At 44.9% G+C, this 72,089-nt stretch overlaps 2 protein-coding genes across 5 annotated transcripts; both read left to right on the forward strand.

Annotated features, from left to right (window-relative positions):
* The first annotated feature begins 26,485 nt into the window (after positions 1 to 26,485).
* On the forward strand, positions 26,486 to 35,089 carry LOC127775452 (amine oxidase [copper-containing] alpha 3, peroxisomal-like). 2 transcript variants are annotated; one of them, XM_052301698.1, is made up of 5 exons: positions 26,486 to 27,368; positions 33,202 to 33,589; positions 33,678 to 33,791; positions 34,041 to 34,600; positions 34,691 to 35,089. In XM_052301698.1, exons 1-5 carry the CDS (start codon positions 26,545 to 26,547, stop codon positions 34,893 to 34,895), a joined length of 2,091 nt encoding a protein of 696 aa, XP_052157658.1. In that variant the 5' UTR covers positions 26,486 to 26,544; the 3' UTR covers positions 34,896 to 35,089. The 2 variants fall into 2 exon arrangements, with proteins under 2 accessions (XP_052157658.1, XP_052157657.1); XM_052301697.1 differs by having other exon boundaries at positions 26,487 to 27,368; positions 34,685 to 35,089.
* Positions 35,090 to 48,684: 13,595 nt separating this feature from the next.
* LOC127775812 (amine oxidase [copper-containing] alpha 2, peroxisomal-like) lies at positions 48,685 to 54,692 on the forward strand. Of its 3 annotated transcripts, none has more exons than XM_052302116.1 (6): positions 48,685 to 49,559; positions 50,129 to 50,513; positions 50,632 to 50,745; positions 50,835 to 51,394; positions 51,488 to 51,699; positions 54,630 to 54,692. In XM_052302116.1, the coding sequence occupies exons 1-5, from the start codon at positions 48,700 to 48,702 to the stop codon at positions 51,696 to 51,698; spliced, it is 2,130 nt and encodes a 709-aa protein (XP_052158076.1). In that variant the 5' UTR covers positions 48,685 to 48,699; the 3' UTR covers position 51,699; positions 54,630 to 54,692. The 3 variants fall into 3 exon arrangements, with proteins under 3 accessions (XP_052158076.1, XP_052158075.1, XP_052158074.1); XM_052302115.1 differs by lacking the exon at positions 54,630 to 54,692 and adding an exon at positions 51,814 to 52,238; XM_052302114.1 differs by lacking the exon at positions 54,630 to 54,692 and having other exon boundaries at positions 51,488 to 52,235.
* The last annotated feature ends 17,397 nt before the right edge of the window (positions 54,693 to 72,089 follow it).

Genomic DNA, 72,089 nt, shown 5'->3' on the forward strand with positions numbered 1-72,089 from the left:
CGCAGCAGGAGGAGACAGCAAAGCCATGGCAAACTACTTGCCCGTGGCCCTAGCGGATTCTGCCCGGTCCTGGTTTCATGGGTTACCCCATGGCACGATCGTATCATGGGCGGAACTTCGCGACCATTTCATCGCTAACTTCCAGGGCACCTTTGAACGCCCTGGCACACAGTTTGATCTCTACAATGTCATTCAGAAGTCTGGAGAATCCCTTCGATATTATATCCGGCGCTTTTCTGAACAACGCAACAAGATCTCCGACTTTACCGATGACGTCATCATTGCCGCTTTCACCAAGGGGATTCGTCACGAAGATCTAGTCGGTAAGTTTGGGCGCAAGCCTCCCAGGACGGTCAAGCAGATGTTCGAAAAAGCCAACGAGTATGCCAAAGCCGAAGATGCCATTATCGCGTCCAAGTAGTCGGGCACCACTTGGAAGCTAAAGAAAGATACGCCGACTACGGGAGGGAGTGGAAGTACCAATCACAAGGACCGTAAGCATAAGCCCGAGGAACTTGTTGCAACTACTACACATTCCTCCCGACAACGTTCGCGCGTCAATACTTTTGACAAGATCATGAACTCCCAATGTCCGCATCATCCCAATTCCAATCACACAGCAAAAGATTGCTTCGTCTACAAACAGTTTGCAGAACAATACGCCAAGAATGCACGGAAGACCTCCGACGGAGATCAAAGCACGTCAAAAAAGAAGGACGATGACGATGATGCCCCGACAGGTTTTCAAGACCATCGCAAGGAGCTCAACCACATCTTTGGTGGACCTCTGGCTTATGAATCTAAAAGAAAACAAAAGCTGACCGAGGGAGATTAACGCTGTTCAGCCTGATACGCCTCAATATCTTCGGTCGTCGGAGACAACAATCAAGTTTGACCGCTCGGATCATCTAGACCGAGTGGTCCACCCGGGGCAGTACCCCCTGGTACTAGACCCAGTGGTTCACAACGTCAAGCTTCGCAGATCCCTCATCGATGGCGGCAGCACACTCAACATCCTCTTCGACAAGACCTTGAACGACATGCAGATCCCTCGCACAGAATTGAAACCGAGTAATGCGCCCTTTCACGGAGTCATTCCAGGGTTATCCGCTACGCCACTCGGCCAGATCACTCTTCCGGTCACCTTCGGTACTCGGGAGAACTTCCGCACAGAAAACGTCTGCTTCGAAGTTGCTGATTTCGAGACAGCGTATCATGCCATACTCGGGCGGCCGGCGTTAGCCAAATTTATGGCTGTCCCGCACTATACATACATGATGATGAAGATGCCTGGTCCTCGAGGAGTCATATCCCTGCGGAGCGACATCAAACAAGCCGTCACATGCGACAAGGAAAGCTGCGAGATGGCCCAAACTCGCGAGATCGCGATCGCCCGAGAAGACATCTGACTTGCTGCAACCATGGCAAGCGAAGGAGAAGTGCCTGCAACCAAGATCTCAAAGAGTGGTGAAAGCGAAGCCAAAACCAAGAAAATTCCTTTAGATCCTTCTGATCCTACTAAGACTGTTGTAATAGGCGCTGAGTTAGATTATAAATAGGAAAGCGCGCTCATCACCTTTCTTCAAAATAATAAAGATATCTTTGCGTGGAAACCATCCGATATGCCTAGTATTCCTAGAGAGGTGATTGAGCACTCTTTACACGTTAAGGAAGACGCTAAGCCAATCAAGCAACGACTCCGCCGCTTTGCACAGGATAGGAAAGATGTGATCAAGGAAGAACTAACTAAGCTGTTAGCAGCAGGCTTCATCAAGGAAGTCCTACATCCCGACTGGCTGGCCAACCCAGTCCTGGTTCGGAAGAAAACGGGACAATGGCACATGTGTGTTGACTACACCGACCTCAACAAGTCCTGTCCTAAAGATCCTTTTGGGTTGCCTCGCATTGACCAGGTAGTTGACTCAACGGCCGACTGCGAGCTACTCAGCTTTTTGGATTGCTACTCAAGTTATCACCAGATCCGACTAAAGGAATCCGACTGCTTAAAGACTTCATTCATCACGCCCTTCGGGGCATACTGCTACATCACCATGCCTTTCGGATTAAAGAACGTAGGAGCAACTTATCAACGCATGATCCAGAGATGTTTTTCAACCCAGATCGGTCGCAACGTTGAAGCTTATGTGGATGATGTAGTCGTCAAGACCAAGCAGAAAGATGATTTGATCACGGATCTAGAAGAAACCTTTGCGAGCATCCGCGCTTTCAGGATGAAATTAAACCCTGAAATGTGCATCTTCGGAGTACCGTCAGTGAAGCTGCTTGGATTTATGGTGTCTCATAGAGGCATACAAGCCAACCCAGAGAAAATCAATGCCATCCTCAACATGAAACCGCCAAGTTCTCAGAAAGATGTTCAAAAGCTGACTGGTTGCATGGTGGCGCTCAGCCGGTTCGTTTCGCGACTTGGCGAGCGGGGGATGCCCTTTTTCAAGCTGTTGAAGAAAACAGACAACTTCCAGTGGGGACCCGAAGCCCAAAAAGCCTTCGAAGACTTGAAAAAACTCCTCACTACTCCACCAGTCTTAGCTTCGCCACATCCGCAAGAGCCGTTGTTGTTATATGTATCGGCAACTTCCCAGGTTGTAAGCACAGTCCTGGTCGTCGAGCGTGAGGAAGAAGGCCATGTCCAAAATATCCAACGACCAATCTACTTCGTTAGCGAGGTTTTGGCCGACTCCAAGACAAGATATCCTCATGTTCAAAAGCTATTATATGGCGTCTTAATTACCGTCAGGAAGCTATCTCACTACTTCCAAGGTCACTCAGTTACGGTGGTCACATCGTTCCCACTCGGCGATATACTTCATAATCGCGAAGCAAATGGGCGGATCGCAAAATGGGCCTAAGAACTAATGTCCATGGATATATCGTTCAAGCCGCGAACTTCGATCAAGTCCCAAGCTTTAGCTGACTTTGTCGCCGAGTGGACCGAGTGCCAGGAAGATATGCCCGAGGAGAAGATGGAGTATTGGACCATGCACTTTGACGGGTCGAAGAGACTTTCGGGCACTAGGGCTGAGGTTGTTTTAATTTCCCCGACTGGAGAAAGACTGAGCTACGTACTGTGGATACATTTTTCTGCATCTCACAACGTGGCGGAATACGAGGCGCTTCTTCACGGACTATGGATTGCAATCTCTTTGGGAATAAGGCGCTTGATAGTTAGTGGAGATTCACAGTTGGTTGTTAATCAAGTTATGAAAGAGTGGTCCTGCCTTGATGATAACATGACCGCTTATCGACAAGAAGTACGCAAGTTGGAGGATAAGTTCAATGGACTCGAACTCACCCATGTTCTTCGGCACAATAACGAAGCAGCCGACAGACTAGCTAATTTTGGTTCAAAACGTGAAGCAGCTCCTTCCGACGTGTTTGTCGAACATCTTTACGAACCAACCGTACCAAGGAAAGAAACAGTTGAGGCCACGGACGCTCAAGACATAGCTATGATTGAAGCCGACTGGAGAGAACCCCTTATAAGATTTCTGACCAAACAAGAACTCCCCCAAGATAAAGATGAAGCCGAGCGGATCTCCAGGCGTAGCAGGCTCTATATTATTCATGAGACCGAGCGGTACAAGATAAGTCCATTAGGAATCTTGCAACGCTGTGTGTCTTTGGAGGAGGGGAGACAATTGTTAAAGGATATACATTCCGGAATCTGCGGCAATCATGCTGCCGCACGGACCATTGTTGGCAAGGCTTACCGGCAAGGTTTTTTCTGGCCCACAGCTGTGTCCGATGCTGACAAGATTGTGCGGACTGTGAAGGTTGTCAATTTTTCGCTAGACAAACTCATCTACTAGCTCAAGAGTTGCAGACTATCCCGTTGTCTTGGCCGTTTGCGGTTTGGGGGCTTGACATGGTCGGCCCATTTAAAAAGGCAGTTGGCGGTTATACTCATCTCTTTGTGGCTGTTGACAAATTCTCCAAGTGGATTGAAGCTAAACCGGTTATCACAATCACGGCAGATAAGGCTAGAGATTTTTTCATCAACATTGTGCACCGGTTTGGGGTGCCCAATCGGATCATCACTGATAATGGCACTCAATTCACTGGCGGAGTATTTAAGGACTTTTGTGAAGACTTCGGCATTAAAATCTGTTATGCCTCCGTAGCGCACCCTATGAGCAATGGACAAGTCAAACGAGCCAATGGCATGGTACTCCAAGGAATAAAGGTACGAGTTTTCGACCGACTGAATCCCTATGCCGGCAAATGGGTAGAACAACTGCCGCCTGTACTTTGGTCCTTACGCACCACTCCTAGTCGAGCCACGGGCCAGTCGCCGTTCTTCGTAGTTTATTGAGCAGAAGCAATGTTGCCTAGTGAGGTGGAATTCGAATCTTTACGTTTTCGCAACTTTCGCGAGGAGCGCTACGGAGAAGACCGAGTAGATGATCTAAACCGACTGGAAGAGGCCCGCGAAGCAGCCTTAATTCAATCGGCCCGATACCTACAAGGGTTGCGCCGTTATCATAATCGTAATGTTCGATCACGAGCCTTCTTAGTCGGCGACCTGGTTCTGAGAAAAATTCAAACTACACGAGATAGGCACAAGTTATCCCCCTTATGGGAAGGGCCATTCATAATCTCCGAAGTCACTTGTCCAGGCTCCTACCGACCGACTCAAGCGTGAAGACGGTACTCCTATCGACAACTCTTGGAATATTGAACATCTTCGTCGTTTTTATGCTTAAGCATTACTTTTGTATTTCCCTATTTTGATTGCTAACATCAAGTTTTCCCTTGAGTTATCAGTCGGGGGGCTACTTTAATAATAATGGAGTGTGACTTTTATCAATTCAATTTGCTTACTTGATTTATCATTGCATTGCTTGATTTTTTGGCTTAGTCAATGAGGACTGAAAGTTTTTTAATAGCTTTTGCGGGTTTTAGGCTCAATAAGGTTTGACAAAAGCTTTTAAGAAATCAGAAGCTAAGTTCGAAATATTGAGCACAGCATAAATTCATCAGTATTGTACAAATTGTGCCTCCATCATCATCATCATTATCATCAGAATCATTGTTATGATATAACATCAATCGGTATCAGTTTTTTCATCAGCAAAGTTATCAGATCCAGTCGGCCGGAGGTCGTTGTCCTGGAATCTCTCAACTACATCAACTGCTATCTTATCGGCGGCTTTCTACGCATCGTTGATGAGGTCGAGAGCGGCTTCTTCGCTTGTCCCATCTGCAAAGCCATCAATGGCGTCAATATCGATCTTCGGGTATAAAGACTTGGTCATTGCCAACGCCAGGCTCGCTCCCATACTTCCAGCCTCCTTGATATTTTTAAAATATGTATCCGGAGCAACTCTCAGCTTGTCGAAGATTTCGGAAGCATCGAATGTATTCGGACCATTGTTATTGAAGAACATGGCTTGGACGAGTGGGGTAGCAGTGTTGGCCACTTCATCCCTGGCCCCTTCAAGCCTCTTGATTTTGTTGACTAAGACATCAAATTGAGCTTGAGACTTGATTTTGCGGTCTGCATGAACAGATTCATATCAATGAGTGGGCATAAAAAAGAAAATAGTTTTTCAAGTATTAATTGCTAGTACCTTCAACATCTTTCAAAGCCGAGTCCCTCTGTCTTGCCAATTCGGCCTTATCATTTTCCAGAGTTTGGATCTACTTCTCCAGTTTAGATATCTTAGCAGCTTGCACTATATTACTTCTGGTTAATTGAGATTACAAGGATGGCAGCATAAGAAAGTTGGACAGAGTTTGTGTGTACCTTTTGATGAGCCACTCAGTTCGAAGTTGGAGTCTTGAAGCTCGGCGATCCGATCTCTCAGATCATGTTCGGTTTTCCTGGCGAGCTCCCTAGCTTCGTGCAGCTGGTTTCTGGTGGCCTCAAGGGTTCCAAGGTGGGGAACTAACCTCTCAAGAGTCGCGGTTTTCGCTTCATTCCTGAGATGGATTCTCTGCAAAACAATTTTACCGGCATTTGAGCTAAGTGGCAAAAAGGATGGTTGAGGCCGTGCATGAAGAAACTTACGTTCACAATGCGAGTAGCCTGGCTGAGTGCCTTTTTCAGCAGGCATACTTCCTCATCTTCTTTTTGCTTGTTTATTACGATTCCCTGAGGTTGCATATCGTCGTCCCAACACTTGACCAGAATGGGAGGGTGAGAATCTTCAGCTGCTCGTATCCGGAGGACCTCTTCTTCATCACCAATCATTGGCCCTTCTGTATCCATGAATAAAGGTGAAACAATCGAATAAAGTCTGTTAGATCAAAATGATTTCGGATAATGTGTTTACCTGTGATGATTTCCGGTCGGGGACGAGTAGACTCTTGTGCTTTTACAGGAGAGCTGGATCCTGGATCATTACTGGCGTCATTTCTAAGAGGGCTGTTCGCTTGAGTTTCAACTTCAGGGATCTCTTGGTTTGGTTCTGTGCACGACTGGTTTCCAGTCGGGGGCTCCTGATTAACTCCGGTTCCAGCTTCGACCGACTGACTTCCAGTCGGGGGCTCGTTGCTGGGTTTTACATTGTCGGTTGCCGGCTGATTGTCACTTGGGTGATCTTCTGTGGTCGGCTCGGTCTCTTTTGAAGGACCCGTCTCCATGTCAGTTGGTTCAGCATCTTTCCCAGAAGGATCTATATCAGATGGCTTCCTACGAGTTCGAGTTGTACCATTGTTGTTATTTCAATAGTGGGTGAGCAGCACTACGGGGGAGATAGTCAAACGATTCGTACTGGAAGATTTCCTGATCTTCGGCATTGGATGACCGGATGTTTTCTTCTTAGGGTTGGTTTGCTTTTGCAGTTTCCCGGTCGCCTCTTTATTGCCGGGTTTTCCAGCATCATCGCATTCGTCATCACTCAGGACCAATTTCCTCTTGCGCAAGTCCGATTGATGGTTGATCTTGAGATGTTTGGTTGAGTTTTAGACCTGATTTTTGGTCCTCCGCTTGCCTGACTAGTCTGCCGGCGAGGTGATCGGTGTCGGGTAATTGGAGGGTCTGATTTCATCAGGGCGAATTCCTGGGTATGATGATTTAAGCTTTTTATCAACCTTGCATGTGATAAGAGAATACTTAGAAACGAGCTGGGATTTTAGATACATACCGGTGGAGGGGGATTGAAGGCATTGTATGGCACCACAGGCAGCAAGTGTGAATAGCTGACTACAGTTGCATTTGAGAAGATTTTATACATTCTCTCCTTCATGACCTTGAATTCAAGGGATTCGGAATCTTCACGGTTAGGGTCATGTTTGTCGTTGAATTCAAAGGCTGTGCGAGACCTTTCTTTGATCGGGGCTAGCCGGCTCTTGATGAAATGCCGGGTGATTTGTTCTCCCTGCATACCTTGCTCCTTTAGCTTCAGCATGCGATCCATCAGAGTGACCGCTTGGGAGGCTTCCTCTCCCATTGATAGTGAATTCCAGGTGTCCTGATAAACTGGAGGGAGACCGGAGTACTCGGGGAGTGCAGGCTCGGGATTTTGTACATAAAACCAATTTGCGTGCCAGCCTTTGTTTGAAGTTTTGAACGGCATGGAGAAATACTTCTGGCTTAGAGTTCCCCTCAGTTGGAATCCAGCTCCCCCAACTACGTATGGTTTGCTTTTGTTCGGTTGGGGCTTGAGGAAGAAGATGCGACGGAATAGGGCAAAATGTGGCCTAATGCCCAAAAAAGCTTCACAGGTGTGTATGAAGTTGGCGATATGGACTATGGAGTTTGGGTTTAGGTGATGTAAACTGATCCCATAGAAATCCAGAATTCCCCGTAAGAACCTTGAGGTTGGAAGAGAAAATCCGCCATAAAAGAAATGAGAAAATACCACGACTTCATGAGTGTCGGGGGTCGGGAATGCCTCGCCAAATGCCAGACGCCATCCAATGATCTCCTTCGCTAGAAGAACACCGTGCGCCACCATCTCCTTCAGGTTTTCTTCCGTTACATCGGAAGGCGCCCATTGGCTCTCGAAACTTTCTCTCTCTTCCGCCATGGATGCGAATTGGGTGATGCAATTTGCTTCGGAAATGGCTGAGAATGGATGGGGGATTGATGCGGTGGGTGCGTGGATGATTTCTGTGGAGTTTCGGAAGGTGGATTTGAGCGAACTGGGGAACCCTAGTTCCGCGGGAATGGCTTTGTATTGTAGCGTGAAATGGGGAAAGTGGCGAGAGTCTCGGCGGGGAAGACGAAGCGACGCTTTGACTCCGGCGTTTATTTCGCTAGGGTATCGGGAGTGCTAATGGGCCTAGGCCTGTACAGTACTTCAGCCTAATTCTATTATCAGCGTGGCCCGTTGTGATCCCTAGGGACTTAGGCATTTTTGCTTTGGCAATTTGTGCTCACAATGGTGTGGCTTGATGCTGTTAAAATCCTTTTTAATGCAGTTAGATGATTCTTTGGAATTACTACGATGCGAATAAAAAGGTACCCAATAGAAAAGTGTTATGCTGATTTTGTAAGTTTTTTTAGGCTGCAAAAGCTGTTTGGGTTTGTTGAGATAACTGGTTTTTGATTAGTTATTTACTCGGCATGCTTATTCTTTTGGTGTGAGTCATAGCCTAGGCTATTTAGACTTATCACTAATTATATTATTACATTTATATCGCATTTGATGGATCTTTTTGAGAATTTTTATTCGAATTCTTGTCAAATGTGTGAATTATGGACCTTAGGAGTGTTTATCATTCGGGCCTTTTCATATTTCCATTCTTGGTATATTAAGGCAAAAAGCAGTCGGCTGGATGTTTTATTGAACGCCGCATATGCTTTGCTACATGATGTTTGATTGTAACACCACTAGGTTCTTGACTATATGTTTAGTTTTTTAACTAACCACATAGTCGGAGGCTACACCTAATTAGGTGCATCTAGTCGATGCACCCGGTTTTTTCTATTTTAGACCTTCACAGTCTTTGGTTTTGGTACTCAGAGATCTATACAGAAGGTATTGAAGCACTCGGATTATTGCTTTATATTTCAAGAGAAGGCTATTTCGTCGACTGTAAAGGTCTCGGGGGCTACTGTGGAGATTATGGCTATCCCATATCTACACGGCATGTATAGTCCGACTGGGTACAGGGTACCATGTATAGATAGAATATCTTTAAGAGGACTTGGGTTAGGTTTAAACTTGTATATCAAGGAAATATCCGAGATCCTAGTCGGTTAAGATTGTATTTTATCTGTAATTACATATTCCGTTAGGGATATGGACTGTATTTTGTAATACGGACCCCTTCCCCTATATAAGGAGGGGTCCGGGTCCCTCTAGGGGCATGTTTTTTCTCCCAGATCATACGATCAATAATACACTCGGCGGATCAATCCCCGGACAGGAGTAGGGTATTACTTCTTGATTAAGAAGGTCTGAACCTGTATAAAATTCCTTATCTCTAAACCCATCTACTTTTCCAGCTTATAGCCACCCCCTATTTAATTTATACTCAACGCGGTCACTTAAAGCCATATATGTGCTCATTGTGACCCATGTGTCCCTCAAATTTGAGTTTGTTATGGCCTCGCACAATACTTAAACAGATGTATTTTTTTTTTCAATTCATTAAAACACTTTGGATGATTTTTTTAATTGGATAGCTTAGCTATAATGCGAGTCCACATATATTAAGCCATAGGAATAAATATGAACCAAATTAAGGATGAATTAATTCAGGTGGGATAGTTTTTTTATAAGAACTTATAAATACTAAGAAGGTTTTGAAGGGTATTTAATGGAGCTACAAAGATAGATTATCAAAGTATTCATATACATGTACAAATACTATAAAAAACATGTCTGAAGCATATCGATTCCAATTCATTTTAATTTACAGTTAATATATCTACTAACATTTTTTTTCCCTACATGTACTCTTAGATATCATTGTTAAAATTGGATTGTTTCATCTAACTGAAACAACAATTTGGAATTCAGGATGCAACGATCCAGTTGAGTCCCGTTAAATATGGATGTAATCATTGTTTGGATTGGATTGTTTCGTCTAACTGAAGCCCTGACTTTTTTCATTCTTACTTAGATATACAAATTTAGCCAAAGGAATAATTTATGTTGATGCAACCTATGTTGTGGAATTATTTGATAACTTTTATCGCACTCTGAATAACATGCAAACGGTAGAGTTCTGTACCCAAATGGTACAGTTCTTACTAAGTAGAACATGGGCACTATGAATTGTATATTGTTTATCTAACTATAAACTACGGTCAAGCTCGGCAACGATAACCCTCAAGTGTGTGGTTTGGTGTGGGTGGAGGAGCATTGTTGTTTTCTCCCGTGGCACAGTGATGTTTGCGTTGTGGTGGAGTTGGAGCTGCTGTCAGGGTGACAAGTTGGGTAACGATAACCTATAACACCTTCATCCTGTTTCTGTAATGGTGATCGATAGTTGAGAGAGACCAGGCAAAAGCCTTGTCTTAGTCTATCCTGGTGTTGGCGATATCGATGCCTATGGGCGCCATGTTCCCCCTTGCGAGCATCGTTATAGTGGCCCCTCTTTTCTTCAGGTGAAAACCTTGTTCGGTGTTTCGGACGGACGTTGCAACATTCTTATATGTTGTTTCCATCTTAGGAGGCTTCGCCCAGAAGTTTTTGCTACTTGGTAGGGTTGTTAGCTGGTTGTTAGATGCGATTCGTCTCAAGGAGTCATAGCTGCTCGTCTGTGATGAGCTTGGCATAATTTCTTGTGTCCTGTCTCGATAGTCTTGGTGCCGCATGCTTTTTTTCTCTCCCTGTGGGTTTGTCTGTTAACCTGTATGGTTTAGGCCTGATTTCTCTTATTAACTAGGCCAGCTCTTCTTAATATATCAGGCAAAACTCATGCCGCCAGGTTTAAAAAAAACTACACTTCTGAGATATATCTATACTAATATAAAATCTATGAGTTGGTTCTTTCCTATTGGTGACTTAGAGAAATGTACCCAAAAGTTTCGTAATGGTTGTATTCTTATCCAACTTCCCATGTCGCATGTTGGTTCCGGAACATAAATTTATAATCTATAGATAGGGGGTGAAAACAATCACAATTAATCCATGTGAAAATGTAAGTAAATCTTCCGATTATACGAAAACCGTTTCCTCTAAACTAATATAATAATAATATCTTAACCAACTGTTACCAAATCTAAAATTACTATAGATTTTGTAATTTCTGTCGGCACTGCATTGAATTTGACCCAAAATAGTTTTTTTTTAATTACACAGTTACCACAGGCGCCTCACTGTCGACGGGTAAGTCGTCTACCATTGAAAGTAACAACACCGTTAAATCCTAGAAAATTCGCTCCCCGCTCTCATGGGAGTCGAACCTAAATCACCCTTAAATCCTGAAAAATCCGTCCTCTGCTCTCATGGGGAGTCGAACCCAAATCCTGTAAAATTCGCTTTCATGGGGAGTCGAACCCTGGACCTCAGGTGCTACTGAGGCTCTTGTAACTACTAGGTTACGGGCCCTTTCGCGACCCTGAATAGTTGAATTGACAAATATAAAAATTTCCCGACCGTCTCTGCAAAAATAATAAAAAATAATATACAATTTTCATCCTAATTGGATTAGCGCTGGATTAAAGGATGAATTAGCGCTTCCTAATCGCTCTCAATCGCACGAGGCCTCCCCGGTGCGACCATCGATCAGAATAGTCAGCAGCAGGTGGAGGGGAGAAAACCTCAACGATGGCCACAATGAAGATCTAGTTGTTACCAATGTGGAGAATATGGATATCGGGTACCCATATAGCCTCCATATTCGATTAGAGATAGGACGTGGGCCAAATCCATATATTATGTAGTAGAGTAGGATTCGGTTGCCATGTTGCTTTGTTTCTTATTAAGACAGGGTATAGAGCCCCGGCTGTGTAGTACCATATAATAGATTAGAAACTGATGCTGTGTCCGACTAGGTTCCCCTTTGTAACCATGCTCCCAACCTATATAAGGCGAGCAAGGAGCCCCCTCAAGGGCAACACACACATAACCACTATCAGATCGTCACATCAATACAACACTCAGCATATACAATCCCGGCCTAAACAGGAGTAGAGTATTACCTCTTATTGAGAGATGGCCTAAACTTGTCTAAACCCTTATCTCCGTAACCATCCACTTTAAGTCTCGTGCACTACCCCGTTTATTATTGTCCGATTTCAGTTTCTACACCAAATTATCTAGCATTTGTTCAGGTGAGATAAGGATAGGGATAGTAAACAGAGTAGAGAGGACACGGCCAGTGGAAAGTAAAAAGCAACGACCTGTTAGTATGGGGTTATGAAGGAGCTGATTTATCTCATCTAGCTGGATGCCGGCATCAAAGAGCATGGAGTAAGAGGGAGGGAGATGAGAAGGCGTCTGGTGCCGGTTACTTGCGGAAATCGGAAATGAAGAGACAATGTTCCGAATGTTGGGAAACGGAGGCATAAGAAGGCTAGACCCACTAAATTTGTTCGTCACTAAATATGAAAATCATCCATGGCTTTGACTATAAATAGAGAGTTCGAGGAGAGGACTTATACTCTTGGGAATGAATGAGAACAAAGCCACAACATTATATTTTATGTCTCTACATTTTTTTAGACATTATGCAACCTCTCTGGACTACGCTTGTAGCACAAGGCTTGTATGATATGTTATCAACACAATGTTCTACCGGAGATCAAGAAAGAAGAAAGGTAAAAACTCGAAGATTTGCATTGCATGTCACCGATCTAATTGCAAAATAGAATTCATCCTCCGTTCTTGTTCTATTTTTGCGCCTTCCAATGAACACCACCACCGTCGACTTGGATTCACCAGCACAAGCCGACGAGGGTATTCTCTCTGCACTGGACATGGCCACAATCGCTACATTGGCGCACTACAGCACTAGCAGCGTGCCGGATGGAATAGGCGACGGAGCAGGCCACCACGAACTAGCAATCGGCCGCCGCACGAGCTCTTCACCATAGCCGTGACCGTATGCACCACCTGCGTCGCGTCGCAAAGTAGTAAATTAATAAAAAGATATATTTAGGAAACTAGGGATGAAAACGGTACGAAAACGGACGGAAACCACCTTTATCATTTTCGTTTTCTTTTTTTTGGAAACGGAACCTCGGATACGAAAATGGAATTAAATATTGTCAAAACCGAAAACAGAGCGAAAACGGACCAGCGCTGATACGGTAACGAAAATTTATTTGAATACAAAAACACCTCAAACTAAGCTTTAAACTATGTCAAATCTAATTCTCAAGTCTCAAATTTCAACATTACATCACAAAACACAATCATGTTAAGTCTAATTCTCAATTTTGAATTGGGTGTATTGGGTTGGGCTGATTTGAGTGGCTTAGGAATTAGGATGCTAAATTGGGTTGGGCTGAGGAGGAATTATAGACTATGATATGGGCCATTATAATTCCGGAAATTTCGAGAAATTTTCCATAAAGTTTCCGACCGTTCCGAGTTCCGACAGAAACTGCCCTTATCATATTCGATTCCGTTTCTGAGAAAATATTTCTAAATTCGTTTCCGTTTCCGAAATATTCCGACCGACATATTTCATTTTTGAAAATAGGTCCGGAATGCAGAAAGTTTTCGTACCGTTTTCATCCCTATAGAAAATTAGGAAGGGCGTTCTAGTCGAAAGCGTCCTTAGGGTAGACACTGTTGGGGGGCCTAACGAGTACTACTACTGGTGCTGCTACTACTGCTTCTGCTGGCGCGCGCTACTACTACTAACTACTAGTACTACAGAAGTAGTACTAGTGCGTGTATATATACGTATGTATATACTTTTGTATACACATTCAAAGTTTATAAATGTGTATACAGAGTATATACATACGTATATATAGTTTTTAGGAAAAAATATGAATTACCACCTGAATTATAGCGGTCGGCTGAAATTTTCCCCTGAATCCAAAACCAGACATTACTCACTCTGAACTTTCTATATCAGACGAATTACCCTCCTCAACCCAATCCAGAGCAGTTTTGTCCTACGTGTGGCAACCCAGTCAGCATTTCTTTTTCTTAAACATGGTGGGCCCACATGTCATTCTCTCCCATCTCCTTTTCCTCTTCCCCTCTTCCTCTCTCTCGATGTCAAGCGCGGCGCGGCCGGCACGCGAAGGCGGCAGTGGTCGGCAGCGCATCGTCAGGCGCGGCCGGCGGCGCAGGACGTCGGCAGGGAAGCGAGGCGTAGGCGAAGGCGAAGAGGGGGCTATGGCTGGAGCTTGTTGGCGAGCGGTAGTAGGCGCGACGAGGAGGGGGAACCGGCTCCAGACAGCGATGGGCGGCGTGGAGAGAGCGTGGCTGGGAGGGCGAGGCGAGTGCAGCTGGGTGCATGAGGCAAGCACACCGGGCGGCTGGGAGGGTGCTGCGGCGGGCGCGGCTAGGTGCACCAGGTGAGCGCGGCGGCGATTCCGGCGAGCCCTCTCCTGCCGCCTCCGGCCAGTACGCTCCCACTGCGGCGGCCACGGGGAATGTCAAGAGCTCCCGCAGCGGCGGCGGCCTCCGCGGCAGGGTGATGGCTGCCGGTCGCTTCGTTGGTATCCCTCAGCGTGCGGCGCAGTCGTCGTCGTGGTCCTAGGCGCCCCGGGACGAGCCTCCTCTTCCGGCGTTGACACTCGAGCAGGTCGGTCTTTGCAAGAAGGCGGTCGAGTACTTCGAGGGGATGTGCGACCGGCCGGATGCCATGTCCGACGAGTTCAGGAGACTCCAGGTATATATGTACGGTGTTCTTCTGATTTCCTCGTCGTCGTGATGTGGATGTTTTCTTGATAATATGTTGCTGTTTCCTCCTTAGTTTGGCTAACTACTAGATTGCTCATACTAATTCCGTAATTGAATACCTATTTTAGCGATCCTGCATTTCTTTTTGCATCTTACAATTTGGTCTGCTTGTTCATAATTTCTGCATCTTGCAAGCTCCGGTCACCACTCCTCTCCATCTCCGCCTCCGCCTCGCTAGCTTCTCTGCCGACGTCCTGCGCCGCCGCCCACCGCCCGCCCTCACGCGCCGGCGTGCGTGCCGCCCGCCCGCGCGGCCGCCCATCGCTGCACTCGCGTGCCAGCCGCGCCGCGCCTGACGTCACAAGAGAGAGGAAGAGGGGAAGAGGAAAATGAGGAGATGGGAAAGAATGACAGGTGGGCCCACCATGTTGAAAATAAAGAAAATGCTGACTGGGTTGCCACGCGTACGCCACGTAGGACAAAACTGCTCTAGTCGGGTCGAAAGGGGTAATTCGTCCGGTATTGAAAGTACAAGGTGAGTGAGTGATATATGGTTATTGGGTTGGGGGGAAATTCAGTCGGGAGGGGGTGTAATTCATACTTTTTCCTAATTTTTATGTGTACCAAAAAATTGATGCGTACAAAAATATACATGTATACAAGCTTTGTATACGCGTATATAAACTTTACATACGCGTATACAAACTTTGTATACACATATACAAAGTTTATGTAACGTATATGCATACGTATATAGTTTATATACGTATATAATAAAAACCAGAAAAAACAAAGAAAGAAAAAAAAACTGTAGAAAACCAAAACCCAAAAAACTGGCAAAAAAACCCATGTGGGTCCCACTGTACGTGGCCACCGCGCTTAGGAATGCAAGCGGGGCGGACAAGCGGGTTTTTTAGCCCGCTTATCTCACTTATAGTTTATTTTTTCTTCTAAATTTTGTACTATCATATGAGAAATAAACTAGCAAGCACGATTTTAAGCGGGTAGTGAGACTATCCACTTACATACATAGCCGTGCCTCCTCCCCTTGCACGCGCACCACACATTCATCCGCGCGGGGAAGGGACGCACGACCAGTCGCTAAATAGCGATTTTCGTCGTTGTCATTCTCGGCATCCCAAACAGGACGCACTCGCCCAACTAACCCCAGCCCAAGATAGGCCCAGAAAAGGGACGAGAGTAACCTGTAGGTCCCTTTCCTTTTTACTTCGTCCTGAGCACATCTGCCGCCGCCGTCATACTCTTCGCGGCGAGGCCAGCAGCAGCCTCACTCCTTTGCTTCCCCATCCTGCGAATTATTTGGGCATCACGATCTTCCTCGGAAGCAGCCAACTAGTAGGGCGGTGCTGCATAAACGTCTCCCCATCGGCACTTCCTCCATCTTACGAAGATTCAGAGGCCCGCGGCATTCGTCGGTGACGGTTAGCGAGTAGGGCGGCACCATCGGAACCACCCCTCCCGGTCGACTCGTCTGTTAGAAGCAGCACCAGGTTGGCCGCTGCCCCTTGTTGTCGGATTGCTTGCTACACCTTTTTCTCCGTTTGCTCCCAGATCGATACTATTTTGCACGCATGTCTGCAACCATATGGATATCGGAATATGAGTCATAGAATTAGGATGTATGTGAGAATGTTGATTTGCTCACAAGTAATCATTTTGTTCTACCTACTAATGCAGGAGCACTCCGTATAATTGATTTTTTTTTTCTGTGAATTTAGTTGTGGGATAGGAAGTTGTAGTCTTGAACAGCTATTTTCATTCAGCCTACTAAAATTTTCTGACCAATGTAGCCTATTAACTGAATTGCTTATTTTATATATTTCTGCTGTCATCAAAAAGTGCTAATTAATTCTGGACATACTTTGCAGCTAATTGAGATGGCTGCGAATGATGGCCTCAGTGATTTGTTATGGATGCCTTATAGTCAACATAAAGTTTTTAAAATTTCTGATTGTGTGAGTTCTTGAATATTTAATATACAAACATTTATGTATGTTCTGAACTTAATATTAATTAGTTCTTTTGTTTCAGCCTAGCTACTACATGAATATAAGGCATTATCGTGTTGGCATTTCAATGACTCATTGTGCCGATCCGGTTTAGAGAATCTTGGATTCTTCCTGATTGCTAAGAATTTTTTTTTTAACGACTCGCACAAGACACTGAAAAGTTCATTTTGATATAGCAGAAAAAAAAAACAAGATTACAACTCTGGAAGGCCGTAACCAGGAAAAGAAAAATGTATACCACCACCCACACACCGACAGCGCCAAATACAAACCCAGGAGAAGGCTAGCACCGGATCGTCCGCCGCTAAGCGTGACCGATCGCCGCTAGGCCAACAAAGGAACTACAATTGGGATCGCCCAAAACCCAACCCTTACAACCGACACAAAACCCCGATGTATCCACATCTTAGGGATTTAGGGAGAGAGGGTGAGAGAGAAGAATGGAATCGCTCTCTCCCCAATGCCCACCGACGTGGCCAAGTTGTATAAACTAAGGCGCCGACACAAGAGGATGTGACTCTAGAGCGAGCTTGCAGCAGTTGTTTGGGTGGTTTTGGCAATAGTACTGCCTAGACGCAGCGTCCGAGGGAGAGAAGCGACTAAAACCCCGCCACCACCGTCCATCGAAGACTCAAGAACCTTGACTGGGCTTTCACCCAACAGCCCCACTAGAGGGGGTGAGACAGCACGACAACACCCTCAAGACGGGGAGTAACGCTCGAGAGTCATCGTTGCCGGCCCGGCCGAGGCCGGGCTGGGTTTTCACCTGCCATCCACTGCTTGCCTATCCACCGTTGATGCACCGATGCTCCACCGCCATCTAAACATCCGCCGGCGCATGGGCAACACTGCACTGGCACCCCCTAACAGCCAATCTCCGCATGCCACTACCGGCCACGCCATTTTGCCTCTCGCTGCGCCTGCCACTGCCTCTATCGACCGCGCCACAACGACACTCCCGCGGCACCACCATTGCTGCCACTGGCCAAGCTTCCTCGCGCTGCGGCCAACCCCGCCACCGCTGTCCAAGCCTCGCCGGCCTACGCAGCCACCGCCCGTGTCGCGCCTCCTTGCACCGCAGTCACCTCGCCGGTCGCCACCGCTGTTGGCCGCACCTCCAGCTGTTGCCGTCAGACAACCAGCGAGCTGCAGCCTCCAGCCACCCGCTATCGCCGTCGGCCACCCCTTGTCGCTGCCGTTGCCACGAGCTCCACGCCACCGTTGCCACGAGATCTGCACCCTATTGCTGCGAGCTCCGCGCCACCACTGCCGCCACTGGCCTAGCCCTCACCCGATCTAGCCGCCAGGAGGGGGGCATATCCTCTTCTGGGCGCCGGATCCGCCTCTGGCGCGGCCAGATCCGTCTCGCCGTCGCCATCTCCCTCTCGCCCCAACCATCGCCATCCCTGCCGCCAGCCGCCACTCCGCCACATCCGGGCGGAGCGGCGTGGATCTGGCGGTCACCGCCGCCGCCCCCCAGGTGGCTCCTCTGGTAGCCCGAGAAGCGAGGAGCCCTGTCGCCGCCTTCCTTGTGGCCACGCAGCTTTGCTGGCGGCCGCTCAGGCCGCGGCGAGGCGGAGGAGGAAGGTGGGGGAGAGGGGGCGGCCGTGTCGTCGCCTCCTGAGCCGCCCCTTGGGGAGGGTGACGCGAGAGTATGTTTCAGTACCGATTTTTTTTCCTGATTACCAAGATGAAGGAAATCAATATTGAAAAATACTTAATATCGGCATTGGTGGAGCATTGGCAGCCTGAAACCAATAGTTTTCGCTTACCAGTAGGTGAGATGACAGTAACGTTGCAAGACGTTAGCTTCTTATGGGGTTTGCCTATTCATTATTGGCCAAACTAATGATGGCCTATGGGTTGATTCGATTCAGCAGTTGCTTGGGATTCCTATAGAAGAACTACACATGAAGCAGAAAACGAGGAAAATGGAGGATCATACAAGTACTACGAGTTATTCACAGTACTGTCAGTTTAAGCAAATTGCGCGACCATTTCGTGCAATGCCAACCCAACACAACTGGAAATAAATTGGCAAACTCGTGCACTTGTTCTTGATATTTTTGGCTCCATAGTTTTCACTGATACATCTGGAGATGGACTGCCAACAATGTACCTCCAATTTATGGTAGATTTAACTGCACCAACAGAGTACAACTGGGGGAGCAGCTGCACTTTCCACGTTGTACAGGCAAATAGAGTATTGGTTCTGAGAAGGAGAGATCTGAAATATGTGGGCCTTAGTACAGTTGTGGTGTTGGTCGCGTTTGTCACTCGGGCGTCCTGTAAATGTAATGCAAAATACACAAGAAACCGAGGGAGTGCAAGAGACTCGCAGATTGACTGTTGGCCTGTATTTGGAGCTAAGTGGGGTGCTGCACATGAATTTCGTACCCCACGTAATGCTGGTATTGTTATATACTCTCTCCGTCCTATGATATAAGTGATTTTGAGTTTTTGCTTGTAATGTTTGATCACTCATCTTATTCAAAATTTTTTGAAATTATTATTTATTTTATTTGTGACTTACTTTATTATCTACAATATTTTAAGCACAACATTTCGTTTTTTATAGTTGCAAAAATAATTTGAATAAGACGAGTGGTCAAACGTTGCAAACAAAAACTCAAAATCCCTTATATTGTGGGATGGAGGGAGTATTATGTTTTCTATATCATGACTTGCTATGAAATTGACATATATCCGTATGATGTACTGTGTACTCAGCTACAAGTTTAGACTAACTACTAGTGCTCTATTTAATTTCGGCATTTTTTTCTATGTGAAATTCACCTATATGCAATCTGCAATTGTTGTTTCGAATCGGAAGTCTTACCTTCTGTTAGTCTACTGTCACACATTGCTTCTTAGGTCCAGAGAAATTCTCGTCTGCAGTTGTTTCCCTTAATACAGATATATCATTGAAGACTTTGATGGGATTTTGTCCAGATCCACGCATGAACGGAAATGCGTTGACAGAAAGAACAATACGTCACTACTACAAAAACCGTTTTTGCAAACGGACGGATCGCATTTTCGCATGCGGTTGGCCGGACTGCATGTGCCAGAAGGTCTGCAAAGATCACGATCATCGCATGCGGCCGGCGCAACCGCATGCGGAAATCAGACTTTCGCATGCGGCCGCTTAAGCCGGTCGCATGCAAAAACAAAAAATCGTGAAAAAAAATAAAAATCACAAAAAAAAACCCTAGCCCCAGGCACCCGAGCTCACCGCCGCCGCCGCTCGCCACCACCCGCCGCCATCGTCGTCGCCGCGGGGAGGTCGTCGTCACCACACCCGAGGTCACCGCCGCCCGCCGCCGCCGTCGTCGCCGAGGTCGTCCTCGCTGCACCCAAGCGAGATCCACCGCGCCCGAGCTCACCGCCGCCACCCACCGCCGTCGTCGTCGCCGAGGTCGTCGTCGCTGCACCCGAGCCAGATCCGCCGCGCCCGAGCTCGCCACCGCCACCCGCCGCCGTTGTCGTCACCGAGCTCGTCCTCGCCGCTCCTGAGCCGGATCCGCCGCGCCCGAGCTCACCGCCGCCACCCGCCGCTGTCGTTGTCGCCGCACCTGAGCCGGATCCGCCGCCCCCGAGCTCGTCGCCGCCGTGGGGGTGGGCGCCGGCGCCGGATCCGCGTGGGAGGAGGGCGGCCGACCTTGGATCCGCTCGGGGGAGGGCCGCCACCGCCGCCCCCCGCGTGCCGCCTCTCGAGCCTGCCGCCACCGCCGCCTCTCGAGCCCCGCGCCACTGGCCTCCGTGCGTGGAGAGGAGAGGATTTGAGAGAGAGAGAGATGAAGAGATGAGAACTGAGAGAGAGAGAGAAGTAGTAGATAAGGCCGGTTGAAAATTTGTGTGAGTTGAAAATTTTTTGAACGGTTGAGAGGGAAATAGTAGGCCCGCATGTAAAAATGGAGCATTTATTTTTACATGCGGACCACTTAAGCGTCCGCATGCAAAAATCATGTGTTTTTTAAACTTTAAATTGATTTTTATGACATTAAATAAACTCATGTCAAAAAGTTGTCAAAAACAAAGTTGTAGAACTCATTGAGATCTACCAATTTTATTTTGGTCATTTCTCCATCCGAGTTTGATTGGACTATACAAAATTTGAATTTTAAAATATAAGAAATTCAAATAATTTTTCGGGTAGTAAATGATTTTAAATGGAAAAGTCATCAATAACAAAGTTGTATAACTCATCAAGATCTACAACTTTTGTTTTTGTCATTTTTATATTTGACTTTGTTTGAACAGTTTGAATTTGAATTTTAAAATATGACAACTTCAAACAATATTTTCAAATACTAAACGATTTCAACTGAAAAAGTCATCAATAACAAAGTTGTATAAGATCTATAACTTTTATTTTGGTCATTTCTTCATTCGACAAAGTGATTTGTAAGATTGTTCACAAAATGTGCATATCTCTTATATAGTTTATAAAACTATAAGAGAGATGTACATTTTATGAACAATCTTATAAAAAACTTTATCGGATGAAGAAATGACTAAAATAGAAGTTATATATCTTGATGAGTTATACAACTTTGTTGTTGATGACTTTTTCAGCTGAAATCAATTACTACTTCAAAATATTATTTGAAGTTTTCAAATTCAAAATTTTAATTGATAAAACAAAGTCACAAGAAAAATGGCCAAATAATAGCCGTAAGAACACAATAACATGATAGAGCATGATTTTAGAAACATTTAGAAAAAAAGAATCATCTAATTTGGAGTTCATATGAGTGAGATACATTGGTTTTAAATTTTTCAAATTTTATTTTTGCATACGCCTCCTTAAGTGGCCCGTATGAAAAAATCGATTTTTCCATGCAGACGCTTAAGTGAGCCGCATGCAAAAATGAGCTTATTTTTGCATGCGGCCCTCTTAAGAGACCTGTATGGGAAAATCAATTTTTTCATACGGGCCACTTAAGGGGCCACATGTAAAAATGACCATCGATTTTTGCAGACGCCACTAGTTATGGTCCGTTTGTAAAAATTAAGGGGTCTCGTACAGAAAAATCACTTTTGTAGTAGTGCGCGTTATGGGCGCTTGTCATCTGAACTATGATCAATGAGCTCAATCCCACTATCAGATTCATGCTCATTATCATCATCTCGTCCAATTCCAACATAAGTATCATTGGCAATATTTTCCTCACATAAAAAATGTCCTTGCGTACGTTCCGGGTTCACCATCAACCTGGTTAGGTGGACTGAGCACACGGATTTTGATTATATGTCCGAGCAGAAGATGGGAAAATAACATGAGGATAAGATTTAAAAACGTTTCCTCTCGTGTCCCTCCCCCACGGGTGACCGGGAGGCGACGACCTCACCGGCGCTCGTCTCCCCTTCCCTCCTCCTTGGCCTCGCCGCTGCCCAGACACAAGGACGGCGGCGGCGGGGCTTCATCCTCGCGCTCGGGCATGGGAGAGGGACCTGCTCGGGGGTGGCGGAACCGGCCAGATCCGTGCCACCGGCCGGATCTAGCGGTGGAGCAGCCGGCGGCGGGGCTGAGCGGTGCGGCGACGGTGTCTAGTGGTGGTGGCAGCGGCGTCGAAGCGTTGGCGGCGGCGGAGGAAACCACTAGATCCGCGCCTGGATCTGGCGGGACGGCGGCTAACGGCGGCGTCTGGTGGCGAGGATGGCGAGGGCGGCGAGGGCGGCAAGGGGATGGTGTCGGTGAGGTGAACCTGGCCGCGCCGGCGGCGGATCCAGCGCCCGGAGGTCTGGCGGTCGCGACAGTGGTGGCGACGAGTTCGCAGCGATGGCGATGCGGGCTACCACGGCGGGCCGTCTGCGCCGTATGTCGTCGGAGCTCGACGACGGCGACAAGGTGCGGGAGGATGACGAGATGGCGGCGGGGATGGAAAGGCAGCAGCAGCTGCTATGGTGGCGGCGCAGGTGGTGAGGGGATGGCGTCGGTGAGGCGAACCTGGCCGCGCCGGTGGCGGAAGCAATACCGGAGGAGTCTGGTTGTCGTGGCGATGGTGGCACGGGCTACCACGGTGGGTGGTCTGCGCCGTGTGCCATCAGAGCTCGACGACGGCGAGAAAGGTCGAGAGGATGGTGAGATGGCGGCGGGGATGGAAGGGCAGCAGTGGCTGTGGTGGTGGTGACCGTCACCACGGTATGGGGAGGCATGGCAATCTCGGACGGCTAGCCGGGAGCGTGGCAGACGGCCGCATCCGGCATGCGCAGCAGTGTTTGGAGGAGGGGTCGGAGGCCGGCTTAGCGTAGAGAGGCGCAGCCGATGGCAACGGAGGCCGGCTCGGCGCGAGAGGCGCGAGCGGCGGAGATGGAGGCCGGCTTGGCGCGAGAGGCGCAGCCGATGGAGGGAGGCCAGATTGGCGCGAGAGGCGTGTCCGGTGGAGGAGGCCCGCTTGGCGAGAGAGGCGTGGCCGGCGGTGGAGGAGGCGACCTTTGGCAGTGGATGTGGGCGGTCTTTGGCGCACGAAGGCTGGCCGGCGGGGGGGCGCCGGTGCAGTGATCCTACATGGCGGCAGAGGTTGAGTGGTGGTGGATTGTTGGTCTAGCGGCAGTCAGTCATGCTTAGCGACGGTCGTTCCGGTGCTAGCCTTCTCCCGAGCTTGTGTGTTGGCGCTGTCGGTGTGTGATTGGTGGTATATTTTTTCTGTTTTCTTGGTTACGACTCTCCAGGGTTGTAATCTTGTAACTTTTTCATGCTCTATTAATAGAACTTCGCACCGTCTCGTGCGAGTCGTTCAAAAAGAAAATAACATGAGGGGCAACATGAGCTGATGTATGTATTGCACTTTGCTCCAAACAAACACCAAAATCATTCAGTAGCCTGCTTGATTCTCTAACATGGAATGTGCTGTTAACTTGGCTCAATCCTACTTGGGTCGGTGTGCAGTTCACATATAGCTCCACGGTCTGCCAACTTATACGTGTTCTTGTCTTTTCAAATATCATATGCCATCCTCTTTCTTCATAAATTGGAATTAGCTGGAAATAATGTGGTCCATGAGCTCCAAAATCAAACCGATCAGCTTGTATACTTATTGAGTACTGCTCCTCATTATAGCCAAGTCCCTGAAATATACATCTCGTTTCTAATATCTTTGAATGTGGTAGTGCCACATGCTGGAATTGTTGCTTTTGCAGGAATACTACATTCTACGGCTGCGCCCATATATAGCTCCATATTGGATTCTTCCGTCCACATATGCAAGAACAATAATCATGTTTTCATCTGCTATGCCTGCAAATAGGAAATCACATAAGCAATTCAATGAGTATGAAGATCTAGTACTTAATGTACCGATCGAGGTCTCCCTGCCCAATGAGTAAATTTGTTTGATCTAGATTTTAATTAATTTTTTATTGATCAGTATTATTGATTATTATGTAAACAATAATCCAATAGGTCAAACTATTCCAATGTAAATAATTTATATCTGCATCATCTATTTAAAGCTATGATCAAGGACGAAGCAATCATATAAAAGAATCAAATAATCTAGTAAAGTGGAGTGCATAGTAATCGGAGCAACCAAAAAACATTACCTGCATATCAAGAGCTAGAGGGAGTTCTTAGATAACAAACGTTGAGAGATTTATTATTGTAATTTACTTTTTGGTTTGGATAGTCTCCGCAACTATTATATCTATTTCCACAAATACCTCGACGGGTTACAATCATTAATACATAAAGTCCAATAAGCATGTCTTGGGTTGGTACACAAATAGGATCTCTAATAGCGGGAGATAGGAGATTTGTATAAGAAAACATAAGTAAACGAGCTTCCACCTAAGCTTCCAAGGATAAAAGTAGATAAACAACCATTTGATCCCCCATCAAAGTCCGAATTGAAACCTTTACACACTATTGGGTGTAAACAAATAGTACGACCCTCTACTAAAGTGGGTTGGAAAGCCGGTATGCCTAATCAATTCAAGATAGATGCTCTATTCAACAGTACAGGATTTCCCCTCATTACTTCTTGAAGTATTTCCCATATAATGGGTTCTTTTTCCCAAATTTTCTTTTCAGAGGGTTAGAAGTAGCACGTTAGGTGTGTACCTGCGAGACATCAATGGCATGTGCAATCCAGATTTCTGATTTGGACTCTTGTTGACCCTCAAGCATGCACTAGGGTTGCCAGCCGCTGGCGACGATCCAAATGGAGCCTTCAGCTTTGCGCGCAGTGTGGGCAACGACGCCTAGGGTGATCTGTGCCCTAGATGGTTGTTATATTTTCAGGTGGGCTACGTTGTAGGTTGATTTTGGGCTTTGGCTGGCCCAACATCGGTGAGAAGTGGTCGCTGTGGGCAAGTGCGTCCAGTTTAGGATCCTGAGGATGCTAACGTCCATAACGCCCTTTCTAGTTTCCTAAATATCCGTTTTTATTTACTACCTATTTAATTTCTCTATAAATAATGGTTATATAAAAAAAATTCGGGCTTATTGCTCCTAAATTGACTTATCCCCATAAGCTTCTTACAAACTAAGTCATGTGATAATCCCATCGATTTATTCACAAATTAAATATCTGCCATACTCCATATTTTTTAATTGTGTCGAAGGAATTGGCATGAACGACTTAGAAATTTGCTAACTTTAGGTGGAGTATCACTTTCCGAATAAGAACATATTTTCATTATATTACACTCTTTTTCTTTGTAAAAGGTTTTTCCTTTAGATTTTCTATGTGTATGCAAGCCATCGATGAATAAGATTTCCATTAATCTCTCGTTCAATCTTTCTCGCTATCGGTTTGAGTTTCAACAGGAATGAAGCTCAGGTTAGGTTTGTGGCCACGGAACAAGATATCAATAATCGATGGTGTGTTCAACGTTTTTGGTGGTATGTCGCTATAGCATTGCTCTTCGTATGCTATAGTGCTTCTGCTGCTGTGTTCCACTCACGAAAGGATCATGCATACCCCACAGGCATAAGCTATACATCATATAATTGAGTTGAAAGTTATGTACAGTAATCCCTCCGTAGAAAATTATGTGGAGTATATATAATATTGTGAAGATAAGATTGGAATATCTAGGTATAAATGAGCTAAGTTTGACTTTTTCAAAATATATTAATAGTCAAACTGATAATACTTGTACTGCTAAGCAAAACATCTAAGTAGATTACTTACTAGTTAAGGTGGTTAAGTTTGTGAGTATCACGATACACATTTAATTCCATACGATCCTACAGGATTATACGAAGTATCCTGATCCCTACGATCATACAAAATTATTAATTTAAACAAGGTGGTTTGAAAATAATGTGATTAAGTTCACACAAGTTAAAAAATGTTAATTAAATTTATCAAAACTAATATTGTAGTCTTCCAATTATACAACATATTAGAAATGTTATGCTTTCTCCGCACGTCTTAAATATACCAACAAAGGATTATACATACCCCAGTACAACAAATATGAATAATGGAAAGATTATGTTAAACCCTCTCCAGATTGCTACATTTTAGGATAAAAATAATATAAAGTTATGTACTACTACTATAGGATCCTGATCCTACCATGCTATCAGGAAAATAACAACACCACCTATTATCCTGACATACTGAAATAATGACCTTGCTTACTAGTACTACAATGGCAGAAACGTTGTGTAATTTTCAAGATATTTTAAAGATTAAACAGGAAAAAGATCAACTCTTGTTGGATCATTGCTGATTTCAGTATAATTCGTCAGCAGCAGAACTGGTCATCTATATAAGTACATAAGCAAAAACGATCATTCGACCCCACACGCTTCCTGATCGCTTCTGGCAATGGGGCATCCTGTCGTCGCCGTCGCCATCGTCTTCGTCTCCGCCGCCATCGCCATGGCGGCGAGCTCCCAGTACTCCCACCACCCGCTCGACCCGCTCACCGCCACGGAGATCACCGCCATCCGCGCCGCCGTGCTCGCCTCCCCGCTCGTGCCGGCCCGCCCGCTTTTCTTCCACTACGTCGGCCTCGACGAGCCTGACAAGCCGGACGTCCTCTCCTACGCCTATGGCGCCGCCGACGCCGCCGCCACCTCCTCCCAAATGACCCTGCCGCGCCGCGCGTTCGTCATCGCGCGGGCCGGCGGCCAGTCGCACGAGTTCACCGTCGACATCGCCGCCGACAACGCGTCCGTGCTCTCGCACGCCGTCCACCGCGGGCCCGGCTTCCCGATGTTCACGGACGAGGACCAGATCGCGGCCATGGCGCTGCCGTACACGTACCCACCGTTCGTGGAGTCCGTCCGGCGGCGCGGGCTGGACGTCGGCGAGGTCGGCTGCGGGGTGCTCTCGAGGGGGTGGTTCGGCGCCGAGCAGCCGGCGTACGGCGGCGCCAGGGTGGCGAAGATGAAGTGCGTGGTGGTGGACTACAACGCCACGGCGAACATCTACGCGCGGCCGGTGGAAGGCGTGGTGATGGTGGTGGACCTCGACCGGATGGCCATCATCGGGTACAGGGACAGGGCGGTGTTCATGGTGCCCAAGGCGGAAGGGACGGACTACCGGGCGGACAAGGTCGGGCCGCCGTTCACGGGACCGGCGGCGCCGCCCGGCGTGGTGGTGCAGCCGGACGGCAGGGGGTTCCACGTCCACGGCCATCTTGTCAAGTAAGCAACCGTATCCCTCATCCGTTTCATATTGTAATCGTTTTGATTTTATTTTTCTACTCAACAGAACTTCTTTTAAGTTTGATAGAATTTATTGAAAAAATTAGCAAAACTCTAAAATACCAAATTAGTTTTATTAAATGTAGTATTAATATATTTTAATAATATGTTTATTTTATGTTGAAAATATTACTATATTTTTCTATAAACATTAATTAATTTGACTAAAAAAAAGTCAGAATAACTTGTAATATGAAACGGAGGGTATATATCATATATATACCAGGGATTACGAGTTCTTTCACATCAACTGATCACAATCTTGCCATTCTCAGATTTCCGGATACATATTTTGCACTGAAAATAGAAGATGAAAACGTTGGCGCATTTCCTTAATTATAAATAATTCCATCATGGTACAAATGTGATTATTTGAATAGCATATTTTTCAAGTGTAGACATTCAATCCAAAACAGTATGGGTACTGTGCCACCAAAACCTGGAGGATTCTTTTGTCCATGCATGCACGTGTGATTCTGAAAAAGGATGTGTTTGTGCCAAATAAGGACGATCAGTGGAGGAGCCAGGACAAAATTATAGTGGGGCTCCTCAGCCTTTTGGGCCTTCTAACCATCTCAAACAAAGTCTATTTTAGTCCCCTTGCAATAGATATATGGATTTAAATTTTAGGGCGGTCTTAATAGGGGCTCTAATGATTTATTAGGGGGTAGGGGGGGTCTAAAGACCCTCCTGCCCCCACGCTGCCTCCGCCACTGAGGACGATATCAGTAATACATTAGAACATAGAATTGTAATATGTGTTAGAATGGAAGTAGAGTAGGATTCTTGTCATACGCTCTCTTAGCGAGGCATCACCGATTATAACCATATAAAAGACCTAACTTAGGTCTATAATTAACTTCTCCATAATCAAATGATAAATAACTAATCGAGTTTAAAGTCCTAAAACATGAGTTCAAAGTTTTAAATTTCAAGTTGAAAGTTAAAAATATCCGAATTGAAAAGTTTCAAAATTGAAGTCAAAATTTTCAAATTTTGGACACTTAGAAAATGTTTTATTGTTTCAAATTTAAAAGTGTTAAACATTGAGTTGAAAGATTCAAAATTTTAAGTTGGAAGATCAAATTTTGAATTGAATGCTTAAAATTTGAGTTGAAAGTTTCGATTTGGAGTTAAAAGTCCAAAAACTGAATTTAAAGTTTAAAATTTGAGTTGAAAGGTTTAGGTTTTTAAATTTGAAATTAATAAATCTCTGTTGCTAAAGTCTATTACAACATTTTATTTAAATTTAATAAGTATTGAAAAATTACTTAGAATTCATAAAAACAATCCATAATATCTCTAGTACTTTTAATAGAAAAAGGTGACTATAAAACTTTCTATATTAATTAATTGGAAAAAAAGCTACATATTTAGTTGGCCCTACGAGACCATAAGCAATAGCCATGATATCAGGGCGTAGGTGCACAGCCACATGGGCAGGGCACTGCCAGCGCAGCCGCGCCAACTTGCTCTAGATATGAGTGGCCAGTTGGGGGTCGTGGATACCCAGATAAGCTATAATTATATTAGATCATGGAGGAGGGCCCATAATCAATATCCTGAAAATGAAGGCTTTGGTCAAACCTCATTAACAAATATTATGTCGTGGTGTCGTTAGAATGTTTGGATCTTTTATAGATCTCTTATGCAGATCATAATCGATGTGATACCGATACCACTTTAATATCAAGACATATCCAAGAGCGAGATCCATGATATATGTGCGACAGAACTGCCCCACAACGCGTGGCCCGCACAAGATGTCGATAGAGGGATATTGGCACATGGTGGAGCACGATGGCAATCAACATAAATTGATTGGTGGTGACGAATACACCTGGGAGGTAGTTCAAATTGCTCGATGAGCTCTAGTTGATGAGGAGGCAATCAAACATGGTGCTTGGGTCGATGGTGGCTTTAGGTGCAGCAATGAGCGATCTAATCGGTGGAGTTGGATACTTTGGGCGGTAGCCTAGATCTCTCGATGAGCTATTTTCAGCAAGGAGACAGTCAAGCGTGACGTTAGGGGTTGATTGAGACTAGAGGCAATCGACGATTCAATCAGTGGAGTCACATTCTGGGTGGAGGGCCAGGGTTTATCGATGATAGCCAAATATGGCGCTAGGGTCATTTGGCGGCTGAGTATAGCGTGATGATTTGTTGGCTTCAGCTTGCAGCTAAATTGTGGGAGCTTATCGGAAGTTGGTGCAGGCTGACCCTGATCAATTCTTACAACGATAGTATACAAAGTGACATGCATCCAGATAAGACATAGTGTGACCAAACCGACAATTTGGGCTAGAAAGAATGTGGAATCTTTGGCTTGGCTATAGGTAGGGGTGGTAATGGGTCAAGGCCCGTGGGTTCTTTCACAACCCATCTCAACCCTTAAATATTTTTAGCACAAAAAACTACTAAATTTCAGCCCAACCCTTTTTTGGACCCAACCATCACATTTTCTAGGCCAAAATGTTGGGCCCATTACCACCCCTAGCTATAGGACATTGCACAACAATGTGCATTAGCTAGTTATGGAAGACTCTAAATTCCTCGTTAGTGGTTGTGTAGAAGATTGTGGAGTGTATGTGAAGCTCGGGGAGGTTAGGCCATGGTGGTGAGCATGATTTCACTCACTACTACAAAAATCTATTAAAACCTTCATAAGGACTGGCCTTATAGGTGCCGATTCATTTAAAACTGGCACCTATGGCCATTTTCCCACCTCCGCACAATGAAAAAAGAGATAAACAAGAAATGCCATCGACAAGCGTGAGTTCCAAGAAATATCATCGTACAAACGATTTTGTCCCAATAATGCCATCGCCGTTACGATTCCATCCACCCCACGCCGTTACATACACTGTTCATCATATAGCACTTAATGGCGCGGGATGGACGGAACCCTAACGACGATGGCATTTTTGGGACAAAATCGTTTGTACGATGGTATTTCTTGAAACTCACACTTGTCGGTGGCATTTTTTGGATTTAGACGCTTGTCAATGCCATTTATTGGATTATCTTATGAAAAAAATATAGAACCGGCACCTTTAAGCAATATAGGTGTCAATACTATAGGTGCCGGGTTTTTAATAGAACCAACACTTGTATTATAGGTATTGGTTCTAGAGAAAAAACCAACACCTATAATGTAGGTTCTGGTTTTTTAATAGAACCGACAACTATAGGAGATGGTTGTTTTAAAAAACCAACACCTATTAGAAAAACCGGGTCTCAATTTTTTACCGCCGCCACGCCGGCATCCAGTACTTATCCACATCCCCTCCTTTCTCTTGCCACATCTCTCTCTCTCTCGCCACGTCTCTCTCTCTCTCGCTCTGTCCCTCGCTCCTCCTCTCTCTCGCCTCTGGTGGAGCGGCCGTGGCCCACGGAGGGCATGGCGGCCCTCTCCTCGCCCGAGTGCCCTTCCCCCTTCTCTCCTACTCCAGCAGCCAGCCCGTGTGGTGGTGGCCGATGCGGAGATCGGCGCACGCGCGGCGAGGTGGCGGCGGCGGTGGTGGAGAAGGCATCGGTCCCCTCTCTCTCCCGGGGGCCCTCCCCCCTCCTCTCCGCCACCCTTCCCCTTCTCCTCCTCTAAATTTGGTGGAGGCGGCGGCGGTGATGGTGGAGGAGGCTCGCGAGGTGGAGGCTAGCGCACGAGCGGCGAGGTGGCGGTGGCGGCGGTGTTGGTGGTGATGGAGGAGGCTCGCCGGCCCCTCTCTCTCGCGGGGGCCCTTCCACCTCCTCTCCGCCGCCCTCCCTCTTCTCGACCTCCAGATCCGGTGGCAGCGGCGGCGGTGGTGGTGGAGGAGGCTCGCGAGGTGGAGGCTGGCACGGTGAGGTGGCCGGCAGCAGTGTAGGTGCCATCGTCTTCTTTTTTTTTATTTTAATAGTATAGGTGCCGGTTGTAGAACCGGCACCAATAAAATTGAGGCAAAGGTGTTGGCTAGGAAACCGGCACCTAAAGCCAGTTCCCAACTGTCACTTACAGAGGTTTCTGTACTAGAGACTTCAAGGCTAGACCAACGGCAATGACCAGATCGGCGGCAAAGGTAGCAGGGCTCATGGAGCCGGCAGTGCAGATGAGTCATTTTGGCATGAGCAGCAAGGGAAGAAGACTCGGAGTGAAAATATCGTTAATTGGCGTGTTTACTTGATTAAAAAAAATCTATACAGAATGTGATGACGCGGATATGTATACTAGTATTTTCTCAAACGTAGACTTCCATTCCAAAAGAGTATTGGCACTGTGCCACCAAATCCTAGAGGACCTTTGATGTGTGATCGATGCTCAAAAGAAGTGTTGACATGGATGCTAATAGCCTATTCAGATTCGTTCGACTGAAAGCGTCCAATCGGATAATCGGATATTAGGTAGTAGTATTTTTTCAAATGTAGACTTTCTTTCTGAAAGAGTATAGGCACTGTGACACCAAATCCTACAGGACCTTTGATGTGTGATCGATGCTGAAAGTAGGTTGATGACAGTGCTGTTCGTAGCATGCAATTTGTTGCCGACTTGTCTCTGTTAATTTAACCCTAGACTTTGTAATACCGTTTAAAGTACACCACAAGTATGGTGGTTTTGCATATTTGGACTCTAAAAGTTTTAAATAAGGAATATGACACATTTACAATTTATGCTCCATAAATATGTCATACTAGTATTACGTTGGTATCCATTTTTAATGAGAGCAAACATGGGGTAAAAGGAAAATTTTAATATATATCTCTAATATAATACATATGTCATGTAGTTAAACTCATCCAACGTATATACAGATTAGATAAAAAAAACACTTTGTAAAACCAACTTTGGAGATTATATGAATGTTATCGTAAAGTTTGAGTAGTTGGATGTGTCGTTTTAAAGTTCAGGGCACCGAATTCACTTTCAATCAATAGCAATTCTATGGTTTTTAAGGAGGTACCATGAGGTACCAAAAAATTAGTGTAAAATTTATCTAGGTAGTAAGAGGTACCAAATTTACAATAGAAAAAAAGGTACCTCATAGTATCTTCTCAAAGACCATAAAATTGCTCTTCAATCAAAGTGTACGGGGGGTATTTGGACTTTTTCTAATAAAAGAAAAACCTGTGACTGAAATATGGAGGAGTGTTTTCTTGTGATTCCAAATCAAAATATATGCTTGTTGTCATCCATGTTTTCATGCAAGTACCTTTTTTTTTTCTGTGCCTTTGACATTGCTGGTCATATGTCATATCATAACCCGAGATAATTAACTACTACTGCATTAATATAGTATATAGTCGACACCGTGTCGTATCGAATAGTAAATATATATAAGATGTCCTTAACTAGCCAGGAAGAAGACCAATATCAAAAGAGGGCATATTATACAATTGCCTGAACAAAACGACTGTCACCTGACGATTTCCGGCCACCTCATTCACCACCACCACCAGCACAGCTTTCACCCAGCAATTTTCTTCTAAGGCCCAAGCTCGCCGATGGAGACTCGGTGGCGTGGTTGCGTTTACATTTTGTTCACACAAATCGATTTGGGTTCAATATTTCAGATTGTAATTTTTAAAATTTTGAGTTTATCCGTCCCCCGATAGGATATTATGTCGGGCAAAATATTCATTTCTTAATTCAGCTTATTTTATACAAATTCTAACATTTTTCAATTCAAAATCTCCGTAATTTCGTTTTGAATTAACATTCACCGAGATATGCAAACCGCCAGAAGAAATTTAATTAGGTGCCACATGTTACAATTTTGATGCACAATAATGAGCATTACAGATGGGCCAACTGGGAGTTCCATGTGGGTTTTGACATGCGCGCTGGCACGGTCATCTCGCTGGCCTCGGTGAACGACACCGATGCCGGTGGGCTGAAGCGGCGGGTGCTCTACCGCGGCTTCGTTTCGGAGATCTTCGTACCGTACATGGATCCGGAGGAGGAGTGGTACTTCCACACGTTCACGGACGCCGGCGAGTACGGCCTCGGAGCCTTGGCGTCGCAGCTTCAGCGTGGTGCCGACTGCCCAGCCAACGCTGTCTACATGGATGGCTACTACGCCGGCTCCGACGGCAAGCCCGTGAAAGCCGAGGACGTGATCTGTCTGTTCGAGCGATACGCTGGTGATGTCGCATGGCGCCACACCAATGGCATTGGGCTGGGCGGATTGGTGATGACCCAACATAGTCTCTGTCTCTCTGATGTCTCCTTTGCTGGAAGATGGAACTACTGTTTGATGTGCATGGTTTTCGCTGCAGTTCTCGGAGGTCCGGCCGGACGTGACCTTGGTGGTGAGGATGGTGGTGACGGTTGGGAACTATGACTACACATTGGACTCGGAGTTTAAGACCGTTGGCTCCATTAAGATTGTGGTATGCGTACTAACTCTGTTCCCAAATATAAGAAGTTATAGTTTGTTCTAATCAGATTTTTTGAATTTTTGACTTAGTTTATAAATATATCAGTGTGATGTTTAGATATTGCTGTATTTTTCTATAAATATGATTAAATGGAGAAGTTTGACTTAAAACAAAATTGAACATCTTATATTTTGGAATAGATGGATTGACAACCTTTTATCGTCTGCCTTGTCTGTCACTCAATCGCCGCATATATTGCAGGTGTCTCTTAGCGGCATCCTAGATATGAAGGCCATAAACTACACGCACGTTGACCAAATCAGGGAAGACACACATGGCACGCTGATCACCGAGAACACCATCGGTGTCTACCATGACCACTTTGTTACCTACCACCTCGACCTCGACATTGATGGCACCCGGAACTCTTTCATCAAAAACAATATCGTTCCTAAGCGCAACACTGGAGTTCGTGCAACCGGCGGTGCTCCCACACCGAGGAGGAGCTACTGGACAGTACTATATGAGGTTGCCGAGACTGAGGCGGAAGGCCAGGTGAACATTAATAGCGCTCCTGCTGACCTCCTCTTCGTCAACCCGAGCAAGAAGACGAAGATTGGCAATGAGGTAGGTTACCGGCTCATTCCAACTGGTGCGACAGCAACGTCATTGTTGGCCGACGATGACTACCCGGAGCGCCGTGCAAGCTACACCAAGAAGCAGGTCTGGGTTACGCCGTATAACAAGTCGGAGAAGTGGACATCCGGATTATACGCCGAGCAAAGCACGGGAGATGACAACTTGGCCGCCTGGAGCAAGAGGTATGTCTCCATGACTTGACTTTTGTCTATGCCATATATATAGCTCATCGCATGAACGGCCACGGCATGGCTATGCTGGGGCAGGAACAGAAGTATAAAGGATGAAGACATTGTACTGTGGTATACGGTTGGTCTGCACCATGTTCCGTACCAGGAGGACTTCCCAGTGATGCCAACTATCAGCGGTGCATTAGAGGTCCGTCCATCCAACTTCTTCGAGAGGAACCCGCTTATCAGAACAAAGCCACCCGAAAACTCCCCAAACTGCTCGTGCAGCATTGGAGGATCTGCTTAATGTGATTGATGCTGCCGTGCATCTTATTTATATTTAAGACATCTTGTGCGTCTATGATTCGATATAGCGGACCATTGGGGAGACATTGTTCGCCTTTTGTCCAATAATTTTTATTTGATTTGATCAGTAAGAAGATCATATTTGCTGGCAAGGCCCTTACTGTAACATTACTAAATGATAATAGTAGGTAGGTAGAGTGATGCTTCGGTACTCTTCTGCTAGTAGTATACTACTAGCAGAAATGATCTGATCCGTTCGTCAATAAGGTAAATTAGTAATGCACTAATACAATGATGATGAGTACATCATTATTTTAGATACGCTAAGCACGGGACTAGGAGACGGAGGTCCATTCATTTTAAGTTCAAGCCCATCTTGTCATCCATGAGCAGCTTGCACTCAGATCATTGCCCAGACTCACATCGAAATTACTTCTAAGTCAACAGGAATCATCGAAACAAGAGAGCGTCTAGAATCCGTTCGGGTTCTACATTACCGTCTTTAAGTATGTTGGGCCGTATATCATGCTGGAGTCTATTAGGGATGTGTCCAAGGGTCTTAGGTTGACCTTAGAACCTATGTAATGAGTAGCCTTTATTGAAATAGGATAGGTTTTTGCTTAGATTATTCTGCCATCGTTGTTTCTCCGCTAGTTCAGTTTGTGGAACCCTAACTTGTGAGTTTCATCCTAATTGGCAATATATTCAGATTGTATCTTCTGCCCTCTTGCGTGTACTCGATTCGCTTGCAGGAGATTGCCTTATCGGCAAAATCAACCGTGTTTCAGCTCAGGTGATAACCAACAGTGGTTGGTGTAGTGATAGCAAGGGGTTCAGTTGTCCTGATTGAAGCCTTCGGATCATTAATGTCGAGTCTCCATAATCGACTTATCAGTACCTAACGGAACATCAGGATCCTAATCGTCATCAATTGATTGGGGGTAACTTTGTCATTTATTTCTTTTTTCAGCTAGATCGATTTGTGGTCATCCATTGCACTAGCAATGCTCATATTCCATCGAAATAAGCCAAAAAAACGGAGAAAGAAGGTTTAGTCCCTACTAAATGAAGATTACACACATCTGCACCTTTTTTAACAATAGTACCCCTCCACATTTTTCTATCTCTTTTTGGGATGGTAGTATAAATAGATCCGAACCCATCGATCAAATAAAGTCAACAGTTTGGATGACTTTCACTACTAAAAAGGTACTGGCTCATATCTACTGGTTTATTTAAAACCGACACATATTGACCGTTTCCCTCCACCATGTGAGGAAAAAAAAGAAACCAGCACCTTTGAAAAGCTATAGGTCCCGGTTCTAAATATAAACTGGTTCTTATAATATATTATAGGTACAGTTCTTAGAAAACTGGTACCTAAAAAAATAACCAGAGCAAGCCACCGCTTAACCCCACCAAAGTCATCTCTCTCGCGCTATCTCTCTCTCTCTCTCTCTCACACACACACACACTCGCCCTCTCCTCCCACCACATCGTCCTCTCCTCTCTCCACGCCACTGCCCCGTCACCACCCGCGCCACATCCGTCACCGCTGCCAGTCGTGCCACCAGATCTAGCGGCGGTGACCTCGGTGCAGAGAGAGACGTACCCCGGCAGCGACCTCGGCGCGGAGAGGACCTGACTGCTAGCAGCGACCTCCACATTGCTCCTCCGACGGCAACACGGATTGGCAATGATGGCGAGACCGGGGAGAGTGCCTTCATCTTGCTTATGTAGTTCTTGATCTTGTGTTGTTGTTGATCTGTGATCTGTGATAATTGTTGTTGTTGATCTGTTATATATGAATGATGGGATGCATATTATTGTTATTGATCTGTGATGGATGGGGAGAATTGTTTGTTAGTTTGTGATTTGCGATGGATGGGATTAGGTGTTGCTCGAAACGATCAACTCATCGAGCCGAGCCGATGCTTGGAGTCGGCTTCTCTCTTTTTTTTTAATCGGGGAGAGCACAAAGGTGTTGGTTCTTCAACTATCACCAATGACGTCATTGGTGCTGGATAATTAGTGCCAACTGCGAAACTAGCACGTATGCCAGGTATGCAACCGGCAGCTTTATGGTGTTCTGTAGTAGTGTTTCTACTTCCAGCATAGAGCACCGTACGGGAGCTCAAGTAAGAAATAATGACATGTCATATGTAATTCCTTGGCTATAGTAATGTAATTTATTCAACCATGGAACACATAGAGGAAAATGTAATTAAATATTGCAACAAATGTTATTGAAAGTTTTGTTATATGACTTACCGGTAATCACGCATGTACAACACACGTAAAGGTAATGCTATGCTTGAAACAAAACGATATTGTTTTGCTTGAAATTCACACCTATGCGACAAACGGTCGTTGAATATTCTGTCAAGAATATGAATTCGTTGCAAGAAAAGCACAATGTTGTAACAGGGGGTCATCGCCATCCCTCCTATTCAATCGTAACACTCAAGTATGGAATGTTCTTCTTGAGCCGGAAAGTTTCTCTCGAGCTGGAAAGTTCCTCTCGAGCCGGAAAGTTCTTCTCGAGCTGGAAAGTTATTTTCGAGTAAAGAGAACATGACCAAGTTGGTTTGTCATTTGTAACTTATTTTGCTCATGAACTAAGTGAGGCAGGTTCACTTCGGGAGTTGAAGGTGGAGAAGAATAAACAAGTCCCAAAGAGCACAGGAGGCATCCGACTAGGTGTCTTGAAAGGGAAAATCCATTTGGACATGGGGAGAGTCATATGGAAGATTCTGTGGGGACCACTTCTCAATCACTCCTGCCAGCTGGAGCCGAAAGACCTTATTAACCTTGAAAATGTACCTTAATGCCCCTAGCACTGATGATGTGGCAAGGGCATTATAGTAATTACACTATAAACCTGTACGGGGCAGAAATGTAATCTAACATGTAAGACCGTGGGCTATAAAAAGCCGGTCAAATCCCTGTAGCAGGACAAGACATTTTTATAACAAAAGTAACCCTCAAAAGGTGTGTTTGTTGTTTGAACTCATTCTCAAGGATAGACAGAGAAATACCCTTTTCCCAGTCTATCCCCAATTTTGTCCGTGACTCAAGGTCACGACAGTGGCGCCGTCCGTGGACACGTAAAGTCTCCGTTGGATTGGGTTCAAACAGCAAATGCGATGCTCGCAACGACAAAAAACTGTGCCAGTACGCTATACGGGAGCTTTTGCAAGCGCAACAGACGCACTTGAGAGAGAGTGGGAAAACGTAGTAGAGGAAAGTGATTTGGTAAAAGCTACGAAAGCACTTGACAAACGGTGGGCAGAGATGTCTAAGACATCCACATCAACGGTGGCCAATAGAACAAACCAGGAAGAAAAGATTGCTAACATAGCAGTAGAAGAAACAGGGAAAACACCCCTAACTGAAGTAGAACTTGCTGAATTGGTCCAAGCACAAGGGGCTGTCATAGTAAGTAAGGGACAATATGAGGAGTTACAAAAAGAGTTGCAAAGATTGCAAGCTCTACACAACCAGGCAGTAGGAGCAGGAGGATCAAGTGATCAAGGTGCAGCACTAGGGGCTGGTGAAAAGCAATCAGATCAGGCAAAGGAAGATCGGAAACACTAATGTGCGATCGATCGCTACCGCGATGGGGTAGCGATCACCATCCCTCCCCCCCTCCCTCCCTCCACGTTTCCTTTTTTGGCACCGCATTACTTTCCTATTTTAGTAAATTTATACACCTAAAGTTTATAGACCCAAAGTTTATAAATCAAAAGTTTATATATCCGATTCAAACTTAAATTTGAATTCAAATATTTTTTATAGTATTTATATACATCTAAATTTTATACACCTAAAGTTTATAGACCCAAAGTTTATAAATCAAAAGTTTATATACCCGACTTCAAATTTGAATCGGGTATATAAACTTTAGGTCTATAAACTTTAGATGTATAGAAATACTATATATGAAAAAATTTGAATTCAAATTCAAATTTGAATCGGATATTTGAATTCAAATTCAAATTTGAATCGGATATATAAACTTTTGACTTATAAACTTTAAGTCTATAAACTTTAGCTGTATAAACTTTAGATGCATAGAAATACTATATATAAAAAATATTTGAATTCAAATTCAAATTTGAATCGGATATATAAACTTTTGACTTATAAATTTTTGGTCTCTAAACTTTAGATGTGTAAACTTGAGGTGTATAAATTTACTAAAATAGGAAAGTAATGCGGTGCCAAAAAAGGAAACCAGGTGGAGGGAGGGAGGGGGAGGAGGGGGGGGGGCTACCGATCGCTACCAGATCGGCAGGGCAATCGATCGCCCATTAGAACTCCCCAAGGAAGATGCCTAGAAGGAAAACAAAGAAGGAGAAAGCATCAAAACCACCCAAGTTCAAAACCCACCTCAAAGCCAAACTCCTAGCCAAAACCAAAATACAGCTCAAACTCAAAATCCTAACATAACATAGAATCAAGTTCAAGCTCAATTCTCAATTTATAGCTCAAATCCAAACTCCTTTTCAAAACCAAATTCCTATTCAAATACAACTTTCTCTCCAAAACCAACTTCCCACTAAAACACACATTCCCATTCAACCACATATTTCCGTTCAAACCCAAGTTCCCACCCAAATACAATACCCTCAAACACAATCCCATCAAACCTGAATTCCCCCAAACCAAAGCCACCAAATCCTCTCCAACTAGATCCAGATCCCCCAATCCCATGCACAGAACAATCAAATCCATATCCCGCAAATACAAATCCCACAAAGTGACATCCCACAAACACATTTTCCACAAAATGACATAACACAAATACAAATTCCTCAAAAATAAAATACCCCAAGTTCAGGAATCCCAACCCACCTTTGCACATATGCAAGTGCCAAATACTCAAGCAACTCAAAACCATAACCAACATTCCCAAGGTTTTTCCCCTTTTCGTGTACAAGAACCAGAAATAGTACTTGAACAAGGATACATCCCACAAATAGCCAATCACATACAACACGGGTCAAATACCAAACCAAGCTTTCCAATTCCAATCCACGCAACCTTACTTTCAACCTACCAGAGCAATAGACTCTAAGAACCCTCTAAGAATTTGCAAATGGCACCTTGGCCAGCAAATTTCAAGTTATCAAACATCACAAAATACAAAGGAGATACAGACCCCAATGAGTATTTGAGGGTGTATGAACCAGCAGTTAAAGCAGCAGGGGGAGATGATACAAAAGAAAGCTAAAATGCTTCTGACCATGTTGGAAGTAGTGGCATTGTCATGGTATACTACAATTCCACCCATAACAATCTACTCGTGGGAGCATATGAGGGACACTTTTCGAGCAGGGTTCATCGAAACTTATGAAGAACCAAAAGAGGCAGATGATTTGTACGCCATGAAGCAATTTCCAGGCGAGTCTTTAAGAAGTTTCATTGTCAATTTTTCTAGAGTTTGATGTCAAATCAGACAAGTGGATGACGAGATGCTTACAGCAGAGGCAAAAAGAGCTTTGTTGCCTGGTCCCCTCCGTTTTGACCTTGCAAGAAATAGGCCAAAGACAACGAAAGATCTGTTTGAGAGAATGGAAAGCTTTGCAAGAGGCGAAGAAGATGAGTTGAGAGTGCAAGAAGAAGCAGCTTTGTTAGGCAAAAAACAGTCAAAGAACAAGCAAGTTTCCCAAGGGGAAGAACAAAAAGTGGAAAACACAAACAAACCATGGAAAAAGTTCAAACATGACTACAAGCAAGAACAGAAGAAGCAAATTAACTTCATTGGTGATGGATCACATAATGGTGAAGGATTTTTCCGGCAAGAAGGAAAAGGTAAAAACAACTGGGATAACTCAAAAGGAGAAAAAGCTATTGGGGCAATCTGGTAGAGGTCGAGGATAATGATGGAATTCTGTCCAAGGAAGAGGAAGATGGTGGAATAATGGAAGAGGTAGAGGACGAGAAAGTCAGAAAGATCAAAGCAAATTCTGTCAAACGCATGGCCCAGGTGGTCATCCCACGGAGGAATGTTCTAGCAAATTTTGTCAAATTCATGGGCTAGGAGGCCATCCAACAGAAGAATGCCAACACATGACTCATTTGTTGGAAAAACACATCGATCAGTATGAGAACAATTATGAAGGGGCTCGAGAGCGAGCTCAAAATGTTATAGAAGCACCGCAAGTTCTAAAGATAGAAGCAATTGAGGAAGTACCAAAAAGGGTGATCAGTGCCATAACAGGATGATCCTCATTGGGTATTGAATCAAAAAGACAAAGAAAAGCATATGCCAAACAAATAAATCATGTAAGAACAAGTAGCCAATCAAATCCACCAACTTACTCAAAAGCAGTAATTTCCTTTGGTATAGAAGTTGCTGAGGGAATCTTGTTTCCTCACAAGATCCTTTGGTAGTTTCGGTAGAAATTGCCCAATGTGAAGTGCAAAGAGTGTTGATTGATGGAGGAAGCTCGGCGGATGTGCTTTTTAATGATGTTTTTCAAGAAGATGCAAATACCAGAAGACAGGTTGACTAGTGCAGGAATACCCATGCAAGGCTTTGGTAGACAGCAAGTACACGCACTTGGCAAGATAGCTTTGCAAGTTGTTTTTGGCAAAGGTGACAATATAAGAAAGGAGGAAGTAGTGTTTGATGTGGTTGACATGCCATATCAGTAGTGTTTGGTAAGATAGCTTTGCAAGTAGTGTTTGATGTGGTTGACATATCAGAGTAGAACTCCATCCATAACCAATTCCACATGAGGGGAGAAGCCGCCGGCAGCCCCCCTAAACCCTAACATCCACAAATTACAGAGCCAGGATATTTGGTTGACTTCAGAAAGGGCCACCTTAAGAGATCCAAGAAATTAAGGCCACCTTACGATATCTAAGAAAAAGTCAGCACCAAGTGAGATGGTACCTTGTTAACTGCATCAGCAATTGACTAGATTACACAAATGTTGATGGATCAGAGCTATAGCGAATTTACCAGTTGTCAAAACATGTAATTGTTAAAATTGGTGAAGATTTGCATAGGTGATTTCAGACCATTTCTGGAACCCATGATTTTAAATAGGACACAAGGAGAAAATGGATAGTATTTGAGAAATGGTCTATAGAACACATGATTTTTTTTAAAAAAAAGGGATATACCCTGTTTGAGAAATGGTCTCTAGAACACATGATTTTTTTTAAAAAAAATAAGGGATATACCTGGCTTCTACATATAAACCGGATGTACACAGCCACTGGTGGGACACGCAGGTTTGCGATCACTTAGGATCCAACCCGGGTGGGCTGCATGCACGACGGCAACGCTACCCATCCAAGCAATGCCTGGTTCCTACAAGATGCTTGCTAATCTTTTTATGGGCCATGTTTATCTGATTAGGAACCAAGTCCACCATATGGTTCTGTTTTGCAATCGTCTATCCGACCAAAACAAGATGGACTATCCGTTACCAACTATTGATTCAACAGCCGTATTAAAGAGATCATCGACAACAATCTCATGGAGGTGTCAGTCTCTGATCTTCATGGTTTCCTTGCTAACAAAGGTGATCGACGACAATACTCTGCATAAGCAAATTAAAATGCATTTTTTATATACATCAGCAAGGATGGTCTTTGCACCTTATAAGAGATGTTGATCTGTAGTTCCAAAAAATATACCAATACATACTCTCCCCAGTAAGAATTAAATCAGTTTTGCTAAACTTACAGTTGAGTTCATTTGTTGTTAAAACTTTTTTTTTTCTCGAAAACGCAAGAGAATTGCATTTCATTTTATTAAGGGGAAGAAAAATAAAGGAAAAAACTTATCATGGATAAAAAAAAACTCAGTATGAAGGCAATACAAGTGTTGCAAAAGAAAAACATCGGTGCAAATGCAATAGTATGTATGGTCAAACATCTCTGCAGATAAATTATAATATGAGTAACCATAAATCCAGAATGATACAGTCCGCAGATTGAGTATCAAACAAGGGAATATTGTACATAGAAAACTCTGCTAGAAATGGAAACATAATATAGCATTTTTTGAAATTATTTGCTCATTGTTCAATAAGACATTATGAATCTATTGAACGATATGTCAGCAATTCAGCAACCTGCCTATCAATATATACTAAGCACTATAGTTGTAAAATCAAAAATAAAAATTCAGCAATCTGCATATCAGAAAGATGTAAAATCACAAGATACATTTTAAATGGTGTGTACAAGTGGCCATTAGTTAAGCATTCAATATAAGTACCCTTTTTATATCTCTGCAACATTTCCAAACAAAGAAACGCTGATAAATATGTAAATAGTCATTGATATACATTTTAAATCAAAATCAAGCTAAAATTGAAATCACAAGAGTTAAATTTCATTGTTTAACATCTTCGAAGCAAGCACAGCTCAAATTATACTTCAAGCGATAAAACCGTAACAGATCAAGAAATTTCTCTACGCCATTACTCCATTCGATTTCATCTTGTAATTTAGCAGAGCAGTGAACAGGGGGACTGCAAACAGGAAATTAACGTATGCTTTTCAGCATTAGAAAACATAATCTATGTTAGTTGTTCATTCATTAATATTGACCGATGTGTTAATTATCAAATAAGGTTTTGAGCCACCCTCCTTAGTGAACAGAAATCGAATTACATGAAAGATCCATCTCAACGCAGACAAAATAAGCGAGAAAATCTTACTCAACTCCCAATCATCCTGCGGCGAGGCATTATCTCGAGCACCAGGTAGGCGGTGGTCGTCTTCCATTTTCTCATCGTCTTGCAGTCTTGTGTCCCCAGTGGAGATCAGAAACCAAACATAGATGATTCACTGATATATAGAGAGTGCTTAGACTCGTTCAGGTGTTGACATGCAACGAGGCAACGAGCCAAGAGGTAACAAAGTTCGTGGAGCTCATTGACAAGCGCGTACAGGCGAAGAGACCTCGACGAAATCACCTCCAAAACTCCAATGGCTGATCTCCAACGACAGCCTATGCAACTCTTCCAGTTGTATGGCAGGTCCCTGTCCGTCTCCCACCCCGCAGCAGGCGGTCGAGCTAGGCTGATTTCCCCGCCCGTGCGAGGCCACCGGTTCGAGTAGCGATTGTGGAACGGGGAGAGGTATAGCGTATGTGTTGGACTCTTCGCCACCCGCATCACATAATTACCATCGCAGCACACAATAAACACATGCCTCAAAAGGCAGAGGGATTAAGTGAAGCTTAAAAAATTACAGCGATTGAGCTAAAAAGACAACATATGAGACGTCTACGGTGGTCCCTTGGCAGCTCCCACTCGCCCAGACCATCCGATCTTCTTTGCGTCATCCTCCTTTGCTTCACAGCTGTCCAATTCAAGTAAAGGGAAACCGGCGAAACGTTGTACACGCTGCCAATTTTAGTTTTCACTCAATCCCTAAACTTATCTGAAGACTGAACACTCTGAAATTCAGATAACGTTTTCTCCCGACTTGCTGACAAGACACCTGTAACTGTACGACCTAGCTGTATATAGGCCACCTGGCTATAGTGAGAAGTGAGAAATCACTCCTAATATTGCTACGTTATTAGGGCAACAACAATGTATATAGCAAAAATAATCCATATAGATAGGATCTACATATATAAACTATAACTATTATAACCTTCACAATGCATATAGATAGCAACTAGTATTAGGAGAAAAGAGAAAGTAGAGACAAATAACATATTTTATTGTATATGGTAGTCCATATGCTTATGGGTGGCATTTGCTATTTTCTTACATAATGTTGTTAGGTGGTTGAATGAAATATTGTGTTGCTTATGGACTAGTTGCAGACTACATTGTAGAGTAGACTAGATTTAGGCCCTCTTTAATTATTTAGGCTTATAAGCCAACTTTATAACTCGAAAAGTCTAATACCCTGTTTGATTCAGCTTAGCATTATTATAATCTGGATTATTAGGAGTAAGTTGAAACAAACAAGTAGATTATTACGCTAGATTATTATAATCTATAAGCCAGATTACTATAATCCAATAATCTCCTCTAGAGGAGCTTTTTTCAGATTATTGAGTGGCTAAAGACCCACTACCCTTAGATGCCTCTAATAATCCAGAGAAACAAACAACTCGTAGCTTATTTTATGTCGGCTTATTATAATCCAGCTATTAGAGTAATCTGATTTAATAATGTAGATTAAATTTTAAGCTGAAACAAACAAGGCCTAAGTCTAAACAAACAAGCAGCTTTTCCGTTTGGCTTTTTTTAAACTATAAACCACTCTAACACTATTAAGTCAAAAGCTAGGTTAGAGAAGTTTTTTTTGACTTAAGTGAGATAGTTATATGACTACTCCATTCAACTAAGGGCATTAAATCCACCAGCTTATAAATTATATAAGCCAATAAACTGACTTAAAAGTCTAAAGCAGTAAGCCCTAACCTGAACAAAGAGGGCGTTATTTTAGAACATAACTTCAATCTTGCAGCGGGCAGAAATTAATATACCTCATTTGTCTACTCCCCGCATCATTTCATTCCTGAAATTACCACGGTCATAACACTAGCAAGAGGTGACAAAAATACAGATTGGGATTAATTAATGCAGTCACAACTAGCTAGAACTGCAGGTTAATGACTGCATGGGATCTCATTCATTCATTTTTTCCCAACGAAGGTAGTAGATTAAGTGCTACAGTACCATCTGCTATAGCAGATAGCTGTTATTTTTTTTCATGAACTATGCTTAAACAATCTCAACCATTCGATGTAGTTTCAATAGCCCTAGTGTGACTATTAAGTTGCAGTCACGCTAGGGACTGCATATGAACCTGATCTCAGAAATACATGGTGTCCTGATAGAGATTTCTCTCTCTACAGCTGAGTTTGTGTCGGAATCACTAATCTGACACAAAGGTGTATTGGGTGGAGGTGCCGTGGGTTGTACGAGGTTCGGTGGATAAACCCGTGGGATTAGAAAAAGAAGCAGGGGAAGCTTGGCCCATATCCAAAAAAGTTTAAGCCATATGCCTGATAGCGCGCACAACTCTTGGAGCAGAATTAATGACCAGGAGATCGACTGATGGATTATGAAATTTCGGTCGCCTATAGAAGAGGAAAAGCTTATTAATATAAAAGTAGGATTGACGGATGTGTAGGTAAGGGATATACTCCCTCCATTCCAAATTGATATACATATAGTTTTCTTTTAAGGTTATTCCTAAATGATCTACATATTTGTATTCATTTATTGAGTCTATTCATTATTTATGCATTGGAGTAAATGGACATTGATGCATGTATCCATGCACACAAGTATTTATAACCTACATGCAATATCTTGATTTGCTATTGGCTAGGAAATATTGGGGATAGTGTATGCATCTAGTTTATTACTAGAGTAAATATAGTATGAGAGAATTATTAGCTTTTCTTGGTCTTGGTGTACCTATAAAATATGTAGATAAATATGGAATGGAGGGAGTATACAGTAGTGATCAAACTTCTTGATTTATGAACAGAGAATAAGTAATGAAGTAGAAATAAACTTATTTTGGCACAAGTTTTAACCAAAAAAATCAGTTTTATTTTGGGGTAGAGAAACTACAGACTATGGTGTGAATAATTTTTGTTTCTATTACTATCGATCTACTCCCACCATCCTAAAATTTAAGCATTTTTAGTATAGTAACAAGTCAAACATTTTTAACTTTTACTATTAATAACAAGAAAATAAAAAAGATCAATCATGTAAAATTGATTAGTAGATTTATCATTAAACAAAACTATCATAATATGCAACTCTTTCTATTAAAACATCTTATTTTTATAGATATTGTTGGTCAAAGTAACATCTCAGAGACCGTGTCAGAGTCCAAAAATACTTATATTTTGGGACGGATGGAGTACATGATCCAACACGATCTGAGAGCTTAGATTTTAATTTCTTTTTCCTCCAAACGTAGTAATTTCTATACCTTCAGAGTGAAGGTGATTTATCTTTTCAAGCTAGCTTTACTGTACAGTTAACTATGTAAACAAACAAATTAATTAATTAATTACCTGTAACATTGTAAGGTGTTTAATTTTTTTGTAAGTAAAAAGTTTTTTTTAACTTTGATCAAGTGTGAAAAAAATAATCAACACAATAACAAGTAAATATACTATCATGACATACCTCATTGTGGATTTTAGAGAAGATTGACTCAGCACAAAGCTATCTGAACGGATTGAGTATTGAAAATTTGAAAACCGGATGTGAACAAGTCTTTTAAGAAACATAGAAATTTGTTTGAAAAAATCACGACGTTTTATGAGCTTTAGAAGCGTGTATGTAACAATCTGTTAGCTAGTATAGCACTTTCAAAGGAAGCCTTTTTCAACAGGTTGAGCTGTCGCTGAGACTAAATAGCTCTGTGATTTCGTCGTGAACATAAATGGACCACGTCACAATTTAAATGTCAAGCGACTTGCAGGTAACAGATCATCAAATTCGATCTTTCGATGGTTCAGTCTTGGTGAAATTTCATATGGGTGTATCCAGGTATTTTTCTCCTATTAAATCCTTTCACTTGCAATATAATCTTTTTTTCTCCTATTAACACATTCTGTCTTTGCATGCATGACCATCATTATGTAGAAAGCGTTGCGTTGTTGACCTGTAAATATATGCCACTTCTTGTTGACTTGTTGGGCCTTAGAAGAAAATTGCTGGATCAAAGCTGGCTGCTGGTGGGGGTGAATATAATGAAATGGAAATCGTCAGTTGATCCAATTGTTTTGGTCAGGCGATTGTATAATATGCTCTTTTGATATTAATCTTCCACATGGCTAGTTAAGGGCTTCTTATATATATTTACTACCAGTTGATACTCCGTGTTTTGGTGTGACATGTGGATAAATGCATGTTATATATTATAGAAATAGAAATGGTACATGTGTATGTTAAAATAATATGAAAATGATATGGATATAATGATTTGACATTGCTTTCATAAAGTTCTACAAATACAACAAAATTGTAAATGATATGATATATTTGTATGATATTTAAAATACTCTAGATAATAATTGCTAGTGGGTAATGATGTGACACACTTGCATGTTGAGTTTTAGAAATTAGTGGACATCAACTTTGTACTAAGATAAGATACGATATAATGTTGACTATACAATATTATTGGAGTATGTAGTTTTCTCGGAATATATTATGACATATGACCATATACTATGTTAATGGTGTATGATATTAATGGTGTAGGAATGTCAAAAGCACAAAAAAAAAAAGTACTTGCATAAACATGGATGACAACAACAAGCATATATTCTGATTTGGAGTCACAAGAAAATACTCCTCCATCCAATCAAAAATATTTTTTGGGAATTGCTAAACAACTACCTACTGAAATTTTTTGTTTTGTCAGCTGAGTTCGCGAGCGTTGGATTTTTGAGTTTGCTTGCATGATTATCATTATATAGAAAGCGTTGCGTTGTTGACTCGTTGTATGTATATGCCGGCCACTGGAAGGTGATTGGTAAGGAAAATCGCAGACAAATCAACGGTCGGATCGGACGCTGGACAAACCAGCTTATTAGACGCGACGAGCAGTATAGGAGCCAACACAAATTTGTGTGAGGGAAGAAGGTTGAGACGGATAGGGAGCAAGTGGCCGAATCGTGACAGTGCTACAAACAGAATGATTTCATAGTAGTAGTGCAACTTCCTTTTTCCGATGTATCTTTTTTTTTTTTTGCGGGGTTTTTCCAATGTATCGATCGTTGTTGACTTTAGCGAGCGCCAGCAGTTCAGTACACGCAAAACGCACAGCTATATATGTGTACGCTAATCATCCATGAATTGTCCCAACCTCATTTCCTTAAACGCCTACGCATAGCTCTCACCATGTATCCGCCTCTGGTTCTGGTCCTTGCAATCTTCTTCGCCGTGGCCACTGCCATAGCGGCCTTGTCGAGTCCCCTCCCGCACCCACTCGACCCACTTTCTCCCACGGAGCTCACGGCGGTAAGGTCCACCGTCCTCGCCTTCTCTCTCGTCGCTTCCCGCCCGATATCCTTTCACTACGTCGGCCTCGATGAGCCGGAGAAGCCCGATGTCCTCTCTCACACCAACGCCGCCGCCGCCGCCATCCTCCCACGCCGCGCGTTTGTGATCGCCCGAGCCGGCGGCCTCTCCCACGAGTTTTACGTCGATGTCACCAACACCTCCGCTCCCCGTGTGGTTTCGCATGGTATTCACGATGGGCCTGGCTTCCCAATGTTCACAACCGAGGAGCAGGTGGCGGCGGGACAGCTTTCACGCGAGTACCCTCCCTTCAGGGAATCCTTGCAGCGACGTGGGCGGGCCTTGACCGATGTGGGGTGCGGGGTGTTCTCCATGGGATGGTTTGGAAAGAATGAGGCGAGGCGGTTGGCGAAGGTGCAGTGCTTCATTGTTGCAGGCGGCACCGCCAATTACTATGCGCGGCCACTGGAAGGCGTGACGCTGCTGGTGGATGTCGAGAAACTAGTTATCGTTGCGTATAGAGATAGGGCAGCGTACTCGGTGCCCAAAGCTAAGGGGACCGACTACCGCGCCGGCAAGGCTGGGCCACCGTTCAACGGAGCGGTGCCGGCGCCTGGCGTCGTGGTGCAGCCGGAGGGCAAGGGCTTCCACATAGACGGTCATATTGTCAGGTAAGCCCCTCCAATTTGCATGGGGTTGTTACTTGTTACTTGCCACGTCTAAAACTGGTTTACTTCACGTGGTTCTATCCACAATTCCTTGGGAGTACCAATGACAGTTGCCCTTGGTTAAACGGTTGACAATATTCAGAGAGCAACTTCCCAACTTAAATAAATTGCATGTATTAGCAACTTCCCAACCGGTTTCAGTAAACTTTTGGGCTCATGTCTTTCGACTTTTCGCTATATAGAATCTTCCATCATGATTCGTCTTCCTGTAGGCCCAACTTATAGTTGTACTTAGTTATATAGCACTTATAAGTATAATAGAAAATTTATGCTCAATTACAATGGATTTATACACAGCTACAGTGAAAAAAGATTTTACAACTGTTTTTTCTCTAGATTTACGATTTTTGACATATTTATCCCCTTTTTTATCATTTTATTTAAAACGGGTTGTATCTATTAGTGGAAAATTTTGCAAGATTTAAAGCTCCAAATCTATCCATAAATCAATAGGTAGTACCTTTGACAAATTGAACTAATTCATGAGCTACACTGCTTGAGCGTGACTGCAGGTGGGCCAACTGGGAGTTCCACGTGGGTTTTGACATGCGAGCCGGCACAGTCATCTCTATGGCTTCTGTCCACGACGCTGATGCCGACCTATGGCGGCGGGTTCTCTACCGCGGTTTCGCCTCGGAGATCTTCGTGCCATATATGGACCCGGAGGAGGAGTGGTACTTCCACACATTCATGGACGCCGGTGAGTACGGCCTTGGTGTCTCGGCTGTCCCGCTGCAGCCTGAGGCTGATTGCCCAGCCAACGCCGCCTACATGGATGGTTATTACGTCGACGCGGACGGCAAGCCGGTGAAGTCGGAGAACATCATCTGTGTGTTCGAGCGGTACGCTGGCGATATTGCATGGCGCCACACCGGGGTCGCGGGACCAATCGCACCGGTGATCTACCATCGACCCCTCAAGTGCATGCTATAGTGTTTAATAAGGGTGATATATATATATATATATATATATATATATATAAATAAAATACTAGATGATGTGGCTTTCGGTGCAGATCACGGAGGTCCGGCCAGACGTGACCTTGGTGGTGAGGATGGTGGTGACGGTTGGAAATTATGACTACACATTGGACTGGGAGTTCAAAACCGTCGGCTCCATCAAGACCGTGGTATATAACAATCTTCTGTTTGCTTGCCGCGTTTAAAGCAAATTAAAGGGAGGAACTAACTCTTGACTCAATTAACACACGTATTGCAGGTGTCCCTTAGTGGTATCTTGGAGATGAAGGCGACGAATTACACACATGTCGACCAGATTAGAGATGACATACACGGCACGCTGATTGCCGAGAACACCGTCGGTGTCTACCATGACCACTTCATTACCTACCACCTCGACCTTGACATTGATGGTACCAAGAACTCTTTCATCAAAAATACCATCATTCCAAAGCGCAACACGGGCGTTCGTGCAACCAGCGGTGCTCCCACACCAAGGAGGAGCTACTGGACGGTACTCTATGAGGTGGCCGAAACTGAGGCTGAAGGCCAGGTGAACATTAATGACGCACCTGCTGACCTCCTCTTCGTTAACCCAAGCAAGAAGACAAAAGTTGGCAATGAGGTCGGTTACCGGCTCATTCCAGCCGGTGCAACGGCAACATCATTGTTGGCCAACAACGACTACCCACAGCGCCGAGCAAGCTACACTAAGAAACAGGTGTGGGTTACGCCATATAACAAGTCGGAGAAGTGGGTGTCCGGGCTGTACGCTGAGCAAAGCACGGGAGATGACAACTTGGCTGCGTGGAGCAAGAGGTATGTCACCTTGAGCCCATGGCTCCACATTTGTGTACCTTAGAATATCATATCGCTCATTATACATCCCATGGCATGCGTATGTTGGAGCAGAAACAGAAGGATAAAGGACGAGGACATCGTCCTCTGGTACACGGTTGGCCTGCACCATGTTCCGTGCCAGGAGGACTTTCCTGTGATGCCGACGATTAGTGGTGCATTCGAGCTCCGGCCATTCAACTTCTTTGAGAGAAACCCGCTGATCAGGACCAGGCCACCCGGGAACTCCCCAAACTGCTCGTGCAGCTTTGGAAGATCCGGATAAGGTGATCGATGCTGCCGTGCAACTTAATTATATTTGAGATGTCCTTCGTACTTACTCGGATAATGTCGAAAATCTAACTTTGTGACGTTTTTGTATCATTTAATTTCATTTTCAGTACCAGTTGAATAAATTGTGTTTAAGTTGTGAGAAGTCAGGCTCCATCGTGTGGTTCACTGTCACCTTCCTAATGCCTAAGCTTTGAAGCTGACTGCAGTATCTCTCATATCCACATATATTCTGTCACTTGCATACGCTTTGTCAATCAAATGTCAATGCCTTCAATTATTGCTGCTGCAAAGGTTACTGTTCCACCATCATAGATCATGTAGGGTATACATATGCATATAAGCATATTGCTTGGTCACCTGGTTAACGTCATGGCTTTGAGCTAGCTATATGACCCAAGCATGTTTTCATCGATACCACGAATGGTAGCTTCATTCCAACTTTGGCAGTTTTTCAATGTGCCCACGCAACGCGCGGTGGTTCCTATTGAATGAAATATGTAATTTGATTCTATTGTGAACTGCATATATATCACTGGTGGAGAAGTGCTTTTTACTCCCGGTTCGTAATCCCCAGTAGTCCCGATTGGAGCCGGGACTACGAATCCGGGACTAAAGATCGCTATCTTTAGTCCCGGTTCAGCCGGTTGGTAACACCAACCGGGAGTAAAGAGAGAATAGCGGCAGTCCCAAATGATCTCCTTTTCTTTTTTTATTTTCTCCCAAATCAAGTGGGATGCATATCCCCAAATCAAAGTAACATCCCAAATCCACATCACAAATAAAGTAACATCCTAAATCCACATCACAAATCTTAAAGTTACATATACATCACAAATCCTAAAAAATTACACACAAATCAAATACATCAAAGGTCATCTCAGATCCATCCAATAAATCACAAAATTATACATGTGAATCACAAATTAAAAAAAAAAGAAAACAGCGCTGTTGCCGCCGCCCGCCGGCCGCCGCCGCGTGCGGCCCCGCTAGCTGTCGGCTGCCAGATGGGAAGGGGAGGATGGGTAGGAAAGGGAAGAGGAGGAGGTGGAGGAGAGGGGAAGGCATGAGGAAGGGGAGGAGGTGGAGGGGATGGAGGGGAAGTGGAGGATGGGCAGGAGAGAGGAGGAGGTGGAGGAGAGGGGACGAGGAAGGGGAGGAGGTGGACGGGATGGATCGGGATGAGGAAGGATCGATCTGATTTAAACTGTAGGAAGGGGAGGAAGTTCGACCTATGGAGGAGAGGATAAGGGATAGAGATTATATACTACACTTGAATTTTAGTTCCGGTTGGTGTTCCCAACCGGGACTAAAGATCATTTGATATTTAGTCCCGGTTGAGAACAACCAACCGGAACTAAAGTGGTGACACCAACCGGGACTAAATATCCTCGGCCCCCTGACATCAATCTGACAGGGGATGAACCGGGATTAAAGATGATTTTTAGTCCTGGTTGATAACACCAACCGGGTCTAAAGATCATAGATGTCTCTGGGGTTTTCAACAGGGACTAAAGATCATTTTTACTTCCGGTTTTTTTGAAACCGAGATTATTGTGGTTTTGGGTCGACCCAGCATAAATCATTTCTCCACTAGTGTATGTTAGTTAGACTATGAACGAAAGCTGTAGTTTAGTGGTATTAATCGGTACTACACCATGTCAGGTGCTATCGGGCTGCACCTTGGGAGTTGGGATGTGTCACCAGGGCAAGCCCATGAAGAGGGGACAGATAGAAAAGGCAGTATATAAACAACACTTAGGCTCGGTTCCCGTATATAAACAACACTTAGGCTTAGTTCCCAAAAATACGTAGCACGCACGAAAAACGGAGTGGTCTATTTGCACGTGATTAATTAAGTATTTGCTAATTTTTTTTAAAAAAATAGATCAATATGATTTTTTAAACAACTTTCGTATAGAAACTTTTTAAAAAAACACACCGTTTAGCAGTTTGAAAAACGTGCAAGTGGATAACGAGAGCAGAGTTTGAAACCGGTTGTTACCAATATAGCCTTAGGCCGAGTTTAGTTCCAAACTTTTTCTTCAAACTTTCAACTTTTTCATCACATCAAAATTTTCCTACACACACAAACTTTCAACTTTTCTGTCACATCATTCTAATTTCAACCAAACTTCCAATTTTAGCGTGAACTAAACACACCCTTAAAGGAAGGATGAAAGAGAAAGAGCACTGCTCTGGTGCTATCAGCATCTGATGATAGTATTATAACCATTAAAAATAATCCGAATTCTTTGTTAATAAGGGTAAATTAGTAATTTACTAATACATTAATTTGGGTATGTCATTTTTATTTTTGTTCCCATCTCATAGTTCGTTGCATCGCTGATATCCCATAAAAAAAAAAGAGAGAAAGCAAAACGAAGCTTCTGCATGTGGCGGTGCTTGTGGATCGCAATTCGCAAGTCTCTCCCGCCGGCGGCGTATACACTCCGGCACCCCTGTCAGATGACAAGTCACCTTTAGAAAAAAAGGATTGATAGATAATACTCCTTTCTTTCTTATTTTAATATATGATGTCGTTGATTTTTTACTAACGTTTGATCATTCGTCTTATTTAATTTTTTTTACAAATATAAAAATATTATGTCATGCTTGAAGACATTTAATGATAAATCAAGTCAATGTAAAATAAATGATAAGTACATAATTTTTTTATAAGATGAATATAAAATAAATGATAAGTATATAACTTTTTTATAAGATGAATAGTTAAATATTGTTAAAAATTTAATGATGTTATACATTAAAACACGGAGGGAGTATGAGTTTGAGAGCTGCTTTCATTTCACTGAACCGTCAAATAGACTGCAAGCTATTTCAATGCTGAACAAATCCAGCATATAATTAAGCCAGTGTAGGGGTTGGGTGTGAAACGTAATCCAGTTCCCTTTCTTCATTGCAGGAGGTTTACCTGGTGACTCCAGAAGAAAAACGGAAATGGTAAACCCTTGTCAAGTCTCCCAAATTAAGCCCCTGATCTTACGTAATGGCTGTCGCTGGAGCTCGTCGACGATAGCGTTTTTGCACATTAACTAAACATCTCAGCGATAGAGTTTTTGTCCCTGATCTTCTATGTATCTCAGTCGAGTTGGCGAGCGGCGCTTTCATGTTTGAGCTGCGGGATGAGAACCCTTCCGCACCTGCTAGTTTAGTCACTGCAAAATAACAATTATACCCCTCCTCCTATATTTTTAAGAAAATCCCCTATGTACAATTGATAATTCATCTAATCATTTATGTATCTCTGAATTTTTCCTCATTCCTTATATACCCTTGAGTTTTCATTTAGATCTCCTCTATGCCCATTACGTTAGTTGACCATGAGTTGACCGTTAAATGTTTTTAAAATTGACTATATTACCCCTCTCTTATCCTTATGTGCTAGTTTAACGATAAAAACACAATTATTATATGATGAAAATATCTATTTGTAAATAAACAAAGGGAATATAATTATTTGACAACAAATTTTAAAAATAAATTAAAAAATTTTAAATTAACTTTTATGGTATGCGTATATTGTTTTCATCAAAATTTGAACCCAACAAATAAATAATTTTGGTTCACAATTTATAGCTAAAACTCTTATATGGATTTTGTAAAAAAAATAAATTTGTTCAACAGTTTAAGTTTTCTTTTCAATAAATAATTATGTCACATTTGATTTTATTATGAGTTACAATTTTTCACATTGTGAATTATGAAGTAGAGTAGATAGCATGTAATGTAAGAATGGGAAATGGGCGATATGGTCATTTTAGAAAAATTTAACAGTCAACTCACGGTCAACTAACAGAATAGGGATAGAGGAGATCAAAATGAAAACTCAAGGACATGTAGGGGATAAGGCAAATTCAGAGGTATAGAAGAGATTGCGAAACTTTTTAGAGGTATATAGGAAATTTTCTCTATATTTTTTGAAGAACCACAATGCCTTATCACGTTTCTACTACTACTAACTAAGGTGGTAGTAGAAATATATTTGAACCATTTGATCAAATGAGATCAATGGTTCAGATTTCTTTCTACTATTAGTAGAGGGCGCACCATACTGGGGCCCTAACAGAAAACAACGACTTGGCCATGGTGGCTCGGCGCGGCGCGGCGACAGCATCCTATTTCCTGGCTTGGAGCCTTGGTGATTTCCTTTCCTACCTCTCATCGATCTTTCTTCCAGCCCCCTACCTTAGCTTCTAGAACCTTCTAGAGCATGTGTCATCTACCTCTTTTCTTCTTCAGTTTCACCTCAAACAGCTAGTTATACTTTGAGTTTGTACTGGAGATTGTTGTTATTTGTTGAGAAAAGAGGTCCTTTAACAATCTGGGATCAAAGCCATCGATCCTTGCTTGAGTATACAATGAACAATCAAAAGAAATCAATGGATTGGTACCTAGGTAGGTTACTAGAGAAATTTGTGCTATATGTTACTACAGAAATACTCTCAACAAATAACAACAATCTCCAATACGAACTCGCATGTACAGCTAGCTATTTGAGATCAAACTGAAGAAGAAAAGAGGTAGAGGGTACAAGCACTAGAAGGTTCTAGAAGCTAATGTAGGGGGTTAGAGGTAGGGAAGGAAAACGCCAAGGCTCCAAGCCAGGAACTAGGATGCCACCGCCTCCAACCCGTTGTTGCCAAGGCTCTGTTTTCTATTTTGTTTGATCAATGATCCTGTAGTTAGCTGAAACCAAGAACATGTCAATGTTATATCATACAATACTATAATGTAATAGGAAATTCTAATCAATAAATCAATTCATTCATTTTTTCCAAGTTTCATTGTTTTAGTCTGTTTCCCAGGAAAATTAGAAAAATTCACAATAACTGCCTTTTGTTTGAGTCTATTGTTTGAGTAAGCAATAAGAATTGGAGCCAAAGAATTCCCAATGGGAAAATTCACTTTTTCTTGTTAAGGAAAAAAGGCAAATAATTTCTCAAATAATAACCGTTGAAACCCGTAACTGCCTTTGTTCAATGGGAAGAAGAAGGCAACATCTTCAAATTCCCAATTGTTGAAACTTACTACATCCATCCCAAAATAAGTGCAGCCATAAATATCCGTGTTTAGCACTTTGACCATCCGTCTTATTTAAAAAAATTACGAAAAATATTAAAAAAATTAGTCACACATAAAATACTATTCATGTTTTATCATCTAATAACAATAAAAATACTAATCATAATATTTTTTTCAAATATGACGAACGGTTAAACGTTGAATATGAACAGTGCTAAAACTACACTTATTTTAGGACGGAGGGAGTAAATGTTTACTTAAAAAAATACATGTTCAGCTTCCTCAAGTCTAGTTTGTGTATCTATATTTCTAAAGCTGGCAGGCCTCCCTGCAAGCTGATTGGTTGAGTTGTTACCCCACTCTTTGATTGACATGTGTCCCTACACCATCCGTCTATAAGCACAGCGCACTCGCGCCCTTTGCACCTAGGGAAGCCGGGAAGGAGGAGCGTGAATGTTGGCGGGTCAGGGCCACATGTCAGTACTAAATTGGCAGAAAGCTCTCAACAGGGAACTTCCAGAAAAATTCCAGGAGGAAAAAGTTGCAAGTGAAAACAAAACTCTCGAGAGAACATCCAAAAAATTCAACGAGGAAAGAAAGGCAAAAAAAGAAATAAAGAGTTGAAACCCAGGAAATTTGAGGAAAGAAGGAAAGTTAAGAAAAATGAAGAAAATTATATTGAGTGAAAGTCATTCACAATGAACGAAACAAGGAGGAAATTTTATTGGAGTTGCAGCTTTTTCAAAAAAAATATATAACAAATTTTTTCTAGCATGATTGGGAATTTCTAAATACTTAAAAGATAGTGTAAATTTCACAAAACTACATGTATTTTCACTAAACTATAACAAAACTATAAATTTAAAATGTCGTATCATAAAACTGTATATTTAACATTAAATTTATCACAAACTACAGATCTATGATCAATTATCACAAAACTATATATTTAATATTGAAGTTATCACAAAATTACAGATTTTTAGAGTTTAAATCCTAACACTATTGTTATGTTATGTTAGAGCTATAAACATAGTTTAATGATTGAATCGGTTCTAAACCTATAGTTTTATAATAATGTTCTAACTAAATGGGTAGTGATGCAGACATCACTACTTCGGATACTCACAACAATCCTCCACCGGTCATTTAAGAGTCGATAATAAGAGCTCGCGCGCGACAATTGAATTTAGAGGTGAGCTCGTTCCTATGTTCTTCATTGTATGAATTTGAGAATAGATTGCTGCCTAATGATTATATTGTGATTAAGAACAATGTAGATAACAAGGAAACACTTGGAGAAGGACTTAGTCATGGAGGATCAATGTCACACCCCAAAGTTCTTTCCCAAGCCTAAATTGAAAGTTATAAATGGTCTCAAGAAAATACTTGTGTAAATCAAGAGAAAACCCTAAGAAAGTAATACAAATAATAATCGAATCTGACATGTGGAATTTTTCCTGAGTTCTACATGTCGAAATTCACTAACAGGATTTTTAGTGGAATTTTCAGAGCCCTAGAAATAATTTTAATCAATTAAAATTGAGCACAAGCAATATTTTAATTCCAGGGAAAATCCTTTTCTTCCTTTTTCTTTTTCTTTTTCCCCCTTTTTCTTTTCGGATGGGCCGCCGGCCATTCTCCTTCTTCTTCTCCCTTCCGCTGGGCCGGCCGAAGGCCAAGGCCCAGTTAGGCAGGCCGCCCCGCCTCCCTCCTCTCCCGGGGTCGCCGACAGGTGGGGCCCACCTGTCGGGTCCTCCCCCAACCTCCCGCCGCCCGCGCCGGTCACCACCCCGCCGCAACCGCCGCCGCGCCCACGCCGCTGCCTCCTCCGGGCCACGTCGACCACGCCGCGCATGCGCCGCACCTCCCGCGCCCACTCCCCTCTCTCTCCCGCCCGCGCCCGCGCCCGAGATGGCCGGGATTCGATTTTCGAATCCCGCCTCTCTCTCTCCTCTCCCACTCCCCCGCGTTGGCCGGCGATTCCCGCCTCTCTCGGCCACGTCCGGCCCCCTCTCTCTCTATTTAAGCTCCACCGTCGCCCCCTCTCACTTTTTCCCCATTTCGCCGAACTCTCTCGAGCTCTCCATCGCTCCCGCACCGTGCATCCACCCGCCGCCGCCTTTCCCGCCGCTAGGTTCGCCGCCACACCGCGCCGTCGCCACCGTCGGGTTCGCGTGGCCGAGATCCACCCCGTCCACCCCTCCTTCGTTGAGGTTCGCCGCCGGAGCGCCGTTCCCACCGTGCGACGGTGAGAGCCGCCATGTCCGCCGCCTTCGGCCATGGTTTCCGATCGCCGTGGTTCATCTCTCTCCCTCTAACCTCTCTCTTTTCTTCCCTTAGGGCATTCCGGACCTCGTCCGCCCGTCGCCGCCGTTTGCCCGTGGTCGCCGTCGCCGTTCGCCGTCGTCTTCCTCCGCGCCAGCCACTCTCGGTCACGCATCCCTCTTCCCTTTATTCCCCTCCCTCTCCTTCCTAGCCGCCGCTTATCGCCGCCGCCTTCACGCCGCCGCCTCCGCCGCTGTTTGCCGTCGCCGACAACGCGTGCGCGCGCGCGCGCCGTCGCCATCGCCGTGGCCGGTCGGCCAGCCTTGAGCCGAGCCGAGCCGGGTCGCCGCCGCCCGTCCGATCTGCCCCAGGGGCGATCTGGGCCATCGGTCCCGTGGACCGGCGGTGGACCACCCGCGTGGTCCCGGTCCACGGTGGACCGCCCCCCCTTGAGCCGCTGCCGAGTAGGGCCCGCGTCCGGCGCCCCTTTTCCCTCTCTCCCGAGCCGCTGACTGGTGGGCCCCGCATGTCGGCGCCGCGCCCCCCCTTGATGACGTCAGCCCTGGGAATTATTGCGCAATAAATGATTTAAGGACTTTTTGTTATAGTAATAAACACAGTGAATCTTCTAAAATTCATAACTAATTCATCCGTGCTCCGTTTAAGCCCATTCAAGTCTCAGTAAATCAAGAAAAATGTGTAGAATCCATTAAAAATGGTTTTGTTCTCTGTTTTTCCTAACCCCAGAGTACGAGTACAGTGGGTAGTACTCAGTCTTGCTCTATTTTTCCTAACCCCAGAGTACGAGTATGTGTCAGATGAAGGTTTCTCCGAGGAGTAGGCTTCGTCCGTGCCGTCGAGGATGCGTGTGGAGTGGTGTTCCCGCTGCAGTTCTAGTCAAGGCTTAGCTCCTGTTGTTTTTCGTTTTTCTGCTGCATTTATGTAAGACTTTTATGATGTTTGTAAGATGTGGATCTGAATGTCAACATTGTCGTTTGTGTACCCCGGCCGGTCCTGGACAGGGATTTTAATGCACATTCTGCTTGGAATTCTATTCGGGAATTTCTGGGCGTGACAAGTTGGTATCAGAGCCAACCTTGACCGTAGGACAAGCCAAATGGAAAAACCTAAGCGCCCTCTGAATCCTTTTCATTGCATATGTTCTTTGCAATTGGATTTGTTCCGGGAAAATTGGGATCTGTTCTTGTGGTTCAAGGGAAAAATCTTGGTCGCTCGTTTAAGTGAGATTTGTCAAAACAAGTCAGTCTAGGGTTTTAGTAAAATTATTAAGTTTTATTCGTCCGTCAGTTGGGATTTGATGGGTGAAATGCATTAGGTCCTAGCTCAGGAATATGGGTTGCAAGGTATTTCTGCTTTTATTGTTATTATTAGTATGTATCTAATTTCCCCATTATTTTATCGTTATGTAAGTCTGTCTTATTTATTCGCTCTCATGCAAAATGACCTATGCATAAAATTTCGTTCTTATTTGATTCTCTTATTTGAGTCCTTTATTGCTTTATTTAAATTTGGATTTGAGCATGCATTGATCCTACTCCTTTGTCTTCTCTAGATGGCTGGCCACCCACCCAACCACCACGGAGAAGGCATGATTGACTTTGTGGCAGAGTTAGCACGTATGACGCTGGTGGTGGGCTACCCCAATGCGCCAGAGTACACTACTGTTCCACCACTCAGTGGCGAGCTTCCTCACCGTGTCCACCTGGAGGTCCATGGCTATGTGGGCACCTGTCACGCCCGGAAATTCACTAATAATTTCCGAACTAATTTGTGCATAAAATCCTCGTCCAGGAATCAGCCGAGGTACACAAACTGACAATTTAATATACAAATCCATCATAATAATAACGTTACATACTTACAATAGAAAAGAAAAACAGCAGCGGAATTAACGGTCTAGCGATGGCTTCAGCTCCACTCCCACAGGCAGCTCAACTGGGGTATAAGCCAAACGTCTTCTCCTTCTGGATCCTTTTTCTTCAACTGAGGTTGATTGATTATTGCAAGAATGAGCATATGACATACTCAACAAGCCACACAGCAAATATGCAAGTGCACAAGGATACCAAAGGATGGCATAATATAGGCTCATTTGCAAAAGCAGCATTTAGCAAAACATTTAAGAGAAGTAAAACAGTGGAGTAATTAATCAGAAATTTTAATCAACACTGAACAACACGCCCATGCTGCTCAGGCCCAACCATTCTGAACAACCATACCCGGCTGTACAGATCTAACTCCAAACCAGGAGCTAAGAAAATTATTACCAGTTATAACATCCATAATTATTGTGAGAGGTGTGAGACTAATCGCGAAAAACATTGCTCAACTCGCCCATAACCGCGGGCACGACTATTCGAATAGTTTTACTCTGGCCAGAGGTGTACCACTGTACCCACAAGACACAGCCTCAACATCATGTCTACCATGCGTCGCGATACTGGAAAGTACCCGAATAGAGGCTGTGACAATACCCCCTGCACAACACAACTCACCACAGTGCACCATTCCTGGATCATAATCACCCCCTCAAAAACCAGAGGCATGGACTCCCTAGCGACCCCCACGGACTTCTCGCCACTTCTCAGTCTGGTGCCCCGCAATGAACCATGCTATACAAAAGGTAAAGCCGTTGCCCACGCTGGCTTGTGGTTGGCACGGTTAATGTTTCACAACAGTAGCTCGCGAACCGGTCCTTAATTGTCATGAGCACGACCTTCAAAACCATGTGCTCACAACCCACCTTAATCCAGTTTTAATTATCAATTAATTAACATAACACGATTAACCATCGTGAGCTACCATTAAATATAACCATAATTAATAATATAGTATAATTCACCCCATTAATGATGCTAATGTTTCTAAGCATGGCTAAGCAATTATATATATATATCATTTAGCTGAACCAAACCAATATATAAGGTTCTAGCTAAACAAATTATAACCCATAGGAAAATAAAGTCATCTTCGGCCATTAATTAATTGGGAAAGGCTCACCACCCGATGACATTCGAAAATAATGCATAAGTTGAAATCAAACAATAGCTTTAAACGGGTTCAACATGCTCAAAGGATTGTTTGGGATCTGTGTGACTTGCCTTGAGCTTCCGCAAACACTTCTGAACCTTCGTCAACGAAAACGGTCTCCTCCGGAATGTCGGAAATTAAAGCGAAAGAACAAAATAAAAAAAACAGTAAAAAACAAGCAAAAACAGTATATGTGGATATTTTTAACATGTAGATCTTGATTTTAGATGAATTTAGCAACTTGAACCACTCGAATCCGAGTTACGATGATTTAGTTATGAATTTCCGAAGTTTAATCTATTAGAAAAAACAGGAAAAAGAAAAACGATGATGACGTCATGATGACCTCATCAACGGCAGCCACGGCACGGGTGGCGACCTCGCCGGAGCTAGGGTGGTCGGCCGGACTTTTGGAGGACACCTACGTGAAGAGGACGACGACGCGAACTCACCGGTACAAAGAACAACGACGGACGACGACGAACGACGGCCGGCGACAAGGTGAACGGCGGCGGCGACTCGGGTTGACGGCGGCGATGGCGCTCCGGTGGTCGGCGGCTTCGGGGGTCAGGCAGCCGGGCTTCTCCACCCTCCCGCGCACCTAACGGTGGTGACGGCGACCGGCGGCGACGACGGAGGCGGCGGCGCGACGCGAATGGAGCTCGGCCGGCGACGATGGCGGGGTGGAGCACGTGGCGGCGGTGCTACGAGGCACGGGAGATCACGGGAGAGGGGGCAAACGAAAGAGGAGGACTAGGGGGTCCTATTTATAGCTTTGGATTGAAGAGATCGGACTCCAACCGAGAGGAATCGAAGCCGGAAAATCCGAGGGTTAGTTGGAGAGATAAACTCGAAAACGAATCCAATTTCGCGTCGAATTCGAAGGGATAAAGTCGGATTTTTGGGGGAAGAGATAGAGGAGGATAAGAGGAATATTTCCCCTCAACTAATTTTGCAAACGGAGCACGGGATGCGGCGAATTTGGTGGAGGAAGCGGCGTCGGCTAGAGCACAGGACGGCAGCTCGGGCTTCTGTCCAAGCTTGAAGATGAACAATACATGGGGACGCAAACTAGACTTTCGTCTTGGGCTGGCTGAAAAACAAAGGAAAGAAAGAAAGAGAAGAGGGAGCTCGGCTGGGCCGACTTGGGCTGGAAAGGGCCCAAGACTAGGAAGGGGATTATTATTACTTTTCCAATTAAATTAATCACTGAAATGATCTTTGAATTGTTAAAAATACTTTCAATTCTCGAATAATTTCAAGAAAAATCCTGAAAATACTTGAACACTATAAGTATTTAAAAAAATTATAATTAGACCATTTAATGGTTAATTTAATATGTGGGTAATTACTGAAATGCTCTTTGTATGATTAAAATTAGGAATTGAGCTCTGAAAAATCTGAGAAAATTCCAGAGAGTATAATTAACCATGAAGAATTTAATAAAACTTAAATCCATCCATGCTTTATATTTAGGAAATTTTATTTCTCACATTTAACTTCACTTGTAAATTAATGAACATTTAATATAAATTCTAATAATAATTTATTAGATAATTTATAAATCCTGAAACGAAAATCAGGATGTGACAGCACCTGCCTCGCTAACATGGTGGTTGAGGCGTCCGGAGGCACAGCAGATCACGCCTGTCAGGAGGCAGCATACCTGATGATGGTCAGACTACGGGAGCGCCACAACTACATCTTCCACGACACGGCGTACCGATTTCACCCTCGTCGAGCCAGCGGTGATGATGTCAGTACTTTCCGTCCGACAGCCGGCGAGAACGACACCACCTTTGGTCACATGTGTGCTGTGATGAGGGGATTGGATAGGATGCACTCGGACCTGCACAAGGCGTCCAAGGCCTTGAACGATGGGAAGCTCATGAGGATCGTCGCTCTGAAGGACGAGATAGCGCGCCTGAAGAGGGAGAATGCTCAGTTAAAGGGTCTTCCCGCGCCAAGAGGAGTCCGGATCCGCACTACACCCCGCAAGTCGACAACGGCACTCGTGCGCATCCAGCTTGCGCCCAGGAACCCACCTCCGCCCGCAGTTCCTGCACCTCCCGTTCCGCCCGCAGCTCCAGCAGTTCTTGCAGCTCCAGCACCAGCTCCAGCTCCTGTTCCCGCGTCAGCTCCCGCGTCCGCTCTCTCCTTCGCTCCAGCATCAGTCGCCAAGGGTCCAGCCAGTGGCAACGGAGGTTGGTTGTCTGCTACTCCCAGTGGCAGTCGCAACCTCAGCAGCAGCAGCTCCAGTGGCTCAGAGCCAGGCAACGGCGAGACTTATCTGCCAGGCTCCAGGAGTCGCTCAGAGGGACCTGGTGACGAGCAGGAGGACGCCTTCGACTCCACCGACCGCAGGAGCCGTTCCGAGCATTAGGCTCGTTTTCCATTAGTTTATCGACTGTCTAGCATTTGTTTGTTAGTTTGTGTGTTTAGGTTGCTTGCTCGTGGGTCAGTCGACGGTCGATATCATGTGCCTATGATATGGTTGTCTTAATAAGGATTTTTGCTTGCTTTTTAAGTGTTTTAATTCAGATTAGAACAATTGCAGTTTAAATTCCTATATAATAAAGCTTAGTTCTTGAGCCTCTGTTTTTCTTCTTTTCCCCGTCTGCTCTTCCTCCAGATGGTCTACACCAGGAATGGTAGCCGTGCAACAGGCGAGGGCAGCCACGGCGAAGGGCGCACTGATGGTGTGCATCCCAACAGCGATTCCGGCAATGGTCCGCCACCACTTCCCGAGAATCCGACGCTAGCCCAAGTGATGGCACATCAGACTCAGATGATGGCAGCCATGATGCAGCAGATGCAGCAGCAACACCAGCAGATGCACCAGAGGATGCTGCAATACGCCGAACAGCAGCACCAGCAGTTTGGTCCCCCTCCCCCTCAGTCCAAGTTGCCAGAGTTTCTACGTGTCAGACCAGCCACCTTCTCCAGCACCACCAACCCCATGGACGCGAATGACTGGCTCCATGCCATAGAGAAGAAGCTGAATCTCCTGCAGTGCAATGATCAGGAGAAGGTTGCTTTCGCCACACACCAGCTTCAAGGTCCTGCGTCAGCTTGGTGGGACAATCACATGGCCACCCGCCCACCAGGCACTGAAGTCACTTAGGCAGAGTTCTGCCGCAGCTTCAGGAAGGCGCAGGTGCCAGATGGGGTCGTGGCACAAAAGAAGAGAGAATTCCGAGCACTCCACCAGGGCAACAGGACAGTGACGGAGTATCTCCATGAGTTCAATCGCCTCGCGCGATATGCACCGGAGGATGTCCGTACTGACGCTGAGAAGCAGGAGAAATTCCTAGCAAGTCTGGATGATGAGCTAACCAACCAGTTGATATCTGGAGATTACGCCGATTTCGAAAGGCTGGTGGACAAGGCAATTCATCAGGAGGATCAACGCAACAAGATGGACAGGAAGAGGAAGGCCGCTCAGTTCAGGGCACATCAGGGAAGTCACCAGAGGCCGCGCTTCGCTCCCGGGCAGCAGGGTGGACCTACCACCATGATCGTCCGCCAGTACCGCCCGTTCAACCCTAGCAACTTCCACCAGGGCGCCAGTGGTAGTCAGAACCACCATGGAGGTCAGCCCAACCGCGGTGCAACTCCACGCCCACCAGTGGCACCAGCACAGTCAGGCCCGTCCGCGCAAGCCAAGAAGGAGACGGGAACAAAACCAGGGTCCTGCTTCAACTGTGGCGAGCTTGGCCACTTCGCTGACAAGTACCCGAAGCCTAGGCGTGCCGGGCCAAGGTTTGCCCAGGCTCGTGTCAACCACGCATCTGCGGAGGAGGCACAAGCAGCACCGGAGGTCGTACTGGGTACGTTTCCTGTTAACTCAATCCCTGCAACAGTACTTTTTGATTCTGGTGCAACGCATTCGTTCATTTCAAAGAAGTTTGTCGGGATGCATGGGTTAATAAGAGAGGAACTTAGCACACCAATGCGGGTTCATACCCCAGGGAATAGCTCCACTTCGGTTCAATTCAGCCCTTCTATAACAATAGAAATTCAAAGATCACCATTTCTAGCCAACCTCATTCTTCTCGAATCCAAAGACCTAGATGTCATTCTTGGGATGGATTGGCTGACCAAGTTCAAGGGAGTCATTGATTGCGCGAATCGCACAGTCACCTTGACCAACGAGAAGGGAGAAATAGTAGTGTACAAATCACCAGACTCACCAAAGCAAGGGGTCTCCTTGAATCAGATTGAGGCGGAAATCCCAGTGGTCACCGTGGAGGAGAATTCGAGGAAATTGGAAGATATCCCCATAGTCTGCGAGTATCCAGAAGTGTTCCCCGAAGACCTCACTACCATGCCACCCAAGAGAGAGATTGAATTCCGGATTGACTTGGCATCGGGAACCGCTCCAATTTACAAGAGACCGTACAGAATGGCGGCCAACGAACTAGCAGAGGTCAAGAAGCAGGTTGATGAGCAGCTGCAGAAAGGGTACATTCGACCAAGTACTTCACCTTGGGGTGCACCGGTCATTTTTGTGGTGAAAAAGGATAAGACGAAAAGGATGTGCGTCGATTATCGCGCACTCAACGAGGTCACAATCAAGAATAAATATCTGTTGCCGCGAATCGATGATTTGTTTGATCAACTGAAAGGAGCTAAAGTGTTTTCTAAGATAGACCTGCGATCAGGCTACCACCAGTTGAGAATTCGGGAAGAGTATATTCCAAAGACGGCCTTCACCACTCGGTACGGGCTATATGAGTGCACGGTTATGTCTTTCGGACTTACCAACGCACCCACATTCTTCATGAATTTGATGAACAAAGTGTTCATAGAATTTCTGGACAAGTTTGTTGTGGTATGCATCGATGACATACTTATCTATTCAAAGTCTGAAGAAGAACATGAGCAGCATCTCCGTCTGGTACTCGAGAAGTTGAAGGAGCACCAGTTATACGCCAAGTTCAGCAAGTGTGATTTCTGGTTGACGGAAGTCAAATTTCTGGGCCATGTCATTACAGCTCAGGGTGTGGCAGTTGATCCATCAAACGTGGAGTCAGTTACCAAATGGACCCCACCGAAGACCGTGTCGCAGATTCGAAGTTTTCTTGGACTTGCAGGTTATTACCGCCGATTCATCGAAAACTTCTCCAGGATCGCCCGACCCATGACTCAGTTGCTTAAGAAAGACGAGAAGTTTAAATGGACAGCTAAGTGCGACAAGAGTTTTGAGGAGCTCAAAAAGAAATTAGTATCCGCACCAGTTTTGATTCTGCCCGACCAGATGAAAGACTTCCAAGTCTATTGCGATGCATCCCGCCACGGACTTGGATGTGTCCTAATGCAAGAGGGCAGAGTGGTTGCGTATGCCTCGCGGCAGTTGCATCCACATGAAGGGAATTATCCAACTCATGACCTGGAATTAGCAGCAGTGGTTCATGCTTTGAAGATCTGGAGGCACTATTTGATAGGCAACCGTTGCGAAGTATATACGGACCATAAGAGTCTGAAATACATCTTCACCCAACCGGACCTAAATCTCCGACAACGAAGATGGTTGGAATTAATCAAAGACTATGATATGAGTATTCACTACCACCCGGGGAAAGCCAATGTGGTGGCAGACGCATTAAGCAGGAAGAGTTACTGCACTGCCCTATGCATCGAGGGCATGTGTGAGGAATTGCGGCAGGAGTTTGAGCATCTCAACGTGGGAATTGTTGAACACGGGTTCGTAACCGCTCTGGAGGCACGGCCTACGCTCGTGGATCAAGTCAGAGCAGCTCAAGTGAATGATCCTGAAATAGCAGAGCTGAAAAAGAACATGAGAGTCAGAAAGGCTCGGGATTTCCTTGAGGATGAACACGGCACAATCTGGTTGGGAGAAAGATTGTGTGTACCTGACGACAAGGAACTGAAGGATCTGATACTCACCGAGGCTCATCAGACCCAGTACTCCATTCATCCAGGCAGCACCAAAATGTATCAAGACCTCAAAGAAAAGTTTTGGTGGGTCAGCATGAGGAGAGAAATAGCTGAATTCGTCGCACTCTGCGACGTTTGCCAACGAGTGAAGGTAGAGCACCAAAGGCCAGCAGGTTTAATCCAACCTCTTCAAATCCCGGAATGGAAATGGGAGGAGATTGGAATGGACTTTATAACAGGACTGCCCCGGACATCATCGGGTCACGATTCAATCTGGGTAGTCGTGGATCGACTCACTAAGGTTGCTCACTTCATACCAGTACATACCACGTATACGGGCAAAAGGTTGGCGGAGCTCTACCTCTCGAGAATCATGTGTCTACATGGAGTACCCAAAAAGATTGTATCTGGTCGAGGGAGTCAGTTCACCTCAAAATTATGGCAGAAGCTGCAGGAAGAATTTGGGACCCGTTTAAATTTCAGCGTGGCCTATCACCCGCAAACTGATGGTCAGACCGAGCGAGTCAATCAAATCTTCGAAGATATGTTGAGAGCTTGCGCTCTTGATTTTGGTGGAGCTTGGGACAAAAGCTTGCCATATGCGGAATCCTCGTACAACAACAGCTACCAGGCCAGTCTACAGATGGCACCGTTTGAAGCTTTATACGGCCGGAAGTGCCGCACACCTCTCTTCTGGGACCAGACAGGCGAGCGTCAACTGTTCGGGACAGAGGTATTAGCGGAAGCAGAAGAGAAAGTCAGAACCATCAGGGAAAGGTTGAGGATTGCCCAGTCTCGACAGAAGAGCTACGCGGATAACCGCCGAAGGGAGCTCACTTTTGAGGCAGGGGATTACGTGTATCTTCGTGTCACTCCGCTCCGGGGAGTACACCGTTTTCAGACGAAAGGCAAGTTGGCACCACGCTTCGTGGGACCATACAAAATCTTGGAACGAAGGGGGGAAGTTGCTTATCAACTAGAACTTCCATCCAATATGATCGGCATCCATGACGTGTTCCACGTGTCCCAATTAAAGAAGTGCTTAAGAGTACCCGAAGAACAAGTTGGTTCGAAGCATATTGATATCCAGGAGGACCTGACATATGTGGAGAAGCCGGTTCGTATACTTGATACCAGCGAAAGAAGAACCAGAAACAAGGTCACCAGGTTTTGCCGAGTTCAGTGGAGTCACCATTCAGAGGAGGAAGCAACCTGGGAAAGGGAAGATGAGTTGAAAGCCGCCCATACGCACCTCTTCGCCAGCTCCTCCGAATCTCGGGGTCGAGATTCCGTTTAAGGGGGGTAGGTTTGTCACACCCCAAAGTTCTTTCCCAAGCCTAAATTGAAAGTTATAAATGGTCTCAAGAAAATACTTGTGTAAATCAAGAGAAAATCCTAAGAAAGTAATACAAATAATAATCGAATCTGACATGTGGAATTTTTCTTGAGTTCTACATGTCGAAATTCACTAACAGGATTCTTAGTGGAATTTTCAGAGCCCTAGAAATAATTTTAATCAATTAAAATTGAGCACAAGCAATATTTTAATTCCAGGGAAAATCCTTTTCTTCCTTTATCTTTATCTTTTTCCCCCTTTTTCTTTTCGGATGGGCCACCGGCCCATTCTCCTTCTTCCTCTCCCTTTCGCTGGGCCGGCCGAAGACCAAGGCCCAGCTAGGCAAGCCGCCCCACCTCCCTCCTCTCCCGGGGTCGCCGACAGGTGGGGCCCACCTATCGGGTCCTTCCCCAACCTCCCGCCGCCCGCGCCGGTCACTACCCCGCCGCAACCGCCGCCGCACCCACGCCTCCGCCTCCTCCGGGCCACGTCGACCACGCCGCGCGTGCGCCGCACCTCCCGCGCCTACTCCCCTCTCTCTCCCGCCCGCGCCCGCGCCCGAGATGGCCGGGATTCGATTTTCGAATCCCGCCTCTCTCTCTCCTCTCCCACTCCCCCGCGTTGGCCGGCGATTCCCGCCTCTCTCAGTCACGTCCGGCCCCCTCTCTCCCTATTTAAGCTCCGCCGTCGCCCCCTCTCGCTTTTTCCCCATTTCGCCGAACTCTCCCGAGCTCTCCATCGCTCCCGCACCGTGCATCTACCCGCCGCCGCCTTTCTCGCCGCTCCGGCCGCCGCTAGCCGCCGCTAGGTTCGCCGCCGCACCGCGCCGTCGTCGCCGTCGGGTTCGCGTGGCCAAGATCCACCCCGTCCACCCCTCCTTCGTCGAGGTTCGCCGCCGGAGCGCCGTTCCCACCGTGTGACGGTGAGAGCCGCCATGTCCGCCGCCTTCGGCCATGGTTTCCGATCGCCGTGGTTCATCTCTCTCCCTCTAACCTCTCTCTTTTCTCCCCTTAGGGCATTCCAGACCTCGTCCGCCCGTCGCCGCCGTTTGCCCGTGGTCGCCGTCGCCGTTCGCCGTCGTCTTCCTCCGCGCCGGCCACTCTCGGTGAGGCATCCCTCTTCCCTCTATTCCCTTCCCTCTCCTTCCTAGCCGCCGCTTATCGCCGCTGCCTTCGCGTCGCCTTCGCGCCGCCGCCTCCGCCGCCGTTTGCCGTCGCCGGCAACTCGTGCGCGCGCGCGCGCCGTCGCCATCGCCGTGGCCGGTCGGCCGGCCTTGAGCCGAGCCGAGCCGCGTTGCCGCCGCCCGTCCGATCAGCCCCGGGGGCGATCTGGGCCGTCGGTCCCGTGGACCGGCGGTAGACCACCCGCGTGGTCCCGGTCCACGGTGAACCGCCCCCCCTTGAGCCGCTGCTTAGTGGGGCCCGCGTGCCGCCGCCCCTTTTCCCTCTCTCCCGAGCCGCTGACTGGTGGGCCCCGCATGTCGGCGCCGCGCCCCCCCTGATGACGTCAGCCCTGGGAATTATTGCGCAATAAATGATTTAAGGAATTTTTGTTATAGTAATAAACACAGTGAATCTTCTAAAATTCATAACTAATTCATCCGTGCTCCGTTTAAGCCCATTCAAGTCTCAGTAAATCAAGAAAAATATGTAGAATCCATTAAAAGTGGTTTTGTTCTCTGTTTTAGTAGTCTTATAGCCTGTTTGCAATGTTTGCCTTGTCTGTCGCTAGATTCCGGTTCTTCCGACGCTCCGGTGTACTTCGAGATAGTCGCCGAGGTTTCTCCAGCAGCAGAGCAAGGCAAGTCATGCTTGTCCCTTGAACATGTTGATCCTATATTGCAAATGCTCTATTGTTTTTCTTCAAATATTGCATTGTTTTATAATGTTACTATGGGGTGTTTACCTATTGTTACAGCCATGCCATTTTAATACCATGCTCCTTTGTTAGCTTGGGTTATAACATGAATAGATTTTGGACTAGGAATTGCTTAGCCATGCTTAGTTCCACTAGCACACAATAGGGAAAGCTCACTAAAATATAGACTTTAGGTTCAATTGGTAAGGTTGGTTTAGTACCACCGTTTTGGTGTTGGTTAATTAAAATGAATCACATGGTGGGCTGTGGGTGCATGGTTTTGCTAGTCGCACCCGTGGCAGTTAAGGACCGGTTCGCGGGATGCCCTGGAAGAACTTATCATACTGACCACAAGCCAGCGTGGGCAACGGCTGGGCTTGTAGTGTAGCTTTCGTCTAGTCGACGCATCCAGGCAAGGGTGGGCGTAATGGAGCGGGGCGGGCCCTGCGACGGCCTCTGTCGCTTCCGGATTCACCTAGGCACGAGAGGGGACTGCCCGTTGCCCGCTGGGGACGGGGGTGAAACCTGAGGTGTGGTGTGCTTGGCTAGAGGGGGTTATGCGAAGGGTCCTGTTACGGCCTCTTTCCGGTATGTCGTGGTGGCATGTCGGCGCACGGAAATGTGTCGTGGGGCTGTGTCTTGTGGGTACAGTTGTACACCTCTGATCAGAGTAAAACTATTCGAATAGCCGTGCCCGCGGTTATGGGCGGTCAACCAGATTCACCGTGATTAGTCTCACCCTAGTTTAGTCTAATGAAATTGGATAGTATAGGTGTATGGTTGGGCCTGTTGCAACATGGGATAGCGTTGGACAGCGGATGATCAATATTACTTAATTATTGCAACTGTTTATTTCTTCCAACTTCTGTTTATAAATGCTCGCTTTATGCAAATGAACCACTCTAGCTCTCCTTTGATAATTCCTTG

This window comes from Oryza glaberrima, chromosome 6 (assembly GCF_000147395.1).
Source record: "Oryza glaberrima chromosome 6, OglaRS2, whole genome shotgun sequence".
Classification (NCBI taxonomy): domain Eukaryota; kingdom Viridiplantae; phylum Streptophyta; class Magnoliopsida; order Poales; family Poaceae; genus Oryza; species Oryza glaberrima.

Excerpts from the sequence above, each read along its gene's own strand:
- LOC127775812 (XM_052302116.1), top strand. The coding sequence starts at position 48,700 with ATGTGTACGCTAATCATCCATGAATTGTCCCAACCTCATTTCCTTAAA. Across the intron at positions 49,560-50,128 it reads ATAGACGGTCATATTGTCAG|GTGGGCCAACTGGGAGTTCC; the intron begins GTAAGCCCCTCC and ends GCGTGACTGCAG. Across the intron at positions 51,395-51,487 it reads TTGGCTGCGTGGAGCAAGAG|AAACAGAAGGATAAAGGACG; the intron begins GTATGTCACCTT and ends ATGTTGGAGCAG.
- LOC127775452 (XM_052301697.1), top strand. The coding sequence starts at position 26,545 with ATGGGGCATCCTGTCGTCGCCGTCGCCATCGTCTTCGTCTCCGCCGCC. Across the intron at positions 27,369-33,201 it reads GTCCACGGCCATCTTGTCAA|ATGGGCCAACTGGGAGTTCC; the intron begins GTAAGCAACCGT and ends TGAGCATTACAG. Across the intron at positions 33,792-34,040 it reads TTGGCTCCATTAAGATTGTG|GTGTCTCTTAGCGGCATCCT; the intron begins GTATGCGTACTA and ends CATATATTGCAG.